Raw genomic sequence first — 61,480 nt, forward strand, 5'->3', positions numbered from 1 at the left:
ATACAGTGAGGGAAAAAAGTATTTGATCCCCTGCTGATTTTGTAAGTTTGCCCACTGACAAAGACATGATCAGTCTATAATTTTAATGGTAGGTTTACTTGAACAGTGAGAGACAGAATAACAACAAAAAAATCCAGAAAAACGCATGTCAAAAATGTTATAAATTGATTTGCATTTTCATGAGGGAAATAAGTATTTGACTCCTCTGCAAAACATGACTTAGTACTTGGTGGCAAAACCCTTGTTGGCAATCACAGAGGTCAGACGTTTCTTGTAGTTGGCCACCAGGTTTGCACACATCTCAGGAGGGATTTTGTCCCACTCCTCTTTGCAGATCTTCTCCAAGTCATTAAGGTTTCGAGCCTGACGTTTGGCAACTCGAACCTTCAGCTCCCTCCACAGATTTTCTATGGGATTAAGGTCTGGAGACTGGCTAGGCCACTCCAGGACCTTAATGTGCTTCTTCTTGAGCCACTCCTTTGTTGCCTTGGCCGTGTGTTTTGGGTCATTGTCATGCTGGAATACCAATCCACAACCCATTTTCAATGCCCTGGCTGAGGGAAGGAGGTTCTCATCCAAGCTTTGACGGTACATGGCCCCGTCCATCGTCCCTTTGATGCGGTGAAGTTGTCCTGTCCCCTTAGCAGAAAAACACCCCCAAAGCATAATGTTTCCACCTCCATGTTTGACGGTGGGGATGGTGTTCTTGGGGTCATAGGCAGCATTCCTCCTCCTCCAAACACGGCGAGTTGAGTTGATGCCAAAGAGCTCGATTTTGGTCTCATCTGACCACAACACTTTCACCCAGTTCTCCTCTGAATCATTCAGATGTTCATTGGCAAACTTCAGACGGGCCTGTATATGTGCTTTCTTGAGCAGGGGGACCTTGCGGGCGCTGCAGGATTTCAGTCCTTCACGGCGTAGTGTGTTACCAATTGTTTTCTTGGTGACTATGGTCCCAGCTGCCTTGAGATCATTGACAAGATCCTCCCGTGTAGTTCTGGGCTGATTCCTCACCGTTCTCATGATCATTGCAACTCCACAAGGTGAGATCTTGCATGGAGCCCCAGGCAGAGGGAGATTGACAGTTCTTTTGTGTTTCTTCCATTTGCGAATAATCGTACCAACTGTTGTCACCTTCTCACCAAGCTGCTTGGCGATGGTCTTGTAGCCCATTCCAGCCTTGTGTAGGTCTACAATCTTGTCCCTGACATCCTTGGAGAGCTCTTTGGTCTTGGCCATGGTGGAGAGTTTGGAATCTGATTGATTGATTGCTTCTGTGGACAGGTGTCTTTTATACAGGTAACGAGCTGAGATTAGGATCACACTCTTAGTGAGTGCTCCTAATCTCAGCTTGTTACCTGTATAAAAGACACCTGGGAGCCAGAAATCTTTCTGATTGAGAGGGGGTCAAATACTTATTTCCCTCACTGTATATGAGACCATCAACTGTGGGGAGAAACCTTTACAGATAACCAAGGTGTGTGCCACACGTTGGCTCTCCATTGAACCCGCGGTTTCACGCATTTTAGACCAGTGGGAGGAGCTTAGGCTGCATTTCGCAGTCACCAAGTCCAGTTAACACTGCTACATGGCTGAGGTTTTATACTCCATGTACAGTGATCCACAAAACATATTGTATCTGACTTTTTTGAAGTCAGTTCTGGATGAGGTACAGTTGGCCATCAAGGCTTTTGAGGGAGAGCAAGTAGATCCTCTTAAGCTACTTGACAGCTTGGTGTCACGGTTTCGGCCGAGGCTGCCTCTCTCCCTTGTTCGGGCAGGCTTCGGCGTTCGTCGTCTCCGGAATTCTAGCTGCCACCGTTGTATGTTTCATGTTCGTTTGCTTTTGTCTGTTTGTTTTCACACCTGTTTCTATTTTGGCGTAATTAGTGTCCTATAAGTTTCTCGTTGTGTTTGTCTAGTGTTGTGTGTAATTGTTTTTACGTCAGTCGTGTGTTTCGCTCGGTTGAGCTTCTCTCCACTGCGCTGGAGTATTTTCGCACATGTTTGTGCGCTGTTACTATTTCGCCTTCGTGCGTATTTTCGCCTTCGGGCCAGTTGTCCTTTTGCCTTGGTTTTGGCTTTAATACAAGTCTTTGGATTATCGTTCTGAGTCCTGCGTTTGATTCCACCACTACACCTACAGCACGCCCTGACAGAATTACACACCTACCATGGAATCAGCAGGAGCCGAAGCAGGACAGACGAGACTGGAGGCCCAGGTTCGGGAACAACAGGACCAGATCCTGCAGATGGGGACCGCCCTGCAGGAGGTGATCACCACCCTCCGAGGCTGGGGTACGCCTCCACCGCCTCCCTCCCTGCCAGCACCATCGGCCAGTCCGCCCATTCCAGCGCCGGAACCTCGAGGAGTCCGACTCTCTCTCCCGAGGGCCTACGACGGAACCGCGGCTGGGTGTCAGGGATTCCTCCTCCAGGTGGAGCTATACCTGGCCACCGTGCACCCGGCACCTTCGGGGCATGAGAGCGTGTCCGCCCTGATCTCCTGCCTGGCCGGGAAGGCGTTGGAGTGGGCCAACGCGGAGTGGAGGAAGATCGACGCCGCGACTATTACCTACGACGAGTTCTCCCGCCGCTTCAGGGCGGTGTTTGACCATCCCCCGGAGGGGAAAGCGGCGGGGGAGCGTCTGGTCTTCCTCCGGCAGGGGAGGAGAAGTGCCCAGGAATTCGCTCTCGAATTCCGTACTCTAGCGGCAGATGCAGGGTGGAATGATCGGGCCCTCGTCGATCTATACAGATGTAGCCTACGAGAGGACGTCCGTCGGGAGCTGGCTTGTAGGGACACCAGCCTCTCTTTCGACCAGCTGGTCGACATGTCCATCAGGCTGGATAACCTACTGGCTACCCGCGGACGTCCTGCGGAGGGTCCGTCCATTTCACCCTCCAGCGCCTCCGAGCCATGTCCCATGGAGCTCGGGGGCGCTGGCGCTAGAGAGAGGAGGAGTCGGCAGGCTAGGGGGTCCATCCACTGCACCAACTGTGGTCGGGGAGGACACACCGCGGCTAGGTGCTGGGGATGGCCTCCTAGGGGAGATGACGACAGGTCCCGCACTGGGGATTCCCTCCAGGTGAGTAGGCGCCCCACTCACCCAGAGCTCACTGTTGCCCATTTTTGTATGCCTGTGCGTTTTCCACAGGTAGCACCTCATTCCCAGCATAAGGCGCTGGTAGATTCAGGCGCGGCTGGGAATTTTATTGATAAGAAGTTTTGTTTAGCGTTAGGGATTCCCCTTATTCCTGTTGATGTTCCTTTCCCCGTTCATGCCCTAGATAGCCGTCCGTTGGGTACGGGCTTAATCAGGGAGGTCACGGCGCCACTTAGGATGTGTGCGCAGGGGGATCATCAGGAGATGATTCAGCTGTTCCTGATTGACTCTCCTGCGTATCCGGTGGTGCTGGGCATGCCCTGGTTGAGTACCCATAACCCAGCTATTTCGTGGCAGGAGAGGGCTCTGATGGAGTGGTCTGCTCAGTGTGTGGGTAGATGTTTGGGCGTTTCCGTAGGGGCTACCTCGGTGGAGAGTCCAAACCAGGTGCCCGCATTGCACGTTCCCCCTGAGTATGGGGATTTGGCTATTGCGTTTAGTAAGGCGAGGGCGACGCGGTTGCCACCCCATAGGCAGGGAGATTGTGCGATAGACCTCCAGGCAGGAGCTGCGCTCCCACGGAGCCATGTGTATCCTCTGTCTCAGGAGGAGAAGAAAGCTATGGAGATTTACATAGACGAATCTCTGAGACAAGGATACATACGGCCTTCCACTTCCCCTGCGTCCTCGAGTTTCTTTTTTGTGAAGAAAAAGGATGGTGGTTTGCGCCCGTGCATCGATTACCGTGGTCTCAATCAGATTACGGTGAAGTACAGTTATCCACTCCCGCTGATTGCGACCATGACTGAGTCGTTGCATGGGGCGCGTTTCTTCACGAAATTAGATCTCAGGAGCGCGTACAACTTGGTGCGCATCAGGGAGGGTGATGAATGGAAGACAGCCTTTAGTACCACCTCGGGCCATTACGAGTATCTGGTCATGCCATACGGGTTGATGAACGCTCCGTCAGTTTTCCAATCATTCGTGGATGAGATCTTCAGGGACATGCAGGGGCAGGGGGTGGTTGTGTACATTGATGACATTCTCGTGTACTCGCCTACCCGTGTCGAGCATGTGGCCCTGGTGCGTAGAGTGTTGCGGAGGCTGGTGGAGCACGACCTGTATGTGAAGGCAGAGAAGTGTCTGTTTTTCCAGGAGTCGGTCTCCTTTTTGGGTTATCAGTTGTCTGCGTCAGGGGTGAAGATGGAGGTAGACCGGGTGTCGGCCGTGCGTAATTGGCAAACACCAACCACTGTGAAAGAGGTGCAGCAGTTTTTGGGGTCTGCAAATTACTACAGGAGGTTTATCCGGGGTTTTGGACAGGTGGCAGCTCCCATCACGTCTCTGTTGAAGGGGGGTCCGGTGCGTCTGCAGTGGTCGGCCGAGGCGGACAGGGCGTTTGGGAGGCTGAAGGACCTGTTTACCTCGGCCCCGGTGCTGGCGCATCCGGATCCCTCTTTGCCGTTCCAGGTAGAGGTGGACGCGTCAGAGGCCGGTTTAGGAGCCGTGCTTTCACAACGGTCTGGCGCGCCACCTAAACTCCGCCCCTGTGCTTTTTATTCTAAGAAGCTCAGTCCGGCGGAGCGGAACTATGACGTAGGGGACAGGGAGCTGTTAGCCGTGGTACAGGCTCTAAAGGTGTGGAGGCACTGGCTTGAGGGGGCTCAACACCCTTTCCTCATTTTGACGGACCACCGTAACCTGGAGTACATCCGGGCGGCGAGGAGGCTGAACCCTCGCCAGGCAAGATGGAGTATGTTCTTGACCAGGTTTACTTTTAAAATCACGTACATCCCTGGGTCACAGAATGGCAAGGCAGATGCGCTGTCTCGGCGGTATGACACGGAGGAGAGGTCCGTGGAGCCCACTCCCATACTGCCTGAGTCGTGTCTGGTGGCACCGGTAGTGTGGGAGGTCGATACTGAACTCGAGCGGGCGTTACGCACCGACCCTAGTCCACCACAGTGCCCGGAGGGTCGGAAGTACGTTCCGCTCGAGGTTCGGGATCGATTGATCTATTGGGCTCACACGTCACCCTCCTCTGGACATCCGGGTATCGGCCGGACAGTGCACTGTCTTAGTGCCAAGTACTGGTGGCCCACGTTGGCAAGGGATGTGAGGGTTTATGTTTCCTCCTGCTCGGTGTGCGCCCAGTGTAAGGCGCCTAGACATCTGCCTAGGGGTAAGTTGCTACCCCTGCCCGTTCCACAACGACCATGGTCCCACCTCTCTGTGGACTTTATAACAGACCTTCCCCTCTCCCAAGGGAATACTACTATCCTGGTCGTTGTGGACCGGTTCTCTAAGGCCTGTCGTTTGCTCCCCATGCCGGGTCTTCCTACTGCCCTGCAAACTGCCGAGGCACTGTTCACCCATGTGTTCCGGCACTACGGGGTACCCGAGGACATTGTGGCTGATCGGGGTCCCCAATTCACCTCCAGAGTCTGGAGAGCGTTTATGGAGCGGTTGGGGGTCTCGGTGAGCCTCACCTCGGGGTACCACCCGGAGAGTAATGGGCAGGTGGAACGCGTAAACCAGGATGTGGGTAGGTTTCTCAGAACATACTGCCAGGACCGGCCGGAGGAGTGGTCAAGGTACGTTCCCTGGGCCGAGATGGCCCAGAATTCCCTACGCCATTCCTCCACTAACCTAACTCCATTTCAATGTGTGTTGGGTTACCAGCCGGTTCTGGCACCCTGGCAGCAGAGCCAGATCGAGGCTCCTGCGGTGGATGAGTGGGCGCGGCACTCGGAGGAGACGTGGAACGCTGCACACGTCCACCTGCAGCGGGCCCTCCGACGTCAGAAGGCGAGCGCTGATCTCCACCGCAGTGAGGGACCGGTGTACGCACCTGGTGATCGAGTCTGGCTCTCTACCAGAAACCTGCCCCTCCGCCTGCCCTGTCGGAAACTGGGTCGGCGGTTTGTAGGGCCATTTAAAGTCCTGAGAAGGTTGAACGAGGTATGTTATAGATTACAGCTACCTGTGGAGTATAAGTGTATTAACCCCTCGTTCCATGTGTCCCTTCTCAGGCCGGTGGTAGCGGGCCCACTCCAAGAAAATGAGATCTTGGAGACTCCTCCGCCCCCGTTGGACATCGAGGGGGCACCGGCGTACTCCGTGAGGTCCATCTTGGATTCGAGACGTCGGATGGGGGGTCTCCAGTATCTAGTGGAGTGGGAGGGGTACGGTCCGGAGGAGCGGTGCTGGGTGCCGAGGAGAGACATTTTGGACCCGTCGCTCCTGACGGAATTCCATCGGGGGCATCCGACGCGCCCTGCTCCGCGTCCTCCTGGTCGTCCCCGAGGCCGGAGTCGGCGCACGTCTGGAGCCGCGCGTCAAGGGGGGGGTACTGTCACGGTTTCGGCCGAGGCTGCCTCTCTCCCTTGTTCGGGCAGGCTTCGGCGTTCGTCGTCTCCGGAATTCTAGCTGCCACCGTTGTATGTTTCATGTTCGTTTGCTTTTGTCTGTTTGTTTTCACACCTGTTTCTATTTTGGCGTAATTAGTGTCCTATAAGTTTCTCGTTGTGTTTGTCTAGTGTTGTGTGTAATTGTTTTTACGTCAGTCGTGTGTTTCGCTCGGTTGAGCTTCTCTCCACTGCGCTGGAGTATTTTCGCACATGTTTGTGCGCTGTTACTATTTCGCCTTCGTGCGTATTTTCGCCTTCGGGCCAGTTGTCCTTTTGCCTTGGTTTTGGCTTTAATACAAGTCTTTGGATTATCGTTCTGAGTCCTGCGTTTGATTCCACCACTACACCTACAGCACGCCCTGACACTTGGTTAGCCCGATCAAGTCTGTGAGCAGCAGGGTGCTGAATCCACTGGCAAATGTTGATGTACTCAAAGGGCCAATAGATGGATACATCAGTCCCAAACCGTACCTTGGTTACCTTTTTCAGTCAAAGGCAGCAGAGCTCCACCTTGCGCCTGAGGATGAAAACAATGTCTGAAAGCGGTGTGTAGCCTTCACCATCTCCCTCACTAATGAGTTGAGGGTGAGACTGTCGAACAACATCGAAGCATTGCTGTACATGCCCGTTTTCAAGAACTTGCCATGGCTGCTGTGTCTGTGTTGTCCTTGACACACTCGAATGCTGAAGTCGAGAGAGTATTCAGCCAGATGAGTGTGGTAAAAAGCAAACTTGTCAGGTTCGAGCGTGGATGTGGTGTGGAATCAAGCGCAGGACAACAGAGGCTTCGTTCAACAGTCTTTAGTGAAGACACGAAAAACAAGACACACGGCTAAATCCAAGCCGGAAGGCAAGCGAACTTTACGCACACTGAGTACAGTTCAAAATACAAAACAAAATGCACACTGTGCGAACACTCTCTCCAAACAAATCACGAGAGAGAGAAGTACTAGCAGCCCTTGCTGACATAAGAAACAATTACACACAACACATGACAAAACCCAAGAGAACTTATAGGACACAAATTAACACTAACAATGAACAGGTGTACAAAACAGACCAAACCAAACAAACATCGAAACATAGAACGGTGGCAGCTAGTACTCCGGAGACGACGACCGCCGAAGCCTGCCCGAACAAGGAGGAGGAGCAGCCTCGGCCGAAACCGTGACAGTACCCCCCCCCCCCTTGAGCCGTGCGCCGACCCCGGCCTCGAGGACGACCAGGAGGACGCGGAGCAGGGCGCGTGGGATGACCACGATGGAACTCGGTCAGAAGAGACGGGTCTAAGATGTCCCTCCTCGGCACCCAGCACCGCTCCTCCGGGCCGTACCCCTCCCACTCCACGAGATATTGGAGACCCCCCATCCGGCATCTCGAATCCAGGATGGACCGAACAGTGTACGCCGGAGCCCCCTCGATGTCCAGCGGGGGCGGAGGAGTCTCTTCTATCTCATAGTCCTGGAGTGGACCAGCTACCACCGGCCTGAGGAGAGACACATGGAACGAGGGGTTAATATTCTTGTAATCAATAGGCAGTTGTAACCTGTAACACACCTCGTTCAACCTCCTCAGGACTTTAAAAGGCCCCACAAACCGCCGACCCAGCTTCCGGCAGGGCAGGCGGAGGGGCAGGTTTCTGGTCGAGAGCCAGACTCGATCTCCCGGTGCGTACACCGGCCCCTCACTGCGGTGGAGATCGGCGCTCGTCTAATGTCGACGGATGGCCCGCTGCAGATGGACGTGTGCAGCGTTCCACGTCTCCTCCGAGCGCCGCACCCACTCATCCACCGCAGGGGCCTCGATCTGGCTCTGATGCCAAGGTGCCAGAGCCGGCTGGTACCCTAACACACACTGGAAAGGAGTTAGTTTAGTGGAGGAGTGGCGGAGAGAGTTCTGTGCCATCTCGGCCCAGGGAACATACCTCGCCCACTCCTCCGGCCGGCCCTGGCAATACGACCTCAGAAACCTACCCACATCCTGGTTTACACGTTCGACCTGCCCATTGCTCTCCGGGTGGTACCCCGAGGTAAGGCTCACCGAAACCCCCAAGCGCTCCATGAACGCTCTCCAGACTCTGGAGGTAAACTGGGGGCCTCGATCAGACACTATATCCTCGGGTACCGTGATGCCGGAAGACGTGGGTGAATAGTGCCTCAGCGGTCTGTAGGGCAGTAGGGAGACCCGGCATGGGAAGGAGACGACAGGCCTTCGAGAACCGATCCACAACGACCAGGATGGTGGTATTCCCCTGTGAGGGGGGAAGGTCTGTAACAAAATCCACCGAGAGGTGAGACCAGGGTCGTTGTGGAACGGACAGGGGTTGTAACTTTCCCCTGGGCAAGTGTCTGTGCGCCTTACACTGGGCACACACCAAGCAGGAGGAGACATAAACCCTCACATCCCTGGCTCACTTTGGCCACCAGTACTTTGTGCTAAGGCAGTGCACTGTCCGGCCAATTCCTGGATGTCCAGAGGAGGGTGTGAGCCCAATAAATGAGTCGATCCCGAACCTCGAGCGGAACGTACGTCCGACCCACAGGACACTGTGGAGGGCTAGGGTCGGTACGTAACGCCCGCTCGATTTCAGTATCGACCTCCCACACCACCGGTGCCACCAGACAAGACTTCGGTAGTATGGGAGTGGGCTCAACGGACCTCTCCTCTGTGTCATACCGCCGAGACAGGGCGTCTGCCTTTCCGTTCTGGGACCCAGGGATGTACGTGATCTTAAAGACGAACCGGGCTAGAAACATGGTCCACCGAGCCTGGCGAGGATTCAGTCTCCTAGCTGCCCGAATGTATTCCAGGTTACGGTGGTCAGTCAAAATGAGGAAAGTGTGTTGAGCCCCCTCAAGCCAATGCCGCCACACCTTTAGGGCCTGTACCACGGCTAACAGCTCCCTGTCCCCTACGTCATAATTTCGCTCCGCCGGACTGAGCTTCTTCGAGTAAAAAGCACAGGGGCGGAGTTTAGGTGGCGTGCCGGACCGTTGCGAGAGAACGGCCCCTATACCGGCTTCTGACGCGTCCACCTCCACCTGGAATGGTAACGCGGGATCCGGATGCGCCAGCACCGGAGCCGAAGTAAACAGGTCCTTCAGTTTCCCAAAAGCCCTGTCCGCCTCAGCTGACCACCGCAAGCGCACCGGACCCCCCTTGAGAAGGGACGTTATGGGAGCCGCCACCTGTCCAAAACCCCGGATAAACCTCCGGTAGTAATTCGCAAAGACCAAGAACTGCTGCACCTCTTTAACCGTGGTTGGGGTTTGCCAATTACGCACGGCTGACACACGGTCAACCTCCATCTTCACTCCTGACGCGGACAACTGATAACCCAAAAAGGAGACAGACTCCTGGAAGAACATACATTTCTCTGCCTTGACATACAGGTCATGCTCCAACAGCCTCCTCAACACTCGGAGCACCAGGGCTACATGCTCGGCGCGGGTAGAAGTGTACACCAGAATATCGTCTATGTACACCACCACTCCTTGCCCTTGCATGTCCCGGAAAATCTCATCCACAAAGGATTGGAAGACTGATGGAGCATTCATTAACCCGTATGGCATGACGAGATACTCGTAATGACCCGAGGTGGTACTAAATGCTGTCTTCCATTCATCGCCCTCCCTAATGCGCACCAAGTTGTAGGCGCTCCTGAGGTCCAATTTTGTGAAGAACCGTGCCCCGTGTAATGACTCCGTCATAGTCGCAATCAGAGGGAGTGGATAACTGTATTTCACAGTAATCTGATTGAGACCGCGGTAATCAATACACGGGCGCAACCCTCCATCCTTTTTCTTCACAAAAAAGAAGCTTGAGGACGCAGGGGAAGTGGAGGGCCGTATGTATCCCTGTCTCAGAGACTCGGCTATGTATGTCTCCATCGCCCCTCTCTCCTCTTGAGACAAAGGATACACATGGCTCCGCGGGAGCGCAGCTCCTGCCTGGAGGTCTATCGCACAATCCCCCTGTCTATGAGGTGGCAATCGCGCCGCCCTCGCCTTGCTAAACACGAGTGCTAAATCCTCATACTCGGGGGGAACGTGCAGTGCGGGCACTTGGTTTGGACTCTCCACCAACTTTCAGTGAGCCAGCACAGCCTGTGTGTGTGTGGAGGGGGGTCTAAAAAACAACAACAATTAACCTGAATTAGGGCCAGACTAGTTACCATCATTTTCTCACATTGCCATTGACAGTTTTTTCTATTGTCTCTTTTTGGTCCATTTAGATTGTTCATGTAGACTGTATACAAAAATAATTTACTGTGACTTGTTGTAGGCTCCTAAGTGGACCATAAGGTTAAAAACCAAACCAAACTTTAAAGAATAAAATAATAATAAATAAATAAATAAGTAACTCCGTCAGAGTGTCTCTTTTGGGTCACTTTTGCCGGTCCCAAGCCCGGATAAAGGAGGAGGGTTGGAATTGTGACATAAAAAAAAACAAGAATCGACAGAAGAATGTTCATTTGTTTTTTACTCACTTTTTGTCTCTCCCATGATGTTATTCCTCTCTCCTACAGCGTCCATCACAGTTACATGCCCATGGCCAATTATGCAAATTAGGTGATGACGTCATTTAGCGACTACTAGCGACTTTTAGGACAGCCAATAGCTACTTTCCTTACTGAGGAGTTGGCAACACTGTCACAATACCTCATTGTCTGCTTCATATGAGGCAATATAAAACAGTTGTTTTTTAACCACTCAAGGCTTTATAAAACGGTCGTTTTTAACCACTCAATCTCTTATCCTTTCTTCCTATAGTAGTAGCAGCGAGTATCTATAGTATTATTGATTATTATTATTATCATCTATATTACATTTATTATCTGAAAGAGGCTTTGGTATTAGCCTGTCTGGGGGCTGCGCATGTGAGACAGGGCGGGAAACCTTAGGTGCTAAGTCTGGTGTGTTTGATACAATAGTGACGAAGAAAGTGAGAGCGGGGTATGGCCATATATTACATATGCCGACCATGGCTAAGGGAAACGCTGGCATCCTAAATAAGTTTTGTTCTTTTTTTCTTTTCTTTTTTTAACTAAGCTACAGTGGTGGCTACATTTCATCATCATGTCAACGTATTATCACCACTGGTCATGTAGCCTACCTGCCTCGTCGCCAAGTGAGGATGATATTTCACAATCATCAAATGCAATGAGTATTATGGTTTCGATAGGTTTTAGCCTAGTCGGGCGGAGGAGAGTGAGACCAGGGTGCATCGAGTCATGTAAGCAACAAAGTGAGGGACTTTGTGCGGGTGAGCAGATTGAATGGTATGTGCGTGTAATCAATTATATTGTATGCAGAAACCGTGGCATGAGGCGAGGTTGTAGATATAATTGGTTTTTGTAAACTATGGAGCTAGACTAGATTATCTAGGTTTATGGTTTGGCGCCATCTACGGGCCTAATATTACACAGACTAGTTATTGCTCTCCTTCCAAAACCTGGTTACATTTGTATAAAATTCAAGTATTACTAACCAGGGGCGGACTGGGACAAGACTTCGGCACTGGTATTTTATCCACACCAGCCCACGTCACTGCGCGCGCTAGCCAACCCTCCCCTATGGGCCACCAGCTATATATTTACCCTGACCATACACAACCCTACTTAGACACAGACAGCAGTGGTGACACATACCATTTTTTTGCCTCCCTGTTGTGCTGTCCATCTGTCTCAGCATCTTCTCTGCTGTCACTCTGTGCTTCTTCTTGTTCTCTGTCTGTCTGTCTGCTTAAGCCTTATAAACGTCTCCTTTTCAGGACCCTGTCTTTCAAAGATAATTCGTGAAAATCCAAATAACTTCACAGATCTTCATTGTAAAGGGTTTAAACACTGTTCCCATGCTTGTTCAATGAACCATAAACAATTAATGAATATGCACCTGTGGAACGGTCGTTAAGACACTAACAGCTTACAGACGGTAGGCAATTAAGGTGACAGTTATGAAAACTTAGGACACTAAAGAGGCCTTTCTACTGACTCTGAAAAACACCAAAAGAAAGATGCCCAGGGTCCCTGCTCACCTGCGTGAATATGCCTTAGGCATGCTGCAAGGAGGCATGAGGACTGCAGATGTGGCCAGGGCAACAAATTGCAATGTCAGTACAGTGAGCCTAAGACAGTGCTACAGGGAGACAGGAAGGACAGCTGATCATCCTCGCATTGGCAGACCACGTGTAACAACACCTGCACAGGATTGGCATATCTAAACATCACACCTGCGGGACAAGTACAGGATGGCAACAACAACTGCCCGAGTTACACCAGGAACGCACAATCCCTCCATCAGTGCTCAGACTGTCCGCAATAGGCTGAGAGAGGCTGGACTGAGGGCTTGTAGGCCTTTTGTAAGGCAGGTCCTCACCAGCCATCACCGGCAACAACGTCGCCTATGGGCACAAACCCACCGTCGCTGGAACAGACAGGACTGGCAAAAAGGGCTCTTCACTGACGAGTCGCAGTTTTGTCTCACCAGGGGTGATGGTCGGATTCACGTTTATCGTCAAAGGAATAAGCGTTACACCGAGGCCTGTACTCTGGAGCGGGATCGATTTGGAGGTGGTGTGGTGTGTCACAGCATCATCGGACTGAGCATGTTGTCATTGCAGGCAATCTCAACGCTGTGCGTTACAGGGAAGACATCCTCCTCCTTCATGTGGTACCCTTCCTGCAGGGTCATCCTGACATGACCCTCCAGCATGACAATGCCACCAGCCATACTGCTCGTTCTGTGCGTGATTTCCTTCAAGACAGGAATGTCCGTGTTCTGCCATGGCCAGCGAAGAGCCCTGATCTCAATCCCATTGAGCACATCTGGGACCTGTTGGATCGGAGGGTGAGGGCTAGGGCCATTCCCTCCAGAAATGTCTGGGAGGTTGCAGGTGCCTTGGTGGAAGAGTGGGGTAACATCTCACAGCAAGAACTGGCAAATCTGGTGCAGTCCATGAGGAGGAGATGCACTGCAGTACTTAATGCAGCTGGTGGCCACACCAGATACTGACTGTTACTTTAGATTTTGACCCCCCCTTTGTTCAGGGACACATTATTCAATTTCTGTTAGTCACATGTCTGTGGAACTTGTTCCGTTTATGTCTCAGTTGTTGAATCTTGTTATGTTCATACAAATATTTACACAGTTTGCTGAAAATAAACGCAGTTGACAGTGAGAGGACGTTTCTTTTTTTGCTGAGTTTACATTATAAAAGCCAAGCTAACAGCTTAGGCTGTATAGTGAATAAATGCCTGTCAAGGTGTTCCCCTGAATCAACACCTACCCTAACTGTTCATTACTAACACAGGGCTCCAGACTAACACTTTCCCCTGGTGTAACTAGTGCCACTAACTTTTACAGTTGGTGGCACCAGCCCGTGATTTGGTCGGACCCAAATCATGAGTAATCATCTCATAAAGTCGTTCATAGTGCTTTATTAAGAAGTATAATACATAGACTACTGAGGTATAGAAATAGGTTGTTTCATCTAACACGTTCAAGCAGGAATGCATGATTCAAGATATTTTGATATGTAACCTAATCCAGTGATTGTCATGAATTTCAGGTTGGCAATTAGACGATAGTTGCTATTTTACTGTCAAAATAGAACTCCAGAATTTCCGGATTTGTTTTTAGTTCAATAGAGATGAATTACATACATATTTAAGTGCACTAACTAATAGCATAGGCTAATTCATTTGGGGTTCAACACCTGAGGAAGTGGAAACTCAAAACACATTATCTAGATTGCTAACTCTAAATGTAATACCCACTGATCTCGAGCGCATGGGGGGAAGAGGAGAGTGGCTCGCTCATCACAGCAGCAGGCCCCAGCGAGGGCACAGGCACAGGAGCAGACATTTTCATTACAGGAATCATGAGGATAATGCACTTGACTGTTTGACCAAATTATGGTTTTAGCAACACAAAAAATAGGATATTTTGAGTGAGGTGACAATGTAGAATGTGCTCTTTCTACTTTTGTAGGCACCCTTTCCGTTTTTTACGATACATGATCTTGGCTGTCTAACTGATTAGCAGGTCTCTTTGCTGATGCCGTGTTTGACTTTGAATGTAAGTTTGCGTAGCCTATCGGAAAACAGCGTCAGCTCATCTTGGTAAGGGGGGCGATCATTGCCCACTGATCAGACAAAAACTCCAATGCTTCCCACAGTTGTGTCAAGTTGGCTGGATCTCCTTTGGGTGGTGGACCATTCTTGATACACCCGGGAAACAGTTGAGCATGAAAAAAACAGCAGTGTTGCAGTTCTTGAACCGGTGTGCCTGGCACCTACTTCCATACCCCGTTCAAAGGCACTTAAATATTTTGTCTTTCCCATTCACCCGCTGAATGGCACACATACACAATCCATGTCCAGTCTCCTCTCCTTTATCGACGCTGATTGAAGTAGATTTAATAAGTGACATCAATAAGGGATCATAGATTTCACCTGGATTCACCAGGTCAGTCCATGTTATGGATAGAGCAGGCATTCCTAATGTTTTGTAAACTCAGTGTAGATTATTATAACAGAGAAAATGCACAAAAATCTTTTAAACAGATAAAAATACACCTTATGGAACAGCGGGGACTGTGAAGCAACACAAGGCAGCAGCTAATGGGGTCCCATAATAAATACAATACAAAGTTATAGATTTCAAGACATTTTACAATTACATTTTTTAAAATATCAGCATAAAGTGACAATTGGAGCGCTCTCAGCAAGACAAGGAAGCGGTCCTGGGAAAAAAGGGGTCAGCAGCATGGAGTCAGTGGTCCAGTAGTCCCTTACAGAGCCCTTCTTCACAGCCCCATCAGCAGCACCGTGACCAGGAAGGTGTACATTTCACTGATGGTAGTGTTCACCCATTTTGAGAGCTTCCCTTTTACGCCAGGGGCAGTCTTCTCTTTCAGTTCATGAGCATACCTGCAAACAAATATGCATATTTAGTAGGCTAAAGACATTCTAAATGTTGATACATTTGAAAAGAGCCTTGGGTTTTTCTCTAATACGATAATAAACATACCTGTTGGTTTCCTGCACCACACCCTCCACCAATTCCTCATCAAGGAACAGTTTAAAACACTCTGCCTCTGAGGAGGTCCGCAGGGTGTTTGTACATCAGACAGGGCGTCATTGAAGTCTATCTCCGATGGTGTGAAGTGACAGGATCTCCAGCAGCGGGGACCATCCTCCTCAACTTCAACTTCTTCTCCCTCACAGCCTACAAGATTGGCAGCAGCACCAGCATCTTGAGAAGGTGAGGGATGCTCATTGCCTCCAAGGTTGGGGTGGGCACCATTGTTCTCAGATATCTCACACTCACAGTCCAGAAGGTTTGGGGCAGATATTCCTTATCACTATCTGATTATTCCAACTCACTCTCATACACAGATTCTTCATCAGACTTACAAAATATTTATCCTATCTCTTCATCAGTGAGGTGTTTCTTTTTGAAACCAGACATTATCTCTATACTCAGTGGCTATCAGTGTCTGTCAATAGTTATGTTTTTCTGTCAGGACTGACTTAGATTGTAACTATGGTTACTCAGGGTTGCCAGCTCAGACCCCCCCCATCCCCTTCCAAAAAAAGATTGCAGTTTTGAAACTGCAATAAAAGTGCAGTAACTGCAGTCGACTGTGGTTTTTTGGACGCAGTAATTGCTGAATAACAAACCCTGGTTAGCTTTCACACTACGGCTAGGCAATAGGCTTGTATTTGAGGTGATAATCTATAAGGTGATAACATTGTATTTGCTTTGTGATTTGTCAAAAACTGTAAACGACATGTCAAGTCATGTGCTCCGGTTCTTGTATACACTGTAACAAGCACATAGAAGATTTGAAATTTGCTGAAAAGTGCCAATGGGCGCAGCCATCTTTCACTTCGTTTATTTGCGATTTATAGTAAATGGCATTCTGGGATTAGGGAGTTTTCGCTTGTCAAACATACATTTGTTTATTTGCATTTTATAGTGAATGGCATTCTGGGATCAAACATAAACAAACATGGCTGCCATCATGAAGTCTAGCTGTTAGTTCGCTAACTTATGTTTTGTTTTTTGTCAGCGCAACCTGTTTATGGAATGAGTTTGGCTGTGGATGTGTTCCGTGTGATGCTTGGATGATGAAGTTTGCATTTATCTTTTACAATAAAAGGAATGAGGAATAAAGTTGTGAATACCTTTTATTTTCCATTACTACAAAACATTTAGATCCTTTAAAGACAACAATGCTATTTAGACTTGTTTGTTGCATCATATGTAGATGTTCTGTTGTTACTGTTCTAATCACATATTTGCGATGGTGCGCTGCAGGGACCACTCAACAATGATCACAAATATGTGATCATATGCGTAAAAAGGTTATTAAGTAACTTACTGTCTTATGTAACCATACCAAACTTAACATATCATACTAATTTGAGTGTCCCGGATTTACTTTTACTATGTTATGTCTAGTCTATGAGACCAGGCTGAATGCCCAGCTATGAATACAAACTGGCTACTTGTATGAGAAAAATACTTCTTATTTATTAAATATAGGCTGAGTGTGATGTCATTGCAGATTTACAGGAGCTGTTGCCTCGCTCCTCAATTCCCCCATCCATTGTACATACAGTTAGGCTAACAAGTAATAATACTAACAATAATAACAATACTTTTTTTCTCTGAAAAAGGTAGGGCTAAAAATAATTGACACCCATTTTCAATACCTCACCTTGCGAGGATAACGCCACTGAGCCTTTTTCTAAAATGTTTTATGAGTTGGAGAACACATTGGGATGGATCTTATACCATTCCTCCATACAGAATCCTTTCAGATCCTTGATATCCTTTGTTTGCGCTTATGGACTGCCATCTTCAATTCAAATCACAGGTTTTCAATGGGTTTCAAGTCCGGAGACTGAGATGGCCATTGCAAAATGTTGATTTTGTGGATTTTGATGTGTGCTTGCGGTTATTGTCTTGCTGGAAGATCCACGTGGCCAAGTTTCAGCCTCCTAGCAGAGGCAACCATGTTTTTGGCATAGGCAATCCTGGTACTGGGTAAAGTTCATGATGCCATTGACCTTAACAAGGGCCCCAGGACCAGCGGAAGCAAAATAGCCCCATAACATCAAAGATTCACCTCCATATTTTACAGTAGGTATGGGGTTATTTTCTGCTCATGCATTCTCATTTCGACACCAAACCAACCACTGGGGTTTGTGGCCAAAGAGCTCTATTTTCATGTCATCCAACAAATGTAAACGCTTGGAGTTTGCTAAACAGCATTGTCACTTGGATTGGAACCGGTAGTTTGGTCTGATGAGAATACATGAGCAGAAAATAACACAATACCTACTGTAAAATTTGGTGGTATAGCTTTGCTGTTATGGGGCTATTTTGCTTCCACTGGTCAATAATTTTGACCCCTATCTTTGAGAGAAAAAAAGTATTACTTGTTAAACAGTTAATATCCTTAAAACAAGGAAGTGTTTTCACAAATGAAATATCTATAAAACAATAGTTCTAGGATAGTCATTTATTACAAAAATGTTAAAAGACAACAGGATGAAAATATTAAGAAAACATCAAAACAACTAAGTCATTGGAAATGTGAACTGCTGTCATTCTGGGATCATAATATACAAGGATGACAGACTTTTTGTCCTCTATGACAATAGCTGCAGTGTCTCCTCAGTCAAGACTAGTTACAGGTGGAAACCGTATGCAACAGTTTGCAACCAGTGACAATAATTTCAATTGAAATTCACATAATCTCCTTGCTGTTAAAATCAGCATTTCTAAGCAGCAACACCCTCCATGTCAGTACATCCTTATCAGTTGCACCGACACACAGAGTTACCAGCCATGGCGCATCACATGTCGTTCCAGGTCAGTGCTGTTCATGAGAGTTCGGCCACAGAGCTCGCATGAAAGTGCATTTTCATTTCTGGTCGATGGAATTATCCTCAGGGTAGTGGAGGCATCTATACTCAGGGTAGTGGAGGCATCTATACTCAGGGTAGTGGAGGCATAGAATAGGAATGGTAATAGAATACGTAGCAGAGTTAAACACCTAACATGGAACCAGAAACAGTTTGATCAATTGGATGTCAATAGTTTCATCATGTCAAAATGTACATACCTTTTGGTGCAGATGTGTTGTCATTTTCCTCCATCTCATGATCTTGCTTCTCTTCACTCATGGGGTTGTCTTCTACAGGCCCTTGCTCCTGTTTTGTATTGCACTCAGGTTTCAGACTGTCATTCTTCACCTCCTCCTCATGTTCCTGTTTCTCACTATGATTACTGTGTGTTTCCTCTTTGCCCTCTTCATTTTCAAGCACTGGCATCTCATGACAGTCCATAAATTGTTCCTCTACCATCTCCATGTCCTCATTCTCGAACTTCTCATGGCATTCCTCATATTGTTCCTCCTTGTTCTCCTCATAACTAAAATCATGGCTCTCATGGAATTCACTGTTTTGGGCAGTGTTCTCTGATACCTCATTATCTCCATCTTTGTTCACCTCATCTTGTTGCCCTTGGTTCTCCTCACAGTCCATGGATTTTTCTTCTACGTTCCCTTTGTTCTCATGTCCTTGAAATTCATAATTTTGTTTGGCAATGTTCTCCCCATTTTCCTCCAACACTTTTTCCTCAATGGTATCCCCTTCTTTAAGCCCATGCGTTTCTTCATGTCTTTTGTTAGTTTCTTCCTGGTCTTTCTCTTCTTTGTTTCCTAGCTTCTCTATGTTCTCCCCCTCCAGCACCTGCCGCTTCTCACTATGTCTGTTGTTAGTTTCTTCCTGGTCTTTGTTTCCTAGCTTCTCTATGTTCTCCCCCTCCAGCACCTGCCGCTTCTCACTATGTCTGTTGTTAGTTTCTTCCTGGTCTTTATTTCCTAGCTTGTCAGTGTTCTCCCCCTCTTCCTCCAGCCCTTGTTTCTCACTATGTCTATTTGTTTCTTCCTTGTGTTCTTCCTCATTCCTTCCTCTGCCCAGTCTGGTCGCCAGTTCCTCCAGATGGACCTGTCCCACCAGCTCATGGTTCCTCACGACCTACAAGAGAGAACACCACAAGTCAGAAGACATATTTACATCAGATATAGAAGGAAAAATGACTCAACGGAGAAGACTTGACTGTAGAAAAGACTTTCAGAATTAACATTAGCAAAACAATGTGTAAGAATACTACTAGTTGTGACCTTTGATGGGCTATTTGTCAACAGAACCACTGTCCATGTGTAGAGACACAAGCTCATCCAGAAACAACCCTGATCACCAAGGCACTGTGTCGCTCTGATGGGAGTGCAGGTGTAAGCAGTATGACAGAAATTCCACCTAGTCTTTCAGAGGAAAAGGTGGATACACAACCATATTGCTTACACCTATGCAGTCCTCTCAGATCCTAAGGGTAGAACACTAACCTGGTGCTTATCGCATAGGTGTGCCTCCAACTCGCTCAGCTGTGTGAAGTCAAAGTAGCACAGTCGGCATTTGTAAGGCTTGATATCGTCGTGCTTAATAAGCATGTGCAGATGCAGCTTCTCGTCACTGGAACTGGTGAAGGTGCACTTGTGGCAGCGGAACACAAGGCCCTGGAGATATCGCGATAGCTTTGGACGACGCACCTCTATCGGGGCCACCGGCTCCTCTGTTTGGGAAAAAAATTTAATAAACCAGGAACAGCAGCATAAAGTCTGGTAAGATACTGATAAGTATCTGACAGAATAAATGGTTGACAGCCACATTAAGTGTCTAGTCACATTAAGTGTCTAGTGAGTGTCATGGATGTATAAAGCATACTTTTGTATAGTCATAAAGGCATATATTGTATTAATACTACAAGAACACCTACCACGATGGAGGATGATGTGGTCGATCATGCAGTTTTTGTTTTTGGTGTGGTAAAGACAGAGAGGGCAGCGTAGGTCCTTAGGAGCTTCTGTTGCGCTACTGGCATGTGCCGTCTCTATGTGTATATCCAACTTCTTCCTAATGTAAGCATTCAGAGAACAAAAATGTACACTAATTTGGCAATACAGCATATTGAGGCTTAATAGATGGAAATAATTATGACCAAGAAGTGATGTACATAATTTAAAGAGGGAGTTAATTTAGCAACCCTTGTTGTCACAGGTGCTACTTGTTCAATCACTTCAATTAGTTTTTATATTATTTAGATATCCATAGCAGGAATGTGTATACAAAGCACCAACTATGACACAGCAAAGGCAAACATTGGCATTTGAGAAGATTCTACCACTGAAAATAATATATTACCTGAAGCCTGTGAAAAATGAGCAGTCCTTGCACCTCACAAGCCTTTTCCCATTGTGCCGATTTATGTAGTGCCGGCGCATACTCTTGATGTATGTTGAGGTGTAGATACAAAACTCACAGACGAATAAGCCATCTTGAGTGGTCGCGGTGGCCTGTTGGGCTGGATGTCTGGAGGCCTGAGCCACCTGCCTGTAGTGGTTGAGCTGCCGCTGGACATCTGGGGGCTCCAAGTACACTGATTCTGTAAGGGAAAGTACACTGGATATTAGTACCACATTACATTGTTACTCAACAGATGCCTTCTCTGATTTAAAGAAAGGTAGCGGAGGTGTGCTAATGACAAAATACTATTGCGGGGTCAATATGCAAGACGTTATGAGTTTTTCAAAAATATTGATTTTCTTGTCTGTATGCTGCACAACACATTTGATCATTTATAGGAAAGGTTCTAATCTAATCATGAAGTTTAATCATTACAATTCAAACAATGAATGTAAAGGGGAGCACTTGCTTTCAGTGAGGTCTGTTTCCTCAGAATCATCAGACATGCGATTGCTTTCCTGACGTTCTGGCAGGTTAGGGGCCTTTTCATTGGCCCTCAGGGTGTGTTCCTTGTCCTGGCTACCGGTCACGGAGGAAGGGAGGTTCTTGGATGGATCCTCAGCTACTCCAGCAAGACAGATTCAAAAAGGAAACAGGTTTTAAATGTTTTCTACGGCTTTTGCTATTTCAAATGACATTTTATACAGTATCAAATTCTGTCAAATTAAACATAGATTTAAAAAAATATATATATTTAAAATGTGGTGACATGACAAATCAAATGTTATTGGTCACATACACATATTTTGCAGATGTTATTGCGGGTGTAGCGAAATGCTCCCTAGCTCCAACAGTGCAGCAGAATCTAACAATACACAGCAATACACAAATCTAAAAGTAAAATAATGGAATTAAGAAATATATGTATGTATTTTTTATTTATTTCACCTTTATTTAACCAGGTAAGCCAGTTGAGAACAAGTTCTCATTTACAACTGCGACCTGGCCAATATATATAAATATTAGGACGAGCAATGTCGGAGTGGCATTGACTAAATACAGTAGAATAGAATACAGTATATACATATGTAAAGCAGTATGTAAACATTATTAAAGTGACTAGTGTTCCATTATTAAAGTGGCCAGTGATTCCATGTCTATGTATATAGGGCAGCAGCCTCTAAGGTGCAGGGTTGAGTAGCTGGGTGGTAGCCAGCTAGTGACAGTGTGCTATATTAGTAAGGTTGCCTCACCGCCATGTACTTTGAGCAGGTGGTTCTTCAAGAGGCTCAAGATGGTAGTTCTGTACCGACAGAGCCCACAGTGGAAGGGTTTGATGGTCCCAGGTCGAAGTCTAATATGGCGGTCAAACCTGAGGAGATTTGCAGACAAGCAGTCATTTCACAAATTGATTTATTCAGATGGTTAAGTAAATCTTTATGGTTTATATACAAACAAGAAATAATGTTGTATTGTGGTACCTAAGAAGGTAACATTACAAGATAAAATAAATCACATACTATCAATACTCTCCTCTGATGTAAATGTTAATATACAATCCTCTTACATCTGCTTCTGTTGATGAGGTACGTTGTCCAGCCGTTTGAGCGCTGCCGTAGCTGCATGGCTCCGCCCCTGTGAGCGTAAACCTTTCAAAGACATGAACGTTTGCCCGCAGTGCTTGCGCTCCTCTCCTGCTGACCCCCCGTCTGGTTCTGTTGTCGACGGGACAGGGGAAGGGGACACCAGTGGACCCATCCCTGTTGCAACAGATTCCACCTTTGTCACAATCCAATGACTGTTCGATTCCTCTGTCATCAGAACATCGGGCAGTTCTTGTCTTTCATGCTGAAAGACAAATAAATTATTAAGGTTGAGAATCACATAGGCTACATATGGGAAAACACAGATGTATTTTTCCAATGTTGTACATTACTACCATCTGTCAAACAATCACAAGCCCATAGGTTTGCACTTTACTGCATTATGTGCCACTTACCGTAACAGACTTGGTCTTTAGTGGCGGCTCACTAAGGTGTTGTTTACTCTTCTGTCCATCTTCCAGCTTCTGAAACTCCTCATTATGATGGTCGAGGTGGGAGCCAAGGTCTGCACTGCCCTGGATTTGGAGGTTACAGTATCCACATCTGTAGACCTCTGTGCCATTCTCTGAAGTCTTTGAAAGTATAGTGAAGTCCTGTTTGAAATCTTCGTTGTGGAAATTGGTGTAGTGTATACTTAGCAGGAGATTTGAGTTGAAGAATAATTTCACACATTTCTTGCATTTAACTGGACGCAATGCACTGCCTTTCTCACATTGTGGATCAAATAATTTGCAGACAGGTTTCTGTTGCCGGTGACGATTTCTGGGCTTGGGGGGAGAGTGCATTGTGTTATTCAGGTTGAGTTCGCTAGATTTGTGCATGCTGTGAGAGACTCCTGGATGGCAAATCACATAATGGGAAACCATGCCTTTTTCATTAAGACATTGGAAAAAACAGCGAGAACAGTTTATCTTCTCACCAGGTGATCTGGTTTCCTGACTCAAAGAAGCCTTATGGTCTGGTGAGGTTAGAGGAATGCGGTGAGGTCTGAATGCTGGAACGAAGTGGTTGTTGAAAGCAGCATTGCCATGTTGCCTCCTATAGTGGGCTGCAAGGTACTTACAAATCAAAGTTGTATACGAGCACAGTGCACACTTGTAGGAAAACTCTTTGTCCTCAATTGGAGCCACTGTACTGTGGTTAATGCGAAGATGGCGGGCATGACCCTTTTTAGTGGTGCAAAAGTACTTGCAAAGGTGGCACTTGAATATGATGGATTTCCTATTTTTTAAAATGGCAATTGAGGTCTGGGAGCCTCTGTATTTGGAGAGCAGTTGTTTTTTAATGGCAGCGGATTGTTTCAAGGCCGGTTTGAACATATTGAAGGCAGATCGTTTGTGATCCATCTCATAGTGAGCTTTCAACTTCTTGAATTTTGCATGGATGACTGGACACATATTGCACCGGAAGCCTGCCAATCCCACCCTCTTACCCGATCGGACATTCACACATTCATCTGGGTCACTGAAGTGTACAATTTCTTGTTCAAGTCTCTCAGTTCTGGCTTTGATGGCTGGATGCCTCATCTGGCAGTGAGTTAGAACACCATGAGGGCGAGAGTTCACATACGGACAGATTGAACACTTGAATATCAGAGTCCCATCATCTGTACTAGGTTCAGGTTCCTTTTCATAAGTTGATGTATCATATTCCGGATGTTTCTTTCCACAATGAGTTAACATACCATGGAGGGTGTTGAACTCTCCGGAACAGACAGGGCACCTACATCGCTGGCTTGGCTTTGAGGTTTCATGAACATCAAGCTGTTCATGGACCTTCATATCATATTCTGGATGTTTCTTTCCACAATGAGTAAACATACCATGGCGGGTGTTGAACTCTCCTGAACAGACAGGGCACCTATATGTCTCGCTTGACCTCGAGGTTTCATGAACATCAAGCTGTTCATGGACCACTGGTTCTTGGGTCTGCCTACTACTAATGATATCTAACACAGACCCATCTTCCTTGACAGACCATGGATGAACTACACGGTAGTGGCTGCTGATACCCCCCACTGAAGTAGCCTTAAAGGAACACGCTCGGCATGGATAGACTTTTGTGTCACCTTCCACGGACTGAAATGATGGGGAGGTCTTCGGAACTTCCCCAAACCTGAGGGTAATATTTTCATGTTTAACATTGCGCTCTTGGTTAGGCTTAGTTTTTTTAGATCGAGAAGTCTTAGGGCCGGCATGTAACCTCAGGATGATGGACTCAAGTCCAGTATTTCTATCTGGATGACGTTGCCGGTAGTGCCGGAGAAGTCCCTTCGCTTCAGTGTGTGAACAAACACACCACTCGCAGTGATAACCTGCTTGTAAATGGCCATCTTGGTAAGCCCAACGTATAATTGTTGTGATTGGGGCTTTCTCTTGGTGGTTATTCCTCAGATGCCTTTTCAAAATATATATATGGGGAGTTATATAAGAGCATTTGCGGCACTTTAAGGACCTGAGCGGAGCAGCTTTCTGCGTGCGAGATTGTGAGGCTTTCATGGAGGACTTGTTAGGTTGTTGGGTTATTGATTTTTTATTTGAGCTGCGAACAATGGCAGTATACCGGACAACTTGATCCGCAGTTGCTGGCAGATCACTATGTCTTAATTTCTGATGATTCAAAACCCCCCTAACTGTGGGATTGTCATAGTCACAATGCTGGCAGTAAAACAACTTCCCCTCTTCTTCTTGGGATGAGTTAAGGGAGTCTTCTCGTACTGGCTGGGATTTGCCCATTTTGCCCATAAACGTAGCAGTATATTCAAGGATTTGCTTAGCAGTTAGTTTCATATCAAGGTGTCTTTTCCTTTGATGATTCAAAACCCCAATCACTGTTGTATTGCTATAGTTGCAAAACTGACAGAAAAACATGTCTTCAACCTCGTCCTTCAAAAGAGGATGAGACAAGATAGGAGGAGAGTTGGGTGAGTGGACTGCTTTTGATTGAGATTGTTTGGTTTGCCCTTGAACCACAACAGTATGCCTTAAGATCTGCGCAGCGTTTGTTTCGAGATCACCATGCATTTTATTTTGATGATTCAAGATCTCCCTAACTGTGGGATTGTCATAGTCACAATGCTGGCAGTAAAACAACTTCCCCTCTTCTTCTTGGGATGAGTTAAGGGAGTCTTCTCGTACTGGCTGGGATTTTCCCATTTTGCCCATAACCGTAGCAGTATATTCAAGGATTTGCTTAGCAGTTAGTGTCATATCAAGGTGTCTTTTCCTTTGATGATTCAAAACCCCAATCACTGTTGTATTGCTATAGTTGCAAAACTGACAGAAAAACATGTCTTCAACCTCGTCCTTCAAAAGAGGATGAGACAAGATAGGAGGAGAGTTGGGTGAGTGGACTGCTTTTGATTGAGATTGTTTGGTTTGCCCTTGAACCACAACAGTATGCCTTAAGATCTGCGCAGCGTTTGTTTCGAGATCACCATGCATTTTATTTTGATGATTCAAAATCTCCCTTACTGTAGAATTGCTATAATCACAATATTGGCAGAAGAACTTCTCTAATTCTTCTTGGAAAACATCAGATGTTAAGAAGAATGAGTTAGGTGATTTGCCAGTTTGGGCCAAAATCATAGCAGCAGTATATTCAAGGATTTGTTTATGAGTTGCCTTAAGATCAGGATGTCTTTTCCTTTGATGATCCATAACCCCACTCATGGTTGAATTGCTATAGTTGCAAAGCTGACAGAATAACACAGCCTCTTCCGTCACAAGAGGAAGAGATAAGATGCGAGAAGAGTTAGTTGAGTTGACTCTTTTAGACTCTGTTGATGTTTTCGTTAGCCCTCGAACCTCAGCAGTATGCCTGAAGATGTCATCAGGAGTTGTTTCGAGTTGACCGTGTCTTCTCTTCTGATGATTAAAAATTCCTCTCATTGAGGGATCTCCATAGTTGCAAAACTGGCAGAAAAACAAGTCAGCTACCTCATTCTCAACAGTGGATTTGAAAGAGGAGTTAGAGGAGTCAAATTCAGTAAACTGAGGCTTTTCACATTGACCATGAACCTCAGCAGTATGCTTGATGACATTATCATCAGTCACCTTGAGATGACTGTGTGAGGACTTCTGATGATTCAAACCACCTCTCACATTGGGGCTGCTACAAATCACAGCAGTATGTTTAATGATCCTTTCAGCAGTTGACTTACGAGTCCTGTGTCTTAACTTCTGATGATTCATAATGCCTCTCACTGTGGGGTTGCAATAGTCACAAAACTGGCAGAAATATGGACTCTCAACATCTGCCTGCGAAACATCGGATATGGGAGGGAATGTGTTAGAAGACTTCACTTCTGGAAGTTTGAATGGCTTTAAAATGTCTTCCTGGGCAACATAATTTTGGAGGGGAGTGCTAGGTGAGACTATTCCTATGCCCTGTGACGTTTTGCTTTGACTACGAACCTCAGCAGTATGGAGGTGTATCTGCTCAACAGAAGCCTTGAGATCACGGTGTCTTGACCTTTGGTGATTCAACACCCCCCTCACTGCGAGGTTGCCATAGTTGCAATGCTGGCAGAAAAACATGTTCTCTGCATCTTCCTGTGCAACATCGGGTCTGGAGAGGGAAATGTTGGTGGACTTAACTTCTGGGAGTTTGAATGGCTCCAAAACCATCTTTTGAGGAGGCACCTGTGTTTCGTCCTTAGGTTTCCTAGAAGTGGCAAGAGATGCTTGTTTTATGCTGTTAATTGTCAATTTTGCCTTCGGGTGTTTTTTTTGGTAGTGGACAAGCATGACATCCACTGACTTATTGCTGTATACACAATGTTTGCAGTGGTACAGTTCCTCATCCACTCCCATGGAAGCAGAACATGCTTTTGGGGATGTAGGGATGATATTAACAGTTTCTTTACATGGGGTCAGAGACCTCTCAGGAGAGACAACCTCTGCATTCTTTAGACTGGAGGTTTGCCCTAAATGTTGCGATTTAGAGGGTTCATTTTCAGAGGGCTTGGTAGTAAAATTGCAGTACATTAAGGGATTGCTCATTTTCAGTTTTGGATGCTTGTTTTTGTAATGAGGTTTCAAGTATTTGCCATTAGAAATGGTGAATGGGCAGGCAAAACACTTGTACACCAAATCAAGCTGATCTGATCGCATCATGAACACATTTGGAGCTTCTGGGTGATGATCCTTATAGTGCTTCTTAAGGTCATCAAGGGCGGCAAAATCAACAGGACACTCCAAGCAACGGAAGGTGGCAGTCCAATCATCTGGATTCATGATGTACTGAGAGTCATATCTGATGTAAGGGTGCATTCTCTGGTAATGGGTGCTCACACTGCGAGATGACTTGTGACTGTAGTCACAGTGTTTGCAACGATAAAGTATTTTTGGGATGTCCCTGCTTTCTCCATTTGCCAACTGATCATGCTCATCCATTTCATTTCCTGAGGCATCTAGTTCAGTTCTCCAGGCATTCCCGTCCTCTTCATCCTCGCTAACCTCAAAGGTGAAAGCAGTGCCCCCTGATACCTTACTTTGGATGACTGTACTTTCAGGGCTTGTTTTGATATTTTTCTTAGCAGGACTTAAAGGGGTGTCATCACGCGTCCTCTTCCTGGTGGTTTTAGCTAATGGCTCTGTCAGTGAGATTCCATTATACGATTCAGGTTTGAGATTCCGCTGTTCTGTCACCGTTCTGTCCAGCAGACTTGACCCCATGCTGTAAAAAAGGTAACTGTGCTTACTTCGCTGGTGAGTGTGAAGATCTTCCAACCAAGTCGCAGAGAAGTTGCAGAGCGAGCAGCAGTGAGAGCCCTTCTGTACACTTTCTGTATGAAATCTCTCTTCAGTTACTTTAGAGACACCTTTACCATTGTCTTGGTCATAGATAAGGAAAGGCGCATCTGACATGAGGTTCACATGATGCGCACGTGATGGCCTTGGGAGGTTGGACGCATTCAGTTTCAAGGAATTTAAAGATGACCCACGCGCTGAACTTCCAGATACGACTCTGAATTTAGAACAATTTCCTGAGGATCCCACTTGAGTTCGCAGGTTCTTCAACAATAAGCTAGAGCTATGAATGTTTATGGTTTTTAAGGTAGACTTGGAATTCACTCTCCCCACGTTCCCTTGTTTGCGTTGGAGTACTGACACATTTTTGTGGTCCTTCTTACCTGGCAGTGACACTTTGTCATTGAGAAGCTTGCCCCTCAAATACTGTTTCTGTGTTAAGGTCCCACCCTTACCAGGACCCCTTACCGGCACCTTGTGATACGTTCGTTCATGTTTGATAATAACTGTCCAACTGGAAGACGTAAACACACAATGACGGCAAGAGAAAACTTCCTCTGAACTGTTGTAGAGAGTGCTTCTGTGAGGTGGTGTGGAACTCTCTGAGGGAGTAGAACTCCCTTCACTTTGTGAAGGATCCACATCAACGCCATGCACCTTCTTCATGTGTTCAAGGAGGAAATATTTTGATTTGAAGAGGAGGACACAATGGTTACACTGGAATGACTGACTTGGAGACATGGATTGTTGAGAGGTTGGTTGACCGTGGGTCATTTGGTCAGACTTGTCGAGGCTCCCGGAATCTGTGGGAGTATAAAATATCTTAATAATGAATGAAAATACTATACAACTGCAGAATAATAATGTGTATCATCAGATACTACTGACGAAATGTGCCATGCACCTAAGCATTACCAGACCAACTAAGCAGCTTAAAAAAAACAGGTGATAAAGTTCACCATTCTCCTGTTTACAACTTATATTATGGTATAAGAAAAACAAGTCATACCTTCCTCCATCTGTTCCTGGCTCTGTGGATTCTTGATCCCAGAACTTCACTGACAAAAAGGGGAGAAACCTGTTGGGCAGCATAATAATTTAATGACAGTAACCAGGTTTCCATACAACCATTTTTAAATGAATTATGCGAGAAATGGTGGTGGAAACGCCATTATGCGCAAATACTGATATAATAACCACCATATTGAAGTAAACTTGGAGTCACGTGATGATATGTTGTGTGGTCCTCCCACTACGACTCGGGAAAGCATGCAGTTTATTAGACTACAGATGAAATAAGTTATGATGAAATTGCACAATAATGAGCTTAATGGTCCTTTCCAATAAATATTGAGGGTCTTATTCTGGTGAGATGACGATAGATGCTTGGCTGCTGTTTGACAAATAAAAAGAATCTCGCTCTCATCTATAATAATCTCATGTACAGTATATTCGGAATGTATTCACACCCCTTGACCTTTTACACCTTTTGTTACATTGCAGCCTTATTCTAAAATGGATGAACTTGTTTTTTCCCCCTCAAATCTACACACAATACCAAAGCAAAAACAGTTTTTTTGAAATGTTGACAAATTTATTAAAAATAACGGAAATATCACATTTACATAAGTATTCAGACCCTTTACGCAGTACTTTGGCAGCGTTTACAGCCTCAAGTCTTTTTGGGTATCACGCTACAAGCTTGGCACACCTGTATTTGGGGAGTTTCTCCCATTCTTCTCTGCAGATCCTCTCAAGCTCTATCAGGTTGGATGGGGAGCGTCGCTGCACAGCTATTTTCAGGTCTCTCCAGAGATGTTCAATCGAGTTCAAGTCCGGGCTCTGGCTGGGCCACACAAGGACATTCAGAGACTTGTCCTGAAGCCACTCCTATGTTGTCTTGGCTGTGTGCTTAGGGTCGTTGTCCTGTTGGAAGGTGAACCTTCACCCCAGTCTGAGGTCCTGAGCGCTCTGGAGCAGGCTTTCATCAAGGATCTCTCTGTACTTTGCTTAATTAATCTTTCCCTCGATCCTGACTAATCTCCCAGTCCCTGCAGCTGAAAAACATCCCCATAGCATGATGTTGCCACCACCATGCTTCACCGTAGGGATGGTGCCAGGTTTCCTCCAGACGTGACGCTTGGCATTCAGGCCAAAGAGTTCAATCTTGGTTTCATCAGACCAGAGAATTCTGTTTCTCATGGTCTGAGAGTCCTTTAGTTGCCTTTTGGCAAACTCCAAGCACGCTGTCATGTGCCTTTTACTGAGGAGTGGCTTTTGTCTGGCCACTCTACCATAAAGGCCTGATTGGTAGAGTACTGCAAAGATGGTTGTTGTTCTGGAAGGTTCTCCCATCTCCACAGAGGAACTCTGGAGCTCTGTCAGAGTGACCATCGGGTTCTTGGTCACCTCCCTGACTAAGGCCCTTCTCCCCCGATTGCTCAGTTTGCCGGGCGGCCAGCTCTAGGAAGAGTCTTGGTGGTTACAAACTCTTTCATTTAAGAATGATGGAGGCCAATGTGTTCTTGGGGACCTTCAATGCTGCAGAAATGTTTTGGTACCCTTCCCCAGATCTGTGCCTCGACACAATGCTCTCTTGGATCTCTACGGACAATTCCTTCGACCTCATGGCTTGGTTTTTGCTCTGTCATGCACTGTCAACTGTGGGACCTTATATAGACAGGTGCGTGCCTTTCCAAATCATGTCCAATCAATTGAATTTACCACAGGTGGACTCCAATCAAGTTGTAGAAGCATCTCAAGGATGATCAATGGAAACAGGATGCACCTGAGCTCAATTTCGAATCTCATAGCAAAGGGTCTGAATACTTATGTAAATAAGGTATTTCTGCTTTTGATTTTTAATAAAGGTGCAAACATTTCTAAAAACCTGTTTTCGCTTCGTCATTATGGGGTATTGTGTGTAGATTGATGAGGGGATTTTTTTTTATTTAATCCATTTTTTAATAAGGCTGTAACACAACAAAATGTGGTTAAAGTCAAAGGGTCTGAATACTTTCCGAATGCACTATAGGTAGCCTTCCCGCAATGTATCTGTGAGCTGTTGGCTAGAGCGTACGTGCCAAGACCAGACAGGGAACATTTGCTATATAATTAAACCGTTTTTGTGACAAAACCATTGGTACAGTTCAAAATGTGATGGAAACCCATTTAACTTGTATTTTTTATGGGAATGGGAACCACAAAAGTTTTTTTTATGTACACCATGTCATCCAGTCAGTTTGATGGACACATCTCTGGTGGAAAAATTTGCATATTATTTTATAGAGATTGTAGAATATTTGCATGAAAATCTGTTGCCAATTGGATGGAATCCTAGCTATGGTCGCGCATAACAACACACCAGATAAACCAGCCTAAATATGCAAAGCGAATCAAACTGATAAAAGGAGAGACATTTACCAACCTCCACAACTGAGCGATTCTACACCTGATCCAAATGTATTCTGGCCAAATGACTGAATAAGCCAATAGGTGCTTCATTCTATAGCTAGAGGACTCCTGATATCTCCAGGAATTATAAGTACACTATATATACACAGAAGTATGTGGACACCCCTAAAAGTGATGTTATTGTGAAGTGGAAACATCTAGGAGCAACAACGGCTCAGCCGCGATGTGGTAGACCACACATATTATTTCAAGTTCACAGAACGGGACTGCCGAGTGCTGAAGCATGTAAAAATCGTCGGTCCTCGGATGCAATACTCACTACAGAGTTTCAAACTGCCTCCAAACAATACCACATCATGACAAACAAAAAAAATATATATATATATATTTTTGCAAAGGTATGAAAAAAAAAATCGAAAAAAAATCACATTTACATAAGTATTCAGACCCTTTACTCAGTACTTTGCTGAAGCACCGTTGGCAGCGATTACAGCTTCGAGTCTTCTTTTGTATGACGCTACAAGCTTGGCACACCTGTATTTGGGGAGTTTCTCCCATTCTTCTCTGCAGATCCTCTCAAGCTGTCAGGTTGGATTGGAGCGTCGCTGCATAGCTCTTTTCAGGTCTCTCCAGAGATGTTCGATCTGGTTCAAGCACGGGCTCTGGCTGGGCCAGTCAAGGACATTGAGGTTTTCATCAAGGATCTCTCTGTACTTTGCTCCGTTCATCTTTCCCTCGATCCTGACTAATCTCCCAGTCCCTGACACTGAAAAACATCCCAACAGCATGATGCTACCACCACCATGCTTCACAGTAGGGATGGTTCCAGGTTTCCTCCAGACATGACGCTTGGCATTCAGGCCAAAGAGTTCAATCTTGGTATCTTCAGACCAGAGAATCTTGTTTCTCATGGTCTGAGAGTCCTTTAGACAAACTCCAAGCGGGAGTATACAGTGCATTCGGAAAGTATTCAGACCCCTTGACTACAGCCTTATTCTAAAATGGATCAAATTAAAATTAAATCCTAATCAATCTACACACAATACCCCACAATACCCCTTGTAGCGTCATACCCAAGAAGACCCGAGGCTGTAATCGTTGCCAAAGGTGCTTCAACAAAGTAAAGGGTCTGAATACTTATGCAAATGTGATATTTCCGTTGTTTTTGCTTTGTCATTATGGGGTTTTGTGTGTAGATTGATGAGGGGGAAAAACTATTTAATCAAATTTAGAATAAGGCTGTAACATAACAAAATGTGGAAAAAGTCAAGGGGTCTGAGTACTTTCTGAATGCACTGTATGCTAGAGTAGCTGATTGTTGTATTACAGGTTGCTTTCCTGTAACTTGGTTACGCTACTATGTGCTTGTGTCGTGAAAGACATGCGGAACTGCCCATTGTTATAATAATAATTATAATAATAATAATTATTATTATTATTATTATTATTTGGTGAGTGCTTATACATTGAACAAAAATATAAAACGCAACATGTAAAGTGATGGTCCCAAGTTTCATGAGCGGAAATAAATGATCCCCAAAATGTTCCATTCGCAGAAAAAGCTCATTTATCTCAAATGTTGCCGACAAATTTGTTTACATCCTGGTTAATGAGTATTTCTTCTTTGCCAAGATAATCCATCCACCTGACAGGTGTGGCATATCAAGAAGCTGATTAAAAAGCATGATCATTACACAGGTGCACCTTGTGCTGGGGACAATAAAAGGCCACTAAAATGTGCAGTTTTATTACACAACACAATGCCACAGGTCTCAAGTTTATTTTTTACCCCCTTTTTCTCCCCAAGTTTGTGATATCCAATTGGTAGTTACAATCTTGTATTATTGCTGCAACTCCCCTTCAGACTCATCAGAGGCGAAGGTCGAGAGCCATGCGTCCTCCGAAATATGACCTGCCAAGACACACTGCTCGCTTAACCCGGAAGCCAGCCGCACCAATGTGTCGGAGGAAACACTGTCCAACTGACGACCGAAGTTAGCTTGAAGGCGACAGGCCCGCCAAAAAGAGTCGCCAGAGCAAGATGAGACAAGGCAATCCCCCAGGCCAAACCCTCTTCTAACCCGGACGACGCTGGGCCAATTGTGCGCCGCCCCATGGAGCTCCCGGTCAGGGCCGGCTGTGACACAGCCTGAGATCGAACCAGAGACTGTAGTGGCGCCTCAGCACTGCGATGCAGTGTATTAGACTGCTGCGCCACAAGTTTTGAGGGAGCGTGCAATTGGCATGCAGGAATGTCCGCCAGAGCTGTTGCCAGAGAATGTAATGTTCATTTCTCTACCATAAGCCGCATCCAACGTCGTTTTTGAGAATTTGGCAGTATGTCCAATCAGCCTCACAACCGCAGACCACGTGTATAGCGTTGTGTGGGCGAGCGGTTTGCTGATGTCAACGTTGTGAACAGAGTGCCCCATGGTAGCGGTGGGGTTATGGTATGGGCAGGCATAAGCTACGAACAACAAAAACAATTGCATTTTATCGATGGCAATTTGAATGCACAGAGATACCGTGACGAGATCCTAAGGCCCATTGTGATGCCTATTTTTTGGGGTGGTATCTGTGACCAACAATATCTGTATTCCCAGTCATGTGAAATCCATAGATTAGTGAATGAATAATTCATTTCTTTAAATTAACTGATTTCCTTATATGAACTGTAACTCAGTAAAATCTTTGAAATTGTTGCGTTTATATTTTGGTTTAGTATATTTGACCTACAGTATTTCACACATGTATTATATGCACCTCAACCTAACATAGCAGGCGTAAAAGAAACACCTGAAACTAGATCCCCTACATACTGGTCTTGACGAGAAGGGGAAAAAAACTGTCGGGGAGGTTCTCCTCTGCACTCTTCAACCAATCCAGTAAATGTAGAAGAGGAGTTAAGATGGAGTGTGACCTTGTTAACATCCATAAGTGGAAGTCGGGTCACAGACTCTCTTTCCATTTCCCCTGAAAACTGGAACATCCGGATGCTGGGGACTCGGCCGAGGCTACACGCACCCTGAGACACCCTCGAGAGTGGTTGAATGAGATTTAAACATGAACACACATTGATAAGCTATTTTGCTTCAGTTATTCAAGCACAACAGAGGGATGGCAGTGCCACTTATATTCCTAGATATACCAAGAGCCTTATGAAACCCTTTAAAGACAGAATAACAAAATAAACAAGGGCAACTTATAGGCAGGCGAAGGTGTAATCATCATGTTGGCCATTTGGGATTCAGAATGGGCATGAGTGCTGTACACAATTCAGAAAAAAATGCCTCATCTACAAAATTCATATTTATATGTGATTTAACCTCCATCAAATGGTAATATGGCAGTCATATTGGATTTTGGACACCATATTGGATTTGAGGCAAAATCCATGGTGAGCCCAAAGAGAATCTGTGCTGGCCCCGGACTTACAAGAGTAGGGGCTAAAGATACAAAATCCTTCAAGGAACCTTGGACCCAAGAAATTTGAATTCCGATGCCTGAGCCCACTTGTTTTCCATCGAGCAGGTTACAATAGCAACAACATAAAAAAAAAAACTAAAAAACATGTAACATGATGGACAAACCGGCTCCAAGCGTGTGTCCGCCATTGTGCGCATGTTGAGTTTGTCTATTCACACCAGACGCGATCAGGACACGCAGGTTGAAATATCAAAACGAACTCTGAAACAACTATATACATTTTGGGACACATATGAAACATTCATGGACATTTAGCTAGCTAGCTTGCTGTTGCTAGCTAATTTGTCCTGAAATATAAACATTGGGTTGTTATTTTACCTGAAATGTACAAGGTCCTTTTTTTTTGCTGGATCTTTGTTGAATATCGACCCATTTTGAGTCACACAAAATCCGCAAATAAAAGGAAACCTAGTTTGTTTCTAGTAATCTCTAGTAGTTCAGTCTTCTTCTTCTGTGGATTTTATACCAACTTTAAGGTGCATTACTGCAACCAACTGGACTGGAGTGTGGAGCGCGTTCATCTTTCAATCACCCCCGTGGGTATATGCTCCTAAAAAACAATGAGGCGATGGGAGAGGCTGGACTAGCAGCGCGTCAAGCGTCTAAAATAGAGCCAAATTCTATTTTAGCGCCTGGCTACGCAGATGCCCATTGACCCGTGCAAGCAGTTTGGATGAAATGATGGAATAACATGTATGTGTACATTTATTTTGCAACGCTAGTGCACGCAACGCAGCCGGTGTGGTCAGCATGTAACAGTACGTATTTTTGTCAGGCAGGATCATACAGCACTGAATGAGAGAATTTCCAACTTTCATTCAGAACCAAAAATGAGCATGATTTCGACGTCCAGAAAATACGGATTTTTCAACGTCTTGGAAAATATGTACACTAGCCTTTAAAGTCCTCCAGAAGATAGTGGATCCGTCAAGACAGGTATATAGCGACCACTAGCGGCTGGCTGGATAACAACATACTGCAAACTCCGATAACTCACTGCAGAGATTGACCAAACATCACTTGCTGCATTTGTTATTAGAATCAAACTTGTGAACAAAATTAAAATGATCCGACGATCTGTTTGGCCTCTCAATCAAGTTCACACCATTTTCGTCCCAGCTCTAGGTCACTTGTCGAACAGGAATTAACAAGGGGCGTGGAATCTGAACCCCTCTATTTGATCCACCTTATAAATCTAAAATGTTTTAGCTACAATGCAAACAGTTACAAAACGTAGAATAATTTACCAATACGGAATAGATTGAATAGCCTACTTACACGTTCCTACCGAGAAAATGGGCGCCTCAGACAATGTTTTGAGTCCTCAATGTGCTAGCTAGCTTCGTAGATGTTCGTCGCCATTTTTTCCCCGCTCCTACAACAACCTCATGTGTCTTCTTACGTCTGCGGACCAAGCTACGCTGGTGACCAGAAGCTAGATACTACAAAGAACTCTGCAGTCAAGCAAGAAACGGGGTGGCGGTGCAATGCAAAAAAATCTGCCAATTACCGCTAAAGCCCATCCCTTACTGTCTCTGATGGGCCCTCGTGCATACTGATTTATTTTGAAAGAAAGTCAACTGAACATACACTGTACCTATAAATTGTAACCACTTTAACTAAGACTTGCGTGTGAGTGTCATCTTTCGTATTTTACTAAATAAAGTTCAATTTAGAAACGTAGACATCCTAAAATCTACTAGCGACGAATTTATTAGTTTCCACTTGGCTTTCATAAGTGTCAACCACGAATCTGAAAAAATATGATCATAAAACAATTAGCTGTGCCAGAATTGGTGTTGTTTTGATATCCCACGTGGAATATCGTCCCACAAGCGGAACATCAACCGACCGTGCGATTGTTTCTGGCGGAACATTTAACATGTCGTACCAAACATTCCGCGAGAAAGAACAGGAAGTCATTTTAGCAAGGTAAGTTTGCATATTTTGTAAAAATATGACAGTTCAGTGAAAAATATAAAATGTAACACATATCGTCCTACAATCTCCAATAATATAGCAAGTGAACTCTAACCTGAATCCATAGATTATTTAGACGAGGCGGCCGATAGTGGAGATCCAGCGTACATGCACTAGGCTTGATGTGCATTCCCGGCGGTCGTGTCCCCCGTGGACCTGCTTATACATACAGAGTCCTATTTAGGCTGAAAAGGTAACATGTTCCTCTAACTAGCTTTAATGGCGAGAAGGCGGGAAAAAGCGTCGAAAGTATGCGTATTTTATTAAACACCATTTTCCTATTTTCGGACAATTTATGATGTTGCACATTGCGTTCAGCCAAGGGTGTGCAACATCCTAAATTGTCCGAAAATTGGTGGCGATAGTGCAGATCCAGAGCCCACTATCGGCTGCCTAGGCTATAGATTATTAAGACTCATTGATTCACGGCAGGACATACATTGTGAATTGCAAATGTAACAAAACACTTGGCTAGCTAACGTTAGCTAGCTACTTAGTGTGGCATTGCCTGCTTGCGGTTTATTATGAATTCACTAGATAGCTCATGCTATCTGTCTGATAACTGTTAGGAACAGTAGCTATTAACAATATCGCATAGTCAGACAATTACTCTGGTCTAGCTGGCTGATAGGCGCTATTAGAGATAGGTACTGTTTGGAGTAGCACAGATAATTTTCGACCAACCTTAACTTGTCGATACTTCCTCAATTCCCGACTTGGAAGACAACTAATGTCTTCTAAATGTCCATGTCTAGTTGCAGGGGGTTCGTTGGAATTGAGAAAATACTCCAGAATTTCCGACCAACATTAACTTGTCGATACTACCTCAATTCCCGACTTGGAAGACAACCAATGTCTTCTAAACGTCCATGTCTAGTTGCAGGGGGTTCGTTTGAATTTAGAGAATGCTCCATTATTAAATTAAATCCATTGTTTGCTCTATGAAGTAATCCAACAATGTATACGCTGCCATCTTGTCTATTTTAAATCTCTCATTGATTGAGACCGGTGGGTATCCACCCAAGTGCTGCATGTCATGACACTCGCCTGTCTTGATCAATGAGAGAAGATTTGAAATTGACAAAATGGTGGCATACACAATGTTGGATTACTTAATGGAGCCTGTTACAATCTGCTAGCTACATGTTAGCTAAACTCAAATAGTGGATTATCTTTGTCTTTCCACAGTCTGTGATGGTGTGTGTCAGTCATGGAAAGCCATTCAGCTATGGCACAAAATAAAACACTAGTCTGTAAAGGCAAAGAGTTCAACCCTATTGTGTGTGGTCTGTCCTTTGTGACAAAGGACATCATTTGTATATGAATGACAACGTGTCATGTTCCCCTCATGTTTCCCCTCACTCCAGATGTGACAAGTGTCAGTGAGGATAATGTGCGTTTGACTGCAGAGAGAGGAGATGATGCTCCCTGCCAGATTCACTTCTCAGGTCATTCTGAGCACCTGGAGGAGGCTTCACCATGGAACCTGCTACTCCAACCTCCCTAGCCTCTCCAGCAAATACCTGAACAAGCAGAGGAAATCCATGGTCTCTACCCACCACCCAGAAAATAGTGTTTTTAAACAAGTCTTCCACAGCCCGCGAGCATGGTTGTTACATCCACCAACCAGACTGGAAGCCACCACCACGCCCTGTGGGAAAAGACTGTTCAGCCTGTCAGCGGCTGGGATTGTAAACTCTGCCCCAGCGCCCGTGCAACCCTACCTCAGATTAATGAGACTTGACAAACCAATCGGTTAGTAGCTTTAATGTTGATTTAGGATTTGAATGTTCTATTATGTGGTAGGTGGATAACTGAAGGACTATAGAGTTAAGTCTGGAATCGTATTATAATTTTGTCTGTTTAATGGTAGCCCTTTACACTCGTACCCGTATACGGGTTGAAAATGGCTAGATTTGGGCACTAATAAACACCTAAATTGGAACGTAGTGGCTCTACAGTAACATGCTATACATGACGTAAGAGCTCTGACTCTGCGCTTTACAGCGCTGTATGGATTTTGACTGACAGCCGTTCTGAACTTGAGCACCACGCACAACAAGAAGTTGCCACCATCTCTCCTGGTAATTGGGCAACTTTTGCATATTTTTTGTTGTCTGAGTGAGGGAAATTATATAAATTAAGATTACTCTATGTATTTTGAAAGATGAGATGTTGAGGATTATAATAAATACTGCTTTGATGTCATACAAGCAAGCCAAACACCCGTGAGTCCAAATGTGCACTTCACATTTCCAATCATAAAACTCATCATATACAGTGTCAACGTTTATGATCACTATGTTTGATGTACAGTTACAAGATGACATGGCATCATAACCTGAGTTGTTCTGAACAGAATGAGCCTGTGTTTGTTTATTGTGAAAACAATTTGTCGCAGCATACACACCTAAATGCACTCATGACACACCAAATTTACAATCCGTTTTTCTGAATTGCCTTGTGAAAGCCTAACACTGTAAGATCATATTTTTTTACTTCACTAGTCATGTTGGCAATAGAACAAGCTTTCAAATCATGCCCACCTAACCCAGATTGTGGTTTTTAATGGACCGTTTTTGGATTGCGTAAACAACGACAGTAATTGAGTGATTTCAGGGTTGTTTTCCAAACAAACAACTACAAGTGTGCTTTCTCTAGTTCCTCAACGGCACAGCTAGTAGAGCTCCAAAAAGTACCTTATAGTTGAAGACTCTTCTTTGAGTCATAAAAGTGCATTGAAATAGCTTAGGAACTGCACACGTTGGAGAGGTGTGTGCCCACTTGGAGACATAAGTTAGTCCTCTCACTCAAACCCTTGTCATTTTTTTGTCTTATGTTGCCCCTACCCCACATTTTCCAGGAATAGTCTTATCATGTTACTGAATGTATCCAGAGTATTTTCAGATTTCGTTATCAACAAATACGGCAAAGTACAGTAAATGTAAAATGCACATAAAAACAACAGTGTAATGTTTGGATTCAGTCTTGTGTCAGGTGAACTCTTGTGTACTCACCTTTTGGTCTAATAATTTTCCCATTATCTCAAAACTGTTCCCTTTCATTTGCTACCGTGGTTATGCAAATGATTTTCATAGTTCTTCTGTAAGAAACATTTCAATTTAGCCCTATTCATATAGGCCAATTCCCATGAATGTGATGGGTTAAGATGTGTATGTATGAGGTGTCTGAGACGCCATCAGTTGTTCTTTATTCAATGTTTTGAAACATTGATCTGATTGCCTGTTCTTTGTGATATAGGAACATGGTTGTTGTACCTGCCTTGCACTTGGAGCATCGGCCTGGCTGCAGACCCAGGCTGCCTCCCACATCTGGGCATGCTCACGTTATTCGGCACTGGGGCCCTGCTGATGAGAGGGGCTGGCTGCACCATCAATGACATGTGGGACAAGGACTTTGACAAGAAGGTGATCCACTAGTTATCACTTTTTCATAGTATAGGCATACTCATCCCTTTTGTTAAAGGCCTACTCCAGTCTCCTTTTCACCTCATTTACCTCTCTGGTATGCAATCTGGTTTCCGCTCAGGTTATGGATGTGTCACTGCAACCTTAAAGGTCCTAAATGATGTCACCATTGCCCTTGAATCTAAGAAATGTTGTGCTGCTATTTTTATTGACTTGGCCAAAGCTTTTGATATGGTAGACCATTCCATTCTTGTGGGCCGGCTAAGGAGTATTGGTGTCTCTGAGGGGTCTTTGGCCTGGTTTGCTAACTACCTCTCTCTCAAAGAGTGCAGTGTATAAAGTCAGAACATCTGCTGTCTCAGCCACTGCCTGTCACCGAGGGAGTACCCCAAGTCTCAATCCTAGGCCCCACGCTCTTCTCAATTTACACCAACATAGCTCAGGCAGTAGGAAGCTCTCTCATCCATTTATATGCAGATTATACAGTCTTATACTCAGCTGGCCCCTCCCTGGATTTTGTGTTAAACGCTCTACAACAAAGCTTTCTTAGTGTCCAACAAGCTTTCTCTGCCCTTAACCTTGCTCTGAACACCTCCAAAACAAAGGTAATGTGGTTTGGTAAGAAGAATGCCCCTCTCCCCACCGGTGTGATTACTACCTCTGAGGGTTTAGAGGTAGTCACCTCATACAAGTACTTGGGAGTATGGCTAGACGGTACACTGTCCTTCTCTCAGCACATATCAAAGCTGCAGGCTAAGGTTAAATCTAGACTTGGTTTCCTCTATCGTAATCGCTCCTCTTTCACCCCAGCTGCCAAACTAACCCTGATTCAGATGACCATCCTATCCATGCTAGATTATGGAGATGTAATTTATAGATCGGCAGGTAATGGTGCTCTCGAACGGCTAGATGTTCTTTACCATTCGGCCATCAGATTTGCCACAAATGCTCCTTATAGGACACATCACTGCACTCTATACTCCTCTGTAAACTGGTAATCTCTGTATACCCGTCGCAAGACCCACTGGTTGATGCTTATTTATAAAACCGTCTTAGGCCTCACTCCCCCCTATCTGAGATACCTACTGCAGCCCTCATTCTCCACATACAACTCCCGTTCTGCCAGTCACATTCTGTTAAAGGTCCCCAAAGCACACAAATCCCTGGGTCGCTCCTCTTTTCAGCTTGCTGCAGCTAGCGACTGGAACAAGCTGCAAAAAACACTCAAACTGGACAGTTTTATCGCAATCTCTTCATTCAAAGACTCAATCATAGACACTCTTACTGACAGTTGTGGCTGCTTCGCGTGCACTACGACAGCATCGCAGTGCTAGCTGTGCCACTAGAGATCCTGGTTCGAATCCAGGCTCTGTCGTAGCCGGCCGCGACCGGGAGACCCATGGGGCGGCGCACAATTGGCCCAGCGTCGTCCAGGGTAGGGGAGGGAATGGCCGGCAGGGATGTAGCTCAGTTGGTAGAGCATGGCGTTTGCAACGCCAGGGTTGTGGGTCGATTCCCACGGGGGGCCAGTAAAAAATAAATAAATAAATGTATGCACTCACTAACTGTAAGTCGCTCTGGATAAGAGCGTCTGCTAAATGACTAAAAATGTAAATGTCATTTTTTTTTATTGTTGTCTCTACCTTCTTGCCTTTGTACTGTTGTCTGTGCCCAATACTATTTGTACCATGTTTTGTGCTACTACCATGTTGTGCTGCTGCCATGTTGTGGTGTTGCTACCTTGCTGTGTTGTCGTGTGTTGCTGCCATGCTATGCTGTTGTCTTAGGTCTCTCTTTATGTAGTGTTGTGGTGTCTCTCTTGTCATGTGTGTTTTGTCCTATATTTTTATTTTTAATCCCAGCCCCTGTCCCGGCAGGAGGCCTTTTATATTTGTTAGGCCGTCATTGTAAATAAGAATTTGTTCTTAACTGACTTGCCTAGTTAAATAAAGGTTAAATAAATACAATAAAATAAAATGAACACCCGATTTACTTAACAAAAAGGCACAACTCAATAGGTGGTCCAGGTGTCTCATGACATCGCACAAGTGCTTTTGTTCCTCAAGCAAGGGAGGAGGCTGATGAAATCAGCAGGGCACCATCAGACTAACTACTACTTGAATTTTGCTCAAAACATACTTTTTTCTGTCCTTTAGTGTGTGTACTTTTGATTTGGGATATCGTTTTTCAACAGGAAAAGTTTTAAAAAATCGCTGGAGGGTGTCTTTAAGTCACATAGTTTATGACCAAAAGCAATTAATCTTTACTCAAAGCAGCACCAAATGGAACAAACTGACATGGAAATTATACAATCATAGGACTTAATTGAAAGGCTTTCGACTGTATTCATGTTTTTGCCTCATCTTTTTTTTTTTTGCAGGTTGCCAGGACAGCTACTCGGCCAATTGCTGCAGGGGAGATCTCTCAGATGCAGGCCCTAGTCTTCTTGGGAGGTCAGCTTTCTCTGGCACTGGGGGTCCTGCTTTGCCTCAATTATTACAGGTACATTCCCCATTCAAACCAAAGAACATATTAGCCAGCTGTGAAATACTTTTCTAAAATTAGATTAAGGCTAGATTGTGAAAGTGCACATAATTGTGACCGGAGCGCTGTCTTGTCCAAGAGCAGACCACTTGGACAGATGTGATGACATTTGACTTTCCCATTCACAGTATAGCTCTTGGAGCTGCTTCCCTATCTCTGGTAGTCACATATCCACTAATGAAGAGGATCACCTACTGGCCACAGCTTGTATTGGGTATGTCTTTGTAAATACTTTTTAATCTGCATTGTTTCAATTGTCACAAATAATAGCTACCCCTTTGCAATAGAGAGTTAGAGAAGTAATTACCCTTGCATGAGCCAGAATGGCTCATAGGGCGATCTGGACAAAAATCCATATCGCGATAAATGTACCCATTTTTTACGATAACAATGAATCAGCGATTTAAATTACAATAAAATATTTTTGGGGGAGGTGCTAGAGCTGGGCGTTCTGGACAACAGTCATATTAAATGTAACTATTTTGCTCGATAACAACCAATACAATGATAAATAAATGTTTTGATGGACAGTTACTTTACATTAGCAGCAGGGCTCTAGACACAAAAATAATCTGTGCCAAGTAAAACAACGGAGATGGTAGCCTATGATAAAACAAGTAAGTTGTTTCATCTAACATATCCAGGAAATGCATGATTGATATTTTGATGTGCCACCTGGCAAAATAGGATCCAGAATGATCTGATTTATTTTAGGCTCTTCAGAGAATATGCCAACATCTTTGTGCATATTGTCCGAGGCTATATTATTCACCACCTAAGGAAGTGGGAACTCAAAACACTTAGCTAGATTGCTAAATGTGATATGGTTGCTAAATAGCCATGTAGGCTAATCGATTAATCTATCAGTAAATGTAATGTCCTACAAAACTTTCCAGCGCTAGGCCTAGGCTACTTGATGTAGGCCAATTCATTGCAAATGGCGCTGCCGATTCGTTGCTAAACCATACTAACTACATCCTACTCCGGTTGTAAAGTGGTGCCATGATACTCCTGAGTGGCGCAGTGGTCTAAGGCACTGCATCGCAGTGCTAACTGTGCCACTAGAGATCCTGGTTCGAATCCAGGCTCTGTCGCAGCCGGCCGCGACCGGGAGACTCATGGGCGGCGCACAATTGGCCCAGCGTCGTCCAGGGTAGGGGAGGGAATGACCGGCAGGGATGTAGCTCAGTTGATAGAGCATGGCGTTTGCAACGCCAGGGTTGTGGGTTCGATTCCCACGGGGGGCCAGTATAAAAAAATATGTATTCACTAACTGTAAGTCGCTCTGGATAAGAGCGTCTGCTAAATGACTAAAATGTAAATGTAAATGAATTCAATATTAAGAGGTGAGAAATACATGATATACTCACAGAAAGCTGTGACTCTCCTCTCTGTAACTAGAACAACAGTAGTTGCTTTGAAAACTGTATTTTTCCCGCAATAGCATTTTGTGCAACGGTCATATGCTTGTGCTTCTCAGAATGCATCTCTCCCTCCCCCATGCGCACAGTGTGGAGAGGGAGTGAGAGTCAGCAGTTGCCAGTGAAACAGGGACAGGCAGATACTTTCATAGCAGGAATCAACATAATGCAAAGGCTATTATTGTAGACCGAATAATGGTTTTAAATCAATCTACAGGAACGTTATGTGGCAAAATGCTTTGGTAAGAGGAAATGTCAGTAATTTTCGGTTTATCGTCACAGCTCTAAGCAGGAGCCTATCTCCTGTTTCTGTAGCGTGAGGCAGCTTGATGTATAAGTACACCCCCTGGACAGGACTTTAGTTTGCCGCAGGGCCTTACCCCCAATCTGGCTCCTTAATGCTGAGTGCCAAGCAGAGACTCATCGGGTCCCATTTTTACAGTCTTTGATATTACTCGGCCAGGGATCGAACTCCCAACCTTCCGATCTCAGGGCGCACACTAACCACAAGGCCACTGAGTTGGTCTTTGCGATAGAGCTGCCATATACAGTGCATTCGGAAAGTATTCAGACCACTTGACTTTTTCCACATTTTGTTACGTTACAGCCTTACCCTAAAATGGATTAAAGAGGGGAGGAAATCCTCATCAATCTACACACAATACCCCATAATGACGAAGCGAAAACAGGTTTTTAGATTGTTTTGCAAATTTATTAAGAATAAAAAAACAGAAATACCTTAATTACATATCTATTCAGAAACTTTGCTATGAGACTCGAAATTGAGCTCAGGTGTATCCTGTTTCCATTGATCATTCTTGAGATGTTTTTACAACTTGATTGGAGTCCACCTGTGGTAAATTCAATTGATTGGACATGATTTGAAAAGGCACACACCTGTCTATATAGGGTCCCAAAGTTGACAGTGCATGTTAGAGCAAAAATCAAGCCATGAGGTCGAAGGAATTGTCCGTAGAGCTCCGAGACAGGATTGTGTCGAGGCACAGTCTGGGCAAAGGGTACCAAAACATTTCTGCAACATTGAAGATCCCCAAGAACACAGTGGCCTCCATCATTCTTAAATGGAAGAAGTTTGGAACAACCAACACACTTCCTAGAGCTGGCCGCCTGGCCAAACTGAGCAATCGGGGGAGAAGGGCCTTGGTCAGGGAGGTGACCAATAACCCGATGGTCACTCTGACAGAGCTCCAGAGTTCCTCTGTGGAGATGGGAGAAACTTCCAGAAGGACAACCAACTCTGCAGCACTCCACCAATCAGGGCTTTATGGTAGAGTGGCCAGATGGAAGCCACTCCTCAGTAAAAGGCACATGAGTGCCAAAAGGCACCTAAAGGACTCTCAGACCATGAGAAACAAGATTCTCTGGCCTGATTAAACCATGATTGAACTCTTTGGCCTGAATGCCAAGCGTCACATCTGGAGGAAACCTGGCACCACCCCTACGGTGAAGCATGGTGGTGGCAGCACCACACTGTGGGGATGTTTTTCAGCGGCAGGGACTAGGAGACTAGTCAGGATCGAGGGAAAGATGAACAGAGCAAAGTACAGAGAGATCCTTGATGAAAATCTGCTCCAGAGTGCTCAGAACCTCAGACTGGGGCAAAGGTTCATCTTCCAACAGGACAACGACCCTAAGCACACAGCCAAGACAACTCGGGAGTGGCTTTGGGACAAGTCTCTGAATGTCCTTGAGTGGACCAGCCAGAGCCCGGATTTGAACCCGATCAAACATCTCTGGAGGGACCTGAAAATAGCTGTGCAGCGACACTCCCCATCCTACCTGACAGAGCTTGAGAGGATATGCAGAGAAGAATGGGAGAAACTCCCCAAATACAGGTTTGCCAAGCTTGGAGCCTCATACCCAAGAATACTTGAGGCTGTAATCATTGCCAAAGGTGATTCAACAAAGTACTGAGTAAAGGGTCTGAGTACTTATGTAAATGTGATATTTCCTGTGGGTTTTTTGTGATAAATTAGCTATAAAAAAATATGTCTGTAACGTAACAACATTTGGAAAAATTCAAGGGGTCTGAATACTTTCTGAATACTCTGTAAACAAAATAAAACGCTTGTTTCTCCTCAGGACTGACCTTCAATTGGGGAGCACTGCTTGGATGGTCAGCGGTCATGGGCTCCTGTGAGTGGTCGGTGTGCCTACCTCTGTATTTCTCAGGAGTGATGTGGACATTAATTTATGACACCATCTATGCCCATCAGGTATTAAGTGTACACGTGCTATGACTGTCATGTTGTGGCAATTTAAGGTTGCTGTTGCAAATGTTGGTGCTTCCTCAGTTCATGCTGTTTGTTGGAGAATATTCTAGATTGTTCTGTGAATGACGACTCTGTTTATAATGTGTGCATTACATTCCTTCCTATTGTCACCAGGACAAAGATGACGACATCAGGGTAGGGGTCAAGTCTACAGCATTGAGGTTCCAGGAGCAGACCAAGCCGTGGCTCAGTGGGTTCATGGTGGCCATGATGTCAGGGCTGATTGTGGCTGGGGTCAATGCAGAACAGACTCTGCCTTATTACGCAACACTGTCCACTGTGGCTATTCACCTCACACATCAGGTGGGGGTATATTTGATATACTCTGTGCTAACATTTCAGTTTGAGATGATTAAATAATGATTTAGCCTTGGTTATGCAGAGAAATATAATTATATGTGGTTATGTTAATGTTTTACACAGAACCCTCAACTGTGAATCATTCCACAATACTCAAGACAATACATCCCAACAACTATTTTCAATGTATGTGACTGATTGTGATGCTTTTCTCTTTATCGGGTAGATTTACACATTGGACATCAACAAACCAGAGGACTGCTGGAAGAAATTTGTTTCAAACAGAAACCTTGGACTACTCCTGTTCTTAGGAATAGTCTGTGGAAACTTGTGGAAAGAAAGAAGAGACACTTTATTGCAAAATGATTAACTAGATGTACAAAGAACTTCTCAGAACACAAGAATTACATTGTAGTGTGCAGAGGACATTCTAGTTATATAGTAGTACACAACCCATTATTTTGTAAGTCTTGACCGTATTGGGTGATGTCTCTAAATAAAGCTCATGTTAAGCTCTGGCTTCTATGAAAATCTATGTCAAGAACAGCTAATCAACCCTATAATTCTAACAGACCTAAAAAAAGATGCAACAGCCTTACAATTATTATGAAATCATTCAATTTCTACAAATCTACACTGACCCTCAGCTGGTAGATGCATTCAACAAGGTATACTGTTGTGTAAATATGATAACAATTGCTCCAAAATAATCAAATGGATGCACTCTACCAGAACTCAATACCTTCCCCTTCAGGCCTCCAAAACAAAAACAAACAAGCCTTAGCACTGTTGAGCAAAAATAGGTGTGCTTTTAGCATCAATTACTATGAACAACATCAACTAATTCATTTTACAGCAACATTTAAAAACCCAGATGTTATGATTATTCTTGATCTTATCATAAAATGAAGATAAATAGAACGTTAAGAAGAGGAAAAACACCAGTGTATGTCAGACCCAATATTCTCAAAGAGGAAGTACTTCGAAGCTCGATTGCAATAACAACACACGCCATGACCATCTGAGTATTTAACCAACCCAGACAGGTGTGCACCAATCTCCTCCTAGTAGATGTGAGCTTTGGCTTCAAGTACTTGTGTATCTGGTAGTCTGCTCTCACAGCTGCAGCCCAGACAAGAAACCCTACAAACTGACCCATATGTAAGCCATGCCACCAGATTGAAAACCCAAACGTCATTACCAGCGGAGCAGTTTTGCATCTTTGGAAAACCAGCCTACGTAGCCATGTAGCTGTCGTACCATTCCACCGACGGGCAAATTCGGACACCTGGCAGGACATCTCTGTGGTCCAAAGATCTCCGTCAGACAGGCCGCTCCAGTTTGGGCCGTCCTCCCTGACCATCCCCCTGAACCCAAGCCCAGCAGCATTATTCAGACACTCACTGATCCTCCAGTGGGAGTAGTATCTGATCCTCAACACCACAGCAAGGCCCCATACCCACAAGACATCAGTGAGGACGTTGTTGGAGACGGACAAACTGGAGGCATTGTCTCTGAGGAGATGAGTGAGATAGTTCCTAGCCCACTCCAGAGATAACACCTGAAAGACCTTGTAGGAGACAACAGACAAAGGCTGGGGAGGAGGGCTGATGGTTATCTGCTCTACAAAATAGACAAATTGGTCAAATGAGGACAGGGGTCCGCCGAGCAAGGCAGTGAAGTGTAGGGCATAGCTGATGAGTGGGAGAAAGACCCGGCATTTGGCCTGTGATTGGGTCATTAATGTCACTCTGCCACCCTCCTGTAGGTCCATTGACACGGAGGTGACTCTCTGGGTGAGTAGCATCAAGGAGGACACTGATAGGAGAAGCCTGACAGAAAATAAAAGTAAAACAGTCTGAGATTAAGTTCTGTACTTTCCACATTTTATTGGTGGATTGGGACTGGGAGACAACGATTACTTTATTTCAAATGTACTTATTGTGGAGCTGATGTTTATGTTTTCGTTGTGAACTCATTGACCCCCAAGCCCCAGATTACGGTTTGCTCATGAGATCTACTGCACAGACAACCAAGACAACAAACATTTAAGTCACAAGTACATGTAGGAAACTAGCATCCTTTTGAAAGTCTTGACTGAATTAAGAACAGTGCTGTACCTGGAATCAGTGGGCTCATTGAGGTAGTATTCTCTGTACTGTATGAGCAGGTGCCAGAAGGTTTGCCAACCCATCTGCAATCCAAAGACCCATGGATGGACACGGTCTGGGCTCAGTGAACACACCAGCAGCACAAAGATCACAGTGGAGACGAGCAGAAGCAAGCTGTATACACCCATGGTGACAACAGCTAGGATACAGCCTCCGGATGCCAAGAAAAGGTACCTGTCAAGACCAGTGTTCACAGGTATTTAGTTCCTTTTTATACCTCCTACCGCTCAACCAAAATAGGCAGTTTGATTGAAATCCTTTGTTGGAACCTCCATTTGGAATTAACAAGTGTGGATTAACCAATAATTAACCATTATTATAAACAATTTGTATAAACAAGTGTGTATACTAAAAGTAAATTATAATTGGTCTGACCTTTTGTTGCAAAAAATAATTAAAATAGCCCTGATCTTCAACTTATAATATTACAATAGCGGTATAAAATAGATAATACAGACCTGTATGTCAAAGAGAGACATCCCTGTTTAGCCAAGACGTAGAATAGAAAAGCAAAGGGAACGGAAAAACATTGGTACGTCAGTAATGGATGCTGCTCACACAGCCACTGGATTGGCTCCATTTTAAATCCTTCCTGTGAAATATCACCACTATTATGAGTAGAGAATGGAGGGACTTTAGGCCTATATATATAGTGTTTCCTGGGTTGACTGTCTTGATGGACATTCCACCTGTGTCTGGCATGAAAATAATGATCATTGTTTAATGATAAGCAAGCAGTACATCTGAGCCATCTGCAAACCACTTTGTTTTCTGTTTGTCTATAGCAACCATAAAATCTCTATACTTTACAGTCCACTCTTGATAATGTAAAATGGCCTGAATATACTGTAGTTGTCTCCACCCTGATATATTGGATGGATAAATAAATTGTATTCTACTTTGTTTAAAAGGGCAAACCACAATGAAGGGCAGTAATCTATTATTTTAATGCAAAAGATTAGCACATATGAGCCAATATTTATCTTCAAAAACAGAGCCATAACAAGGTCTTTGAAAAGCTTTACAACCAGCTGCAGGAGCAAATTCATTGACATCTATTGCACAACATGTTTTGGTCAGGGTAATGAGGAGAAGCACTGTGCAAACGGCCTCCATTCTCATTCAATCTGTGCTGAAAGCATTTTAAAAGTAATTGTTTAGGAGACAAACATTATTGCAAAGATTGCAACAATACTCAATAGGGTCCAGATTGCCAAAAATGCAGTAGGCTTGGCTTCAATTTGACCTCCATTCACAAAAAAGAAACAGTTCTGTAATTTTTTTACCCTTTACAATTTCAGTGATGGCATGGCAGGCACTATCAATGATTTCTATACTAAACAACAATATAAACGCAACATGTAAAGTGTTGGTCCCATGTTTCATGAGCTGAAATATAAGATCCAAGAAATTACCAGACGCACAAAAAGCTTATTTCTCTCAAATTGTGTGCACAAATTAGTTTACATCCCTGTTAGTGAGCATTTCTCCTTTGCCAAGATAATCCATCCACCTAACAGGTGTGGCAATAAAAGGCCACTCTTAAAATGTGCAGTTTTGTCACACAACACAATGCCACAGATGTGTCAAGTTTTTAGGGACCGTGCAATTGGCATGCTGACTGCAGGAATTATGAGGTTTGTCCCTTTACATGGTGTGATAGCTGATACTTTGGTCTATCAAAATATACATTGAGTATACAAAACATTAAGGACACCTGCTCTTTCCATGAGACTGACCAGGTGAATCCAGGTGAAAGCTATGATCCCTTATTGAGATCATGTTAAATCCACTTCAATCAGTGTAGATGAAGGGGAGGAGACCGGTTAAAGAAGGATTTCAAATAAAATCCAAAAAATCTAATTGTATTTGTCACATGCGCCAAATAGAACAGGTGTAGACCTTACAGTGAAATGCTTACTTACAAGCCCTTAAGGCCTCTTAAGGATTGGACACTTTTTTTAAATTTTCGCCTAAAATTACATACCCAAATCTAACTGCCTGTAGCTCAGTACCTGAAGCAAGGATATGCATATTCTTGATACCATTTGAAAGGAAACAATTTGAAGTTTGTGGAAATGTGAAATTAATGTAGGAGAATATAACACATTAGATCTGGTAAAAGATAATACAAACAAAAAAACATGCGTTTTCAATTTTTGTTTTTTGTTCCATCATCTTTGAAATGCAAGAGAAAGGCCACAATACAATATTGCAGTTTAGGCGCAATTTAGATTTTGGCCACTGGATTGCAGAAGTGTGTGTGCAAAGTTTCAGATTGATCCAGTGAAGCATTGCAATACTGGACTATTTTTTATCAAGTCTGCCCAAATGTGCCGAATTGGTCAATTGATATATTTTCAAGTACATAACTATAGAGAACATACAAAAATGATATGGTAATACAAAATGTAAGTTTACACACTCCCAGGAATGTCATACATGATGGATCATTAGCTTATACACTAACTTTCACACATCTAGATGGCCTTGCGGGGTGGGTGTGGAGCCAGAGACAGCAGGGGTTCAAACTGTAAAACCCAGTTCCTACATTATAATACAAAAATTGATTTTATCAAACAAAACAATGCTACATTTTATCTCTTGGAGCCTTAGGATGACAAATCAGAACAAGATTACTGAATGTAAGTACATTATTTACCTTCAGAGGTGAATGTATCAAACCAGTTGCCGTGATACGTTTTCTGTTGTTGTGCACTCCTCAAATAATAGCATGGTATTTTTCACTGTAATAGCTACTGTAAATTGGACAGCGCAGTTAGATTAACAAGAATTTAAGCTTTCTGCCCATATAAGACATGTCTATGTCCTGGAAAGTTTTCTGTTACTTACAACGGTCATGCTAATCACATTAGCACACGTTAGCTCAACCATCTCGTATACGGGACACCGATCCCGTAGAGGTTAACCAACAATGCAGTTTTAAGAAAGAATACCCTAAAAAAGTAAGAAATTAAAGTAACAAATAATTGGCCTTGTGTTTTAGGTTATTGTCCTGCTTAAAGGTGAATTTGTCTCCCAGTGTCTATTGGAAAGCAGACTGAACCAGGGTTTCCTCTAGGATTTTGCCTGTGCTTAGCTCTATTCAGTTTCTTTTTATCCTAAAAAAAACTCCCTAGTCCTTGCCAATGACAAGCATACCAATAACATGATACAGCCACCATCATGCTTGAAAATATGAAGTGGTTCTCAGTGTTGTGTTGGATTTGCCCCAAACATAACGCTTTGTATTCAGGACATAAAGTTAATTTCTTTGCCCCATTTCTTTGCAGTTTTACTTTAGTGCCTTATTGCAAACAGGATGCATGTTTTGGAATAGTTTTATTCTGTAAAGGCTTTCTTCTTTTCACTCTGTAATTTAGATTAGTATTGTGGAGTAACAACAATGATCCATCCTCAGTTTTCTCTTATCCCAGCCATTCAACTCTGTAACTGTTTTAAAGTCACCATTGGCCTCATGGTGAAATCCCTGAGCGGTTTCCTTCCACTCCGGCAACTGAGTTAGGAAGGACGCCTGCATCTTTGTAGTGACTGGGAGTATTGATACACCATCCAAAGTGTAATTAATAACTTAACCATGCTCAAAGGGATATTCAATGTCTGCTTTTCTTTACTCATCTACCAATAGTGCCCTTTTTGCGTGGCATTGGAAAACCTCTCTAGTATTTGTGGTTGACTCTATTTGAAATTCACTGGTCGACTGAGGGACCTTACAGATAGTTGTATGTGTGGAGTACAGAGATGAGGTAGTCATTAAAAAAGCATGTTAAACACTTATTGCACACAGACTTATGTGACTTGCTAAGCAACATTTACTCCTGAATTTATACTGAACAAAAATATAAATGCAACATGTAAAGTGTTGGTCCTATGTTTTCATGAGCTGAAATAAAAGATCCCAGAATTTTCCATACGCACAACATTTACATTTTAGTCATTTAGCGGACGCTCTTATCCAGAGCGACTTAGTTAGTGAGTGCATACATTTTCATACTGGCCCCCCGTGGGAATCGAACCCACAACCCTGGTGTTGCAAGCGCCATGCTCTACCAACTGAGCTACACGGGGCCCTGCACAAAAAGCTAATTTCTCTCAAATGTTGTGCACTCATTTCTTTACAGCACTGTTAGTGAGCATTTCTCCTTTGCCAAGATAATCCATCCACATGAAAGGTGTGGCATATCAAGAAGATGATTAAACAGCATGAAGCAAGGATTACACAGGTGCACCTTGTGCTGGGGACAATAAAAGGGCACTCTAAAATGTGCAGTTGTGTCACACAACACAATGCCACAGATGTCTCAAGTTTTGAGGGAGTATGCAATTGGCATGCTGACTGCAGGAATGTCCGTCAGAGCTGTTGCCAGAGAATGTAATGTTAATTTCTCTACAATAAGCTGATTTACCTAACTCCGTAGAGACCAAAGGAATTTCCAGACTTAGCCATCCCTGAGACCAGGTGTGGTAATGCATAAGTCTAAAGTTTAGTAATGACGTTAGGTACAGTGGGAGTTTTTGTAAATGCATGAACACACAGCAATGTATCAACCTATGTTACATCAAAGAGGGCCAAACAACTTTCTGGTAGAGAATGCAGTGATGAGTACTAAAATATTTGCCCGTAATGAAGCGCAGCGCGCTATGATAAGCTGCATAGAAGCATTTCGCTACACTTGCAATAACATCTGTTAAATATGTGTATGTGACCAATAACATTTGATTTGATCTAATGGCTTTAATGAAGTGGAAGCTGCGTTCATATAGATGATGTCGCCATAGTCTAGGACCGATAGGAACGTTGACTGAATAATCTGCTTTCTACTCTTTAGCGATAGGTGTGACCTATTTGTATAGAATTAGCACAAACAAATTCTCAGCTTCCTAACTAACTCAATATGCTTTTCAAAAGACAGCTTTACATCTATCCAGATGCAAAGATATTTGTAAGCAGGGACACGATCAATATGGACACCATCCAAAGTACACATGTTTAAATCATCAGTTCTTTTTATGCGCTCTAGAGAACATATACATAGATTTACCTGCATTCAATACTAATTTCAGGTCAATAAAGTTATTCTGTAATACAATGAAGGCAGACTGTAGTTCAGATAGAGCCTGGCCAACCGTGGGGGCAATAGCATATACAACAGTATCATCGGCATACAAGTGCAGGTTACAATTTTTTACAGACAACTCCATATTATTGATTGTTAAAAAGTTCAGGACCCAGAAAAACTGATTTAACACCATCAGTAGATACACATTGAGTTCTATAGATGGGTTAGCTGACAATGTCACGAAAGCAATGCGCATGCTTCAATGGGGCAGAAGTCCTTGAGTTGTTGTAATTCTGGATGACCAGATGGCTACCAACAATGACAAGAAATTGCCATGTGGGGAATCGTAAGTGACTCGTTTCATCTTGATCTTGATACCATGTCTTGTTTTGAGGTGTTTTGACTGATTTCATATCAATGCTAATATAGCAAAAATGTGCTTGCTAGCTAACCAACAACTCTAACGATGTATTTGAGAGACAAGTGCTCATTGTGCAAATGTATTTGTTTTCTATAGACATTGGAGGCAATCTAGTTTACATATTGTCAACAATCTATGCCAACAACGTCTGTTTTGGCCCATTTGTTGATAAACAAGCAACCTGTCTGTCAAGTAATTTTCAGCTTCCAGGAATTGTGTACAAATCCTTGCGACATGGGGCTGTGCATTGTCATGCTGAAACATGAGGTGATGGCGGCGGATGAATGGCACGACAATGGGCCTCAGGATCTCATCACGGTATCTCTTTGCATTCAAATTGCCATCAATAAAATGCATTTGTGTTCGTAGCTTATGCCTGCCCATACCATAACCCCACCATGGGGCACTCTGTTCAGACACGTTGTTTGCCGTCTGCCCGGTACAGTTGAAACCGGGATTCATCCGTGAAGAGCACACTTCTCCAGTGTGCCAGTGGCCATCGACGGTAAGCATTTGTCCACTGAATTCGGTTACGACGTCAAACTGCAGTCAGGTCAAGACCCTAGTGAGGAGACGGTTTCTGACAGTTGTGCAGAAATTCTTCGGTTGTCTCACAGTTTCATCAGCTGTCAGGGTGGCTGGTCTCAGACGATCCCGCAGGTGAAGAAGCCGGATGTGGAGGTCCTGGCCTGGCGTGGTTACACGTGGTCAGCGGTTGTTCCAAATTCTCTTAAACAACGTTTGGAAGCAGCTTATGGTAGAGAAATGAACATTCAATTCTATGGCAACAGCTCTGGTGGACATTCCTGCAGTCAGCATGCCAATTGCACACTCCCTCAAAACTTGAGACATCTGTAGTATTGTGTTGTGTGACAAAAGTGAACATTTTAGAGTGGTGGTTTATTGTCCCCAGTACAAGGTGCACCTGTGTAATGATCATTCTGTTAATCAACTTCTTGACATGCCACACCTGTCAGGCGGATGGATTATCTTGGCAAAGGAGAAATACTAATTAACAGCGACAAACAAATTTCTGCACAAAATTTGAGAGAAATACGTTTTTTATGCGTATGGGAAATTTCTGGGATCTTTTATTTCAGCTCATGAAACATGGGACTAACACTTTACATGATGCATTTATATTTTTGTTCAGTATGTGTGTGTATATACACTACCAGTCAAAGGTTTTAGAACACCTACTCATTCAAGGGTTTTTCTTTATTTTTACTATTTTCTACATTGTAGAATAATAGTGAAGACATCAAAACTATGAAATAACACATATGGAATCATGTAGTAACCAAAAAAGTGTTAAACAAATCAAAAATATATTTTATATTTGAGATTCTTCAAAGTAGCCACCCTTTGCCTTGATGACAGCTTTGCACAGTCTTGGCATTTTCTCAACCAGCTTCATGAGGTAGTCACCTTGGATGCATTTCAATTAACAGGTGTGCCTTGTTAATTTGTGGAATTTCTTTCCTTCTTAATGCGTTTAAGCCAATCAGTTGTGTTGTGACAAGGTAGGGGTGGTATACAGAAGATGGTATTTTACCAAATAGGGCTAAGTCCAAATAAGCAAAGAGAAACGACAGTCCATCATTACTTTAAGGTCAGTCAATACGGAACATTTCAAGAACTTTTACATTTACATTTTAGTCATTTAGCAGACGCTCTTATCCAGAGCGACTTACAGTTAGTGCATACATTTTTTTTTTCATACTGGCCCCCCATGGGAATCGAACCCACAACCCTGGCGTTGCAAACGCCATGCTCTACCAACTGAGCTACATCCCTGCCGGCCATTCCCTCCCCTACCCTGGACGACGCTGGGCCAATTGTGCGCCGCCCCATGGGTCTCCCGGTCACGGCCGGCTACGACAGAGCCTGGATTCGAACCAGGATCTCTAGTGGCACAGCTAGCAGTGCGATGCAGTGCCTTAGACCACTGCGCCACTCTGGAGACTTTTAACATTTCTTCAAGTGCAGTTGCAAAAACCATCAAGCGCTATGATGAAACTGGCTCTCATGAGGACCGCCACAGGAAAGGAAGACCCAGAGTTACCTCTGCTGCAGAGGATAAGTTCATTAGAGTTACCAGCCTCAGAAATTGCAGCCCAAATAAATGCTTCAGAGTTCAAGTAACAGACACATCTCAACATCAACTGAGGAGACTGCGTGAATCAGGCCTTCATGGTCGAATTGCTGCAAAGAAACCACTACTAAAGGACATCAATAATAATAAGAGAATTGCTTGGGCCAAGAAACACAAGCAATGGACATTAGACCGGTGGAAATCTGTCCATAGGTCTGATGAGTCCAAATTTGATTTTGGTTCCAACCGCCGTGTCTTTGTGAGACGCAGAGTAGGTGAACGGATGATCTCTGCATGTGTTGTTCCCACCGTGAAGCATGGAGGAGGTGGCGTGGGGGTGCTTTGCTGGTGACACTGTCTGTGATTTATTTAGAATTCAAGGCACACTTAACCAGCATGGCTACCACAGCATTCTGCAGCGATACGCCATCCCACACACCTGTGAGGAGAACCATCCTACTGCAGTTTGAACTAGCCCTGCCGTCACTATTAGACATTGAGACCCCATATGCATTTGCCTGTTCTCTTTTCTTTGTGGGTTTTGTCTTACAGTCTAGTGCATTTTAGAGGTGAAGAGCACCAACTACAGATACACATGCTTGTTAGAGCATCTCGAAGACTAATTTCAATATAGGATCAGTTTGACGAGGTGAAAAACATATAATATATATTGGCTAAGTGGTCAACGGAGTTACCTCTACAGTCAAGACAATTCGCATTTCATGCTGCATATTTCAAGTGCACTTGAAAACAAATATTTATCTTATTTCAGTCTTCACCACAGACAGCAGCTCAAGTTTTCAGGTGAGGCTGTGTTTACATCTTAGATGGATGCAGGCCATTCAGTAAGCATTTCACCTGCGTTCAGTAAAAACTGAATAGAATGTTAAATTGAACAGAAACAGTGCTGTACTGAACGGCCAGTTGAAAAACGGGTAGGTTATGGCTTCAAAATGCACCTCTGCCCTTTTTAAATAGGTCAGTCATTGCTCAAGCCAAACCCCAGCACATCCACCGAATGGAGCAAACGTACCTCAAAATCACTCCAAGAACCTTTGGGGAAACGTCTCGTTCAGTACAAGCGAACTGAAAGCGATTTCACGGTTAGTCCACACTTGTTGTTTACAAAACATGTGAGGAATAAAATTTGATGGATGGGTGGGTGTATAACGTGAACGTCTAGCAACATTTGAATTCGAATATCATCACGGACAAAGTGAACGTCTAGCAACCACAGAACTCCCAACCTTTGGGTTGCTAGACGTTCACGTTATACGCCCACACATCCACCCCGACCAACCACCCTACTTTAATTTTTGCCTTATGTAATCATACCAAACATAACATATCATACTAATTTGAGTGTTCCGGATTTACGTTTACTATGCTACGTCTAGTCTATGAGACTGGGCTGTGTAATTTTGTCCTTGAAACATTTAAAGCAGTAATATATCAATTTTTGGGCAACTGGAACAAATTCACATATACATGTGAGTTATGGATTTGTCATTGAAAGCAAGTCTAAGAAGCGGTAGATCTGTTCTATGTGCACGTTCTATGCTTCCCGTCAAGTTTCTGAAAATACAATATTTTTGGTATATTTCACAGCGGTTTAGATGGTACAATGATTCTCTACACTATACATTGCTTGTTTTGTCCAGTGGCTTCAAAACCTCTCAATGGCCAATACACAGCATCAGCAATCCAGGGCTTTGCCAAAACATTTTTACAAATATTACTTTAGTGCCTTGTTGCAATCAGGATGCATGTTTTGGAATATTTGTATTCTGTACAGACGCCTTCTTTTCACTCTGTCAATTAGGTTAGTATTGTGGAGTAACTACAATGTTGTTGATCCATCCTCAGTGTTCTCCTATCCCAGCCATTAAACTCTGTTTTAAAGTCATCATTGGCCTCATGGTGAAATCCCTGAGTGGTTTCCTTCCTCACTGGCAAATCAGTTAGGAAGGACGCGTGTATCTTTGTAGTGACTGGATGTATTGATACACCATCCAAAGTGTAATTAATAACTTCACCATGCTCAAAGGGATATTCAATGTCTTAGTTTTTTTCATTTTTAGCCATCTACCCTTCTTTGCTGGGCATTGGAAAACCTCCCTGGTCTTTGTGGTTGAATCTGTGTTTGAAATGCACTGCTCGACTGATGGACTGTACAGATAATTGTATGTGTGGGCTACAGAGATGAAGTAGCCATTCAAAAATCATGTTAAACACTATTATTGCACACAAAGTGAGTCCATGCAACTTATGTGACTTGTTAAGCAAATGTTCACTCCTGAACTTATTTAGGCTTGCCATAACAAAGGGGTTGAATACTTATTGACACAAGACAAAATTCGAAAAATATAATTCCACTTTGTCATTCAGGGGTATTGTGCATAGGCCAGACACACAATCGCAAATTAATCAATTTTAAATTCAGGCTGTAACACCATTTTTTTTGGAAAAAGTCAAGGGGTGTGTATACTTTCTGAAGGCACTGTATATACTGTACATCATTGGTATGTACCAGAGTACTGATTGGTTTCAAGTTTAGCAGTTTGGCAAATTTGTGTTGAAATTTACTTTTTATGAGAATGTGCAAGAATTGAAGGTGCCAACAAATTTGATATAATGTTTTCCTGTCATATACAAAAAAATCAACTCCTCCCTCGACGGGAATCGATCAACTTCAATATTTCCGACCCACCACCTAGGAGTGTTCGTTGGTGTCTTCCTGGTTGTGAATGTAGCTAGCGCTAGCCAGTGCCATTGTGCTAGCTAGCTAGCCAGTAGCCTTCTTTATTCGAAATGGAGTATCAGTTATTTTGCAAAGATCACAACCAAATATAATCTTAGCCACTGTTCAAGCAAGAATCAAAACAGCTTTGTAAGTGTATGAGCACCCCAAAAAGTTATTTTATTGAGAAGTAATAAAAAGGTACATCTAGGCTATGTTGAATGGGCGCAGGTGGCGATGGCTTTCTTACTGCCGCCAAGAGTCGCGCGCATCTCTCAACTGCGCGAGATACCTCATGGATTTGCCATCCAGCGTGTCCATATAGCGGCCTCTCCCGTGTAAACGCAGCGGTATACGCAGGTTGCAACCTGGTAGGCACGCAGGTGCAACCTGGTAGGCACAGAGTTGGTATAGGCACAGATGGTGGATAGATGTCCCACTCAGGCCGTTTACGATTGAAAAAAAAAGGTATACTAAACGGGGTGGCTCTACCATAGGCACCAATGCATTAGCAACTGGGTCTGACCTGCTTTCATTGATTGTATATGAACCAGAAAAATTAAGGAGTTGGATGTCTCGCTTCCTCTTCCGTCTCTGGCCTCAGTGCAGCCTGGCATCGTCAGCGACCTTTCTCTTATCGATTGGTTAGTTCTTGTGGAATGGGCAGGCGTATAAATTAAACAGTTTCAAGTAGTTGGCAGAGACTTTGGGAGGAAGCACACAAGTGTCTGAGGGATTCAGTTGAGATCGGCCGCTTGAAGGATTTCTTTATTTTTTACGTTATCGTTTTAGTGAGTTAAAAATGCAAAGCTGTGCAAAGTCGTGGGTGATCCTATTCGCCAAGTCTGTGAATCCCCATGCACCTTGCAGACACATTTGTGGTATAAACCGTATCTTTGGGAAACTACAGAATAGAATCCAAACCCGTAATGCGTTTGTAACCGTCCGGGGTCTACGGACGTCTGCAGTCTATGCTGCTTCCAGACAGATAGACAGAATACTGCCGAGACACGATGATTTTGCAGAGAGGCACATTGGTCCAGGTGAAAGGGAGAAAAGGGAGATGCTGGATGTTCTTGGACTTGAGGTAAGATTTAAAGACATTTGGATAAAGAGAGAAATTATAGGACAGAAAGTAAGCTAATGTGTCGATCTAATGCATGGAAGGCACTCTTGCATGTTTCTTATCATAAACGGTAAACGTGCAACTATGTATACAAGTTCAGTGCGTTTTGACTTGTATAGCATGCATTGCTTTTCAGTCGATCGCCCAGTTGATAGAAGATACAGTTCCAGAATCCATCCGTATTCAAAGAAGTATGAAAATGGATGATCCTCTTTGTAAGTTTATCTTGTTTCCCAAATCTTTGACAGCACGTGTTATTGTTGATGTTTGTGTTCTCAATCGATATATTGCCCCATCAATGTTATAAAATGCTGAATTTGCTAGCCTATGGTTTTTCTTTCCAAGTGCGTTATAATGTATTGATGTTGATTTTCCGGACAATTGAGTCTTGATTTATTATTTATTAATTAATCTTGCATATGTCCCTCTTTTTATGTTTTGTCAATATATTTTACTGGTCTCTGAATTGTATTCTACAATGGGTGTAAATCAAGCCAAACGAGTGGCTGAAATCTAGGTTGCCCTCCTATTGTGTGCCATTGTGAAGCGCTCTTCACCGTTAAGTCTTCCTTTGAACATATTTGGAGTTGTTTTTGCGAAACTCAACGAGCAGCACCAATCTCCAGTTGGGAAGCCGATGCTAATAGGATGGCAATTGGAGTGTGAAGTTCAGCCTTGAGCTCCTGTCCCAACTCCAGTTCAATCTGGTTATAACATTACATCACAGTTGAATTAAATGTACAAAGGACCGTCATGAGATTCCTTAATATGATCATTTG

The 61,480-nt window shown here is 44.2% G+C and overlaps 3 protein-coding genes across 3 annotated transcripts; 1 reads left to right on the forward strand and 2 right to left on the reverse strand.

Moving 5' to 3' along the window:
- Positions 1 to 16,704: 16,704 nt before the first annotated feature.
- Positions 16,705 to 35,567, reverse strand: LOC311144771 (uncharacterized protein). The gene is made up of 11 exons (XM_084180876.1): positions 35,419 to 35,567; positions 29,210 to 29,278; positions 22,843 to 29,003; positions 22,411 to 22,691; positions 22,097 to 22,215; positions 21,313 to 21,465; positions 20,802 to 21,042; positions 20,377 to 20,513; positions 19,946 to 20,172; positions 18,662 to 19,577; positions 16,705 to 18,527 (listed from the first exon to the last, which is right to left on the reverse strand). Exons 2-11 carry the CDS (start codon positions 29,217 to 29,219, stop codon positions 18,376 to 18,378), a joined length of 8,397 nt encoding a protein of 2,798 aa, XP_084037002.1. The 5' UTR covers positions 29,220 to 29,278; positions 35,419 to 35,567; the 3' UTR covers positions 16,705 to 18,375.
- Positions 35,568 to 36,968: 1,401 nt separating this feature from the next.
- On the forward strand, positions 36,969 to 47,585 carry coq2 (coenzyme Q2 4-hydroxybenzoate polyprenyltransferase). Its single transcript, XM_084180542.1, has 8 exons — positions 36,969 to 37,032; positions 38,448 to 38,835; positions 40,342 to 40,508; positions 42,889 to 43,010; positions 43,181 to 43,266; positions 46,577 to 46,710; positions 46,882 to 47,070; positions 47,294 to 47,585. The coding sequence occupies exons 2-8, from the start codon at positions 38,499 to 38,501 to the stop codon at positions 47,435 to 47,437; spliced, it is 1,179 nt and encodes a 392-aa protein (XP_084036668.1). The 5' UTR covers positions 36,969 to 37,032; positions 38,448 to 38,498; the 3' UTR covers positions 47,438 to 47,585.
- On the reverse strand, positions 47,438 to 59,896 carry mboat4 (membrane bound O-acyltransferase domain containing 4; the record flags this gene model as incomplete). Its single annotated transcript, XM_084181233.1, has 4 exons — positions 47,438 to 47,453; positions 48,162 to 48,899; positions 49,188 to 49,412; positions 59,868 to 59,896. The coding sequence occupies 4 exons, from the start codon at positions 59,894 to 59,896 to the stop codon at positions 47,438 to 47,440; spliced, it is 1,008 nt and encodes a 335-aa protein (XP_084037359.1).
- Between the last annotated feature and the right edge of the window lie 1,584 nt (positions 59,897 to 61,480).

The sequence above is a fragment of the Coregonus lavaretus genome (assembly GCF_964263955.1).
Source record: "Coregonus lavaretus genome assembly, chromosome: 17".
NCBI lineage: Eukaryota > Metazoa > Chordata > Actinopteri > Salmoniformes > Salmonidae > Coregonus > Coregonus lavaretus.

What these genes read in the sequence shown, in the direction of transcription:
- LOC311144771 (XM_084180876.1), bottom strand. An exon ending in GGAAACAGACCTCACTGAAA is followed by an intron (nt 21,043 to 21,312) that starts GCAAGTGCTCCC and finishes TTTCCCTTACAG; the next exon opens with AATCAGTGTACTTGGAGCCC. An exon ending in CAACACATCTGCACCAAAAG is followed by an intron (nt 18,528 to 18,661) that starts GTATGTACATTT and finishes CCCTGAGTATAG; the next exon opens with ATGCCTCCACTACCCTGAGT.
- coq2 (XM_084180542.1), top strand. Translation starts at nt 38,499, where the DNA reads ATGATGCTCCCTGCCAGATTCACTTCTCAGGTCATTCTGAGCACCTGG. An exon ending in ACAAGGACTTTGACAAGAAG is followed by an intron (nt 40,509 to 42,888) that starts GTGATCCACTAG and finishes TTTTTTTTGCAG; the next exon opens with GTTGCCAGGACAGCTACTCG. An exon ending in CTTTGCCTCAATTATTACAG is followed by an intron (nt 43,011 to 43,180) that starts GTACATTCCCCA and finishes TCCCATTCACAG; the next exon opens with TATAGCTCTTGGAGCTGCTT.